This window comes from Salvelinus namaycush, chromosome 13, assembly GCF_016432855.1.
Source record: "Salvelinus namaycush isolate Seneca chromosome 13, SaNama_1.0, whole genome shotgun sequence".
Lineage (NCBI taxonomy): Eukaryota > Metazoa > Chordata > Actinopteri > Salmoniformes > Salmonidae > Salvelinus > Salvelinus namaycush.
This window is the reverse complement of record NC_052319.1, coordinates 13710286-13782374: the sequence shown is the minus strand read 5'-3', so window position 1 is coordinate 13782374 and position 72089 is coordinate 13710286. Positions and strand designations below refer to the sequence as shown.

Below are 72089 nucleotides of genomic sequence, written 5' to 3'. Positions count from 1 at the left end.
TAGTTAGCTAACATTGACTAGACCCCTGAAACTCAACTCTGGACCTCGAAGCCAGTTGCACTACGATTTTTACATTGTTCCCCTCTAATCAGGGACTGATTTAGACCTGGGACACCAGTTGGGTGCAATTAGTTATCAGGTAGAACAGAAAACCAGCAGGCTCTGGACCTCGTAGGGTAAGAGTTGAATACCCCTGGACTAGATCATAAAGCAACACCCACGGACATGCATTGCCAAACAACGCTACTGCCACCTTCTGGTTTGGAGTATTTTAACAAGGCTGAGTGGCTGATGACCTCAAGGTATTTGCTGTGTGAACACAAAAGAGATTGACTGCCGGCACTCTGTTCAGAGGTGCTAAGTACTGTTGGCAGGCAAACACTTGACAATCCTACCGGTGTGTCTGAGCTATAACACACAAGCTTTTTCAGCAGCAGATTATGATCGATAATGTCTAACAAAACACCTCCCACAATCTTCTTCTTATCAATTTCTTTCAGCCAATCATCAGTAAGTATTGCTAGTGCCTTACATGTTGAGTGCCTTTCCCTATAAGCAGGCCAACTCTTGTCTTTGGGGGCCCTACGCGAGATTTGGTTGGGGGGCCTCCCCACCAAGCGGACAATATTTTTTTGTGGACCCCTTCTTGACTTGGAGAGAAAAATGTATGTTTTAAAATAAATAACCTACCATTCTACACATTGCCATGTGGCGTAGTCGAGAAAATGTTGCAGTTTTTAAGAAAGTTTTCTGTAGTTCTACACATTTTGCCATTGAGTGGAGAGAAACAACACACAATTTTATAACAAATGTCATGCGATTTTACAAATTTTACCATGGGGCGGAGAGAAAAATTTGCCATTTTATAAAACTTTTTTTTGCTCATTTTGCCATTGGACAGAGATACATTTTGAGAGCTTTAAAGCTAATTTCCTGCAATTCAACACATTTTGCCATGGGGTGGAGAGAAATGTTTGCCGTTTTAAAGCTAATTTCCTGCAGTTTTACACATTTTGCCATAACTTATGTCATGTTAATTATATCTGAGTGAGAGTGACAAACAAAATCAATGGAGGACCTCTGGAGTTCAGGGCCCATGGGCACCTGTCCTGCGTGCCCAGTCGGTATTCGGACATGATTACTACAAGTTTAGATAACTGGCTAGACTAACTTACCAATCAAATGATTTTTTGCTGACATGGCTAATTGAGTGACTGTCAGTGACTGACAAAACAAGAGAGAAACTGCTGATGCACAACCAAATTTCGAACCCCCCAAAAAATATATACAGTATACTGTATATATTCAGTGAGCATCAAAAGTATTGAGACAGTGACACATGTTTGGATGTTTTGGCTCTGTACTCCAGCACTTTGGATTTTAAATGATACAATGACCATAAAGTTAGACTGTCAGCTTTAATTTGTGCGTATTTTCATCCATATTGGTTGAAACGTTTAGAAATTACAGCACTTTTTGTACATAAGCCCCCCCCCCCATTTTAGGTGACCAAACGTATTTTGACAAATTCACTTATATATGTATTAAAGTGTCTAAAGTTTAGTATTTGGTCCCATATTCTTAGCACACAATGATTACATCAGGCTAGTGATTCTACAAACTTCTTGGATGCATTTACTTTTTTACCATTCACAGAAATGAATGGTAAATAATGTATTGTGTCATTTTGGAGTCACTTTTATTGTAAATAAGAACAGAATAGGTTTCTAAACACTTCTACATTCATGTGGATACTACCATGATTACGGCTAATCCTGAACGAATCGTGAATAATGATGAGTGAGAAAGTTACAGACGCACAAGTATCATACCCCGCAAATAATGCTAACCTCCCCTGGTATTGTAATGGTGAGAGATTAGCATGTCTGAGGGTATGATATTTGTGCATCTGTAACTTTCTTAACCATTATTATTCATAATTCATTCAGGATTATCCGTAATCATGGTAGCATCCACATTAATATAGAAGTGTTTAGAAACATATTCTATTCTTATCTACAATAAAAGTGACTCCAAAATGACTCAATACATTATTTACCACTGCTTATGTCGCTTATGCCTGGAGCCAACCCTGACCGTAAGCATGTTGAAAGTCTGTTGTTAACTTGTTTACTGTGAAATGGCATTGTATCTGGGCGAATACCATTTTTTTCAAAAGTTTAAGGTTAAAACAGTTGAGGGTTATCAGTTAAAGGTTGGTAGCATGCTGATTTGAACCAGCTAAAGGTGCTTTGCTGTTCTTGGGTAGCGGAATGCCATACTCAGTGATTTTCCATCCAAGTTGTTGTCAGTACAGGTGGTTTGTCATTATTGACACAGTATACAGCAATACTTTTTTCACCTCTTCCACGCTCACTTTACAGAATTCCAAATTACATTGCTTGTCTTTCATTATTTGGTCAGTTATGCATGGATATGAAGGTTCAGAGTTTGTTGTTGGCATGTCATGCCTAAACTTGCTAATCTTGCCAATGAAAAAAGCATTAAAGTAGTTGGCAATATCAGTGGGTTTTGTGATGAATGCGCCATCTGATTCAATGAAAGATGGAGCTGAGTTTGCCCTTTTGCTTGGGCCGGGCCAATACCAGTATTGCGATACTCGTTAGTATGTTGGCAAGGAAACAAGACAGAAAGCGGATTTCACTTCTTTAGGAAAACAGCTGTAATGTTGGAAACAAACATCATTATGTTGTCATCCAGAGTCACATGTATTTATTTTCCAAGCTATAGCATACAATATTTTACTTACAGCAGGTTTTTTAAGGACCAAAGAGATTGCATTGTGTTTTTGTTTTTGCCATGGAAAAAAATATTGTGAGACTGGTATTGTCCCGGCCCTACTTTTGACCCAAAATTTTATTTAAGCTACTTTAGTGTACATTTGACCATGTGTTTTAGGTTATTGTCCTGCTGAAAGGTGAATTCATCTCCCAGTGTCTGGTGGAAAGCCGACTGAAACAGATTTTCCTCTAGGATTTTGCCTGTGCTTAGCCTTATTCCGTTTATTTTTATCCTGAAAAACTCCCCATTCCTTAACGATTACAAGCATACCCATAACTTGATGCAGCCACCCCATGCTTGAAAATGTGGAGAGTGGTACTCAGTAATGTGTTGTATTATATTGACCCCAAACATAACACTTTGTATTCAGGACACAGTTAATTGCTTTGCCACATTTTTTGCAGTATTACTTTAGTGTCTTGTTGCAAACAGGAATAATGTTCTGGAATATTTTTACTCTGTACAGGCTTCCTTATTTTCACTCTGTCAATTAGGTTAGTATTGTGGAGTAACTACAATGTTTTTGATCCATCTTCAGTTTTCTCCTATCACAGCCATTAAGCTTTGTAACTGTTTTAAAGTCACCATTGGCCTCAAGGTGAAATCCCTGAGCGGTTTCCTTACTCTCCGGCAACTGAGTTAGGAAGGATGCCTGTATCTTTGTAGTGACTGGATGTATTGCTACACCATCCAAAGTGGTGTAGCAATATATCCAATACATCCAACTACAAATACCTAGGTGTCTGGCTAGACTGTAAACTCTCCTTCAAGACTCATATTAAACATCTCCAATCCAAAATTAAATCTAGAATCAGCTTCCTATTTCGCAACAAAGCCTCCTTCACTCACGTTGCCAAACATACCCTCATAAAACTGACTATCCTACCGATCCTCATCTTCGGCGATGTCATTTACAAAATAGCCTCCAACACTTTACTCAGCAAACTGGATGCAGTCTATCACAGTGCCATCCGTTTTGTCACCAAAGCCCCATATACCACCCACCACTGCGACCTTTATGCTCTCGTCGCCTGGGCCTCGCTACATATTCGTCGCCAGACCCGCTGGCTCCAGGTCATCTATAAGTCTTTGCTAGGTAAAGCTCTGCCTTATCTCAGCTCACTGTTCACCATAACAACACCCACCCGTAGCACGCGCTCCAGCAGGTATATTTCACTGGTCATCCCAAAGCCAACACCTCCTTTGGCCGCCTTTTCTTAACGAATTGCAAAAATCGCTGAAGTTGTAGACTTATATCTCCCTCATTAACTTTAAGCATCAGCTATCTGAGCAGCTTACCTATTTCTGCAGCTGTACACAACCAATCTGTAAATAGCCCATCTAATCTACCTACCTCATCCCCATATTGTTTTTATTAACTTTTTTGCTCTTTTGCACACCAGTATTTCTACTTGCACATCATCATCTGCACATCTATCACTCCGGTGTTCATTTGCTAAATTGTAATTACTTCACTACTATGGCCTATTTATTGCCTTACCTTCTCACGCCATTTGCACACACTGTATATATACTTTTTCAATTGTGTTATTGACTGTACTTTTGTTTATTCCATGTGTAACTCTGTGTTGTTGTTGTGTCGCACTGCTTTGCTTTATCTTGGCCAGGTCGCAGTTGTAAATGAGAACTTGTTCTCAACTGGCCTACCTGGTTAAATAAAGGTGAAATAAAAAAATTAAAAATTAAAAGTGTAATTAATAACTTCTCCATGTTCAAAGGGATATTCAATGTCTGTTTTTTTACCCATCTACCAATAGTTGCCATTCTTTGCGAGGCATTGGAAAATCTCCCAGGTCTTTGTGGTTGAATCTGTGTCCTTACAGATAATTGTATGTGTGGGGTATAAAGATGAGGTAGTCATTAAAAAATCATGTTAAACACCATTATTTTACACAGAGTGAGTCCATGCAACTTATCATGGGATTTGTTAACTAAATCTTTGTTCCTGAACTTATTTATGTTTTTCATAACAAAGGGATTGAATATTTATTGACTCAAGACATTTCATCTTTTAATTTGTAATTAAATTGTAAAAAAAAATGTAAAACATAATTCCACTTTTACATTATGGGGTATAGTGTGTAGGCCAGTGTGAAAAAAAAATATTTAATCAATTTAAAATTCAGGCTGTAACACAACAAAATGTGGAAAAAGTCAAAGGGTGTGAATACTTTCTGAAGGCACTGTATATCAATGCATAGGTAACAACCTAACCATCACAAAACTTCTATTTGATCAAATAAGCCTCACATAGCGAATTAGCAATTACATTTCTTGTTGACCAAATTCTACACTCTCTCATTGACCTACATATAAAGATTCCTCACTTCGTGGGCTTGTTTTCGTGGACATATATTGGGCGGAGTTAAACCTCTCACTTTGCCTCTTCCGTTCTGGTCAAGAGATTTGGGCCAGTAACCGAAAGGTCGCTGGTTCGAATCCCCAATCCGACTAGGTGAAAAATCTGTCATTGTGTCCTTGGGCAAGGCACTTAACCCTAATTGCTCCTGTAAGTCCCTCTGGATGAGAGCGTCTACTCGTTGTCGGTAATCAGGCCTACCACTGTTGTGTCATCAGCAAACTTAATGATGGTGTTGGAGTCATGCTTGGCCACGTAGTCATGGGTGAACAGGGAGTACAGGAGGGGACTAAGCATGCACCCCTGAGGGGCCCCAGTGCTGAGGATCAGCATGGTAGATGTGTTGTTGCCTACCCAGGGCGGACCATCTGGAAGTCAAGGATCCAATTGCAGAGGGAGGTGTTTAGTCCCAGGGTCCTTAGCTTCGGCATGTACTTTGTGGGCAGTATGGTGTTGAACGCTGAGCTGTAGTCAATGAACAGCATTCTCACATAGGTGTTAATTTTGTCCAGGTGGGAAAGGGCAGTGTTGAGTGTGATTGAGATTGCGTAATCTGTGGATCTGTTGGGGGGGTATGCGAATTGGAGTGGGTCTAGGGTTTTCGGGATCATGGTGTCGATGTGAGCCATGACCAGCCTTTCAAAGCACTTCATGGCTACTGGCGTGAGTGCTACGGGGTGGTAGTCATTTAGGCAGGATGCCTTCACTTTCTTGGGCACAAGGGACTATGGTGGTCTGCTTGAAACGTGTAGGTATTATAGACTCGGTCAGGGAGAGGTTTAAAATGTCAGTGAAGACACTTGCCAGTTGGTCAGCGCATGCTCTGAGTACACGTCCTGGTAATCTGTCTGGTTCTACAGCCTTGTGAATGTTGACATGTTTAAAAGTCTTGCTCATATCAGCTAGGGACTGCGTGATCACACAGTCGTCCGGAATAGCTGGTGCTCTCATGCATGTTTCAGTGTTGCTTGCCTCAAAGCGAGCATAAAAGGCATTTAGCTCCTCTGGTATGCTTGTGTCACTGGACAGCTCACAGCTGGGTTTCCCTTTGTACAAGTTATTGGTGGTTGAAAATTCCTTGTGCCAAACAGTAGGCTACCCATCTAATAATGCCTATCAGCCAGCTGGAAAAGAGAAATGGTCAGTTGTTATTAGCTTCTATAGCCACAAAGTCATAAACCCCGCCCATTTCTACAATTTCTGTTCTTAAAATGTGGTTTCAAACCTAACCTTAAACACACTACTAACCTTATGTCTAACACTATGCTAACATAGTGACGGAGGAAGCTTTGAATAGGTCTGTATCCTACAGAGTAATATGAGAAGAATGCGATTGCTGAATTTATGTAGATATTCTAAACTAAGTGTTTTGATAACTTTCTAAATGTAGTGTGAGTGTTGCAACTGAGGGCAGACAATTTTTACACGCTAAGCGCTTCAGCACTCGGCAGTCCTGTTCTGTGTGCTTGTGTGGCCTACCACTTTGCAGCTGAGACATTATTCTTCCTAGACCTTTCCACTTCACAATAACAGCACTTACAGTTGACCGGGGCAGCTCTAGCAGGATAGAAATTTGACTAACTGACTTGTTGGAAAGGTGGCATCCTATGACGGTGCCACGTTGAAAGTCACTGAGCTCTTCAGTATGGGCCCTTCTACTGCCAATGTTTTTCTATGGAAATTTCATAGGTGTGTGCTCGATATTCTACACCTGTCAGCAACAGTGTGGCTGAAATAGCCGAATCCATTCATTTGAAGTATCCACATACTTTTCGATAACTTTCAAAATGTAGTGCCAGGTCCACGTAGAATAAACAACTCTTTACATAATACCATACTGTAGAAGCAGTGTTCTGCTAATATAACAATGTGCATCTTTCATTGTCATTCCCAGCCGATACAGATACTGTGCCTGTCGACATTTTGTCTGGTGGTAATGGGGCTACCTTGTCAAACATGTCAGAGTGGTCATATACCTTCCTGTGTGGTGTCCCATATACAACAGGAGTTCCCTGGTTCTGATGTAGAATACACAGGGTTTCTCCCTCCCCATATTGACAGATACCATTCAATTAAATAATAAAAGACAACACAAGTAAAAGTTGTGTCTAGTAACATTTTAATGCCGAGTGCCAGGTCTCTCTGCATTCAGAGACATCAATATCAAGCCCATATGTTAGTCTGGACTTCATCACATCCTCTTGCAAGTCTCCAAGTGCTGGCTCAATAGATGCATCTGTAAAAACATACGCAGTCACTGTTCTATTACCACTGCCAGTTAGGGATAGGTGATATCTGACACACAAACATACAACACTAGTCAAAAGTTTGGACACACGTACTCATTCAAGGGTTTTTCTTTATTTTTACATTGTAGAATAATAGTGAAGACATCAAAACTATAAAATAACACATATGGAATCATGTAGTAACCAAAAAAGTGTTAAACAAATCAAAATATATTTTAGATTTTCTTAAAGTAGCCACCCTTTGCCTTGATGACAGCTTTGCACACTCTTGGCACTCTCTCAACCAGCCTCATGACCTGGAATGCATTTAAATTAACAGGAGGGCCTTGTTAAAAGTTAATTTGTGGAATTTCTTTCCTTTTTAATGCGTTTGAGCCAATCAGCTGTGTTGTGACAAGGTAGGGGTGGTATACAGAAGAAAGCCCTATTTGGTGAAAGACCAACTCCATATTATGGCAAGAACAGCTCAATAAGCAAAGAGAAATGACAGTCCATCATTACTTTCAGACATGGTCAGTCAATCCGGAAAATGTCAAGAACTTTTAAAGTTTCTTCAAGTGCAGTCGCAAAAACCATCAAGCGCTATGATGAAACTTGCTCTCAAGAGGACCGCCACAGGAAAGGAAGACCCAGAGTTACCTCTGCCGCAGAGGATAAGTTCATTAGTGTTAACTGCACCTCAGATTGCAGCCCAAATAAATGCTTCACAGAGTTCAAGTAACAGACACATCTCAACATTAACTGTTCAGAGGAGACTGCGTCAATCAGGCCTTCATGGTCGAATTTCTGCAAAGAAACCACTACTAAAGGACGCAAATAAGAAGAGACTTGCCTGGGCCAAGAAACACCAGCAATGGACATTAGACCGGTGGAAATCTGTCCTTTGGTCTGGAGTCTGAATTTGAGATTTTTGGTTCCAACCGTCGTGTCTTTGTGAGACGCAGATAAGGTGAATGGATGATCTCCGCATGTGTGGTTCCCACCGTGAAGCATGGAGGAGGAGGTATGATGGTGTGGGGGTGCTTTGCTGGTGACACTGTCTGTGATTTATTTAGAATTCAAGGCACACTTAACCAGCATGGCTACTTCAGCATTCTGCAGCAATACGCCATCCCATCTGGTTTGGGCTTAGTGGGACTATCATTTGTTTTTCAACAGGGAAATGACCCAGCACACCTCCAGACTGTGTAAGGGCTATGTAACCAAGAAGGAGAGTGATGGAGTGCTGCATCAGATGACCTGGCCTCCACAATCACCCGACCTGAACCCAATTGAGATGGTTTGGGATGAGTTGGACCGCAGAGTGAAGGAAAATCAGCCAACAAGTCCTCAGCATATGTAGAAACTCCTTCAAGACTGTTGGGATAGCATTTCAGGTGAAGCTGGTTGAGAGAATGCCAAGAGTGTGTAAAGCTGTCATCAAGGCAAAGAGTGACTAATTTGAAGAATCTAAAATATATTTTGATTTGTTTAACACTTTTCTGGTTACTACATGATTCCATATGTGTTATTTCATAGTTTTGATGTCTTCACTATTATTCTACAATGTAGAAAATAGTAAAAATAAAGAAAAACCCTTGAATGAGTAGGTGTGTCCAAACTTTTGAGTAGTACTGTGTAGAAGTTAGAACAAGTCAGACTAAACCTACCTAATTCTAGTTTCCCCATCGACAACCGTTGGTGAGCAGGCAACAGGTGAGGCTGGAGGTAAGGTCTTTGCCAGCACCCCATTAATGGGCATGGCAGCATAGATCAGCCCCTGGCCCCTCATCAAAGATACTGGTCGTTCAAACACAAACACACACACAGAGCACTGACTACATTATCAATGATGTTTATGATTTGCATGGTGGAACCAACCTGATCACTGCATTCACCTTTCTATTTCACTTCAGATATCATGATATGAAAATAGAATGGTAAACGCAGCGATAAGGCTGGTTCCACCAGGCTAGGTTATGAAGTCATGAAGTTTATGAATTTAGAAAAAACTCAAAACTGTTTTGTCCTTTGACCAGGTCAAATGTCACCATCTTGATTCAGGTGTCCTCCCTAGGAATGCTCACAGCAAGGGTATGTCTGGGTGATGCTGAGGGTGATGCTGAGGGTCACCTTGCTGGTCTTCTCTATGTTGCATGTTCGGCAGCAAACCGGACATCTCTCGAACAACTGCAGCAGGCGTTCCTCATCTAATGAGGTGGTGTTGACTGGGAGGGCCTGTTACAGGGTGATAAAATAGACAGCCAAGTTCCGGCTGGCTTCCGGGTTAAGCGAGCAGTGTGTCAAGAAGCAGTATGGCTTGGCTCTCGACCTTCGCCGAGTCCGATGAGACACGATCATAACTAAAAATTGGATATCACGAAAAAGGGGGTAACGCCATGGGCCAGTAAAGTTTGAATACATTGGCCATGCAGTCAATCCAGCATGTCTTCTGCCGTGTTCAATACAACTGGAAACTTGGAAATTTCAGACAGTGAGTTCAAGAAAACTGGGATAAAACTTGCTTCGACTGGGAAAATAATTTTGAACGGTCATCCAACTCGGAATTCCAAGTCGGAATATCGGGCCTCTTTCTAGAGCCATCAAGAAGGACCGCCGCGCCACCTTCCTGTTCAAGTGAGCACAACCAGGTGAGTCCAAAATGTCTTGTATACTGCTGCATAAATTATAAAATATGCCAGTGGGATATGCATAAGCCAAGAAAGTAATACTAAGTGTACAGTGCATTCGGAAAGTATTCAGACCCCTTGACTTTTATCACATTTTGTTACAGCCTTATTCTAAAATGGATTAAATAGTTTTTTTCCCTTCATCAATCTACTGTACACACGATACCTTACAACGAAAAAGCAAAAACTGGTTTTGAATTTTTTGCAAATTTATTTAAAAATAAAAACAGAAATAGCACATTTACTTAAGTATTCAGACCCTTTACTCAGTACTTTGTTGAAGCACCTTTGGCAGCGATTTCAGCCTCGAGTCTTCTTGGGTATGACGCTACAAGCTTGGCACACCTGTATTTTGGGAGTTTCTCTAATTCTTCTCTGCAGATCCTCTCAAGCTCTGTCAGGTTGGATGGGGAGCTTTGCAGCACAGCTATTTTCAGGGCTCTCCAGAGATGTTTGATCGGGTTCAAGCCGGAGCTCTGGCTGGGCCACTCAAAGACATTCAGACACTTTTCTCGAAGTCACTCCTGCGTTGTTTTGGCTGTGTGCTTAGGGTCGTTGTCCTATTGGAAGGTGAACCTTCAACCCAGTCAGAGGTCCTGAGTGCTCTGGAGCAGATTTTCATCAAGGATCTCTGTACTTTGCTCCGTTCAGCTTTCACTCGATCCTGACTAGTCTCCCAGTCCCTGCCACTGAAAAACATCTCCACAGCATGATGCTGCCACCACCATGCTACACCGAAGGGATGGTGCCAGGTTGTCTCCACACGTGAAGCTTGGCATTCAGGCCAAAGTGTTCAATCTTGGTTTCATCAGACCAGAGAATCTTGTTTCTTATGGTCTGAGAGTCCTTTAGGTGCCGTTTGGAAAAGTCCAAGCTGGCTGCCATGTGTCTTTTACTGAGGAGTGGCTTCTGTCTGGCCACCCTACCATAAAGGCCTGATTGATGGAGTGCTGCAGAGATGTTTGTCCTTCTGGAAGGTTCTCCCACCTCCACAGAGGAACTCTGGATCTCTGTCAGAGTGACCATTGGGTTCTTGGTCACCTCCCTGACCAAGCCCCTTCTCCCCTGATTGGTCAGTTTGGCCGGGCGGACAGCTCTAGGAAGAGCCTTGGTGGTTCGAAACTTCTTCCATTTAAGAATGAAGGAGGCCACTGTGTTCTTGGGGACCTTCAATGCTGCAGAAATGTTTTTGTACTCTTCCTCAGATCTGTGCCTCGACACAATCCTGTATCTGAGCTGTACGGACAATTCCTTTGACCTCATGGCTTGGTTTTTGCTCTGACATGCACTGTCAACTGTGGGACCTTATATAGACAGATGTGTGCCTTTCCAAATCATGTCCAATCAATTGAATTTACCACAGGTGGACTCCAATCAAGTTGTAGAAACATCTCAAGGATGATCAGTGGAAACAGGATGCACCTGAGCTCAATTTCGAGTCTCATAGCAAAGGGTCTGAATATTTTGTAAATAAGGTATTCCTGTTTATTATTTTTAATACATTTGCAAAACATTTAAAAAATTGTTTTTGCTTTGTCATTATGGGGAATTGTGTGTAAATTGATGAGGATTTTTTTTAATTTAATCCATTTTAGAATAAGGCTGTAACGTAACAAAATGTGGAATAAGTCAAGGGGTCTGAATGCTTTCCTTAGGCACTGTATCTCCAGTGCTTGATTTATGGCTTCACATATGACTGCCATACACACCACTCAGTGCTAGAGGCATCACTACAGAAACCCTGATTCAAATCCAGGCTGTATCACAACCAGCCGTGATTTGGGAGTCCCACTGGGCAGTACGCAATTGGTCCAGCGTCTTCCGGGTTTGGCCGGTGTAGGCCATCATTGCAAATAAGAATTTGTTCTTAACTGACTTGCCAAGGTAAATAAAACAAAGAAAATGCACTCTTCTGATTTTCTCTGTCGCCCACATCTTCAATATTTAAATATTTAAATAATAATGTTCCAGTGTCTTAATGATGGAGGATAATTTTATATCCAGTTTTTAAGCAAACGTTTTTTTTAAGTGATTGAAGAGAAAAGTATTAAAAGAGGGGAAGTGAAGTGGGCGGAGTGCTGATTTGCACGTGGAGCTTTGCAAAAGGGGGCATGATTTGTTGACATAATTGTAATCCAAACCCAACCTTCATTTACTGATTGTGATGCAGTTAGGTTCCAAAAACCGTTTTAGAAGACACTGACTGACTTTGTAACCAAAATGATCCTATTTACACGTTGTAGTAAATTTTGACACTACAATAAGTGTGTATGACTCATATCGATGCCACAAAGACCATTTTCAAAGGGGTACCTTGCTTTTTAGGGTCAGTCGCTCTTTAACTATTCAAATGTTTCTTGCATTTTTATGGGCTGATTGTTTAGAAATGGAGGTATGGGGTAGCCAAATTTGCCCACCTCGCGTGAGTAACTTTGTGTCCAATTACTTTGCACTTAGTAAAACAACATGCTCATATGGCAACACGTTACAGTTTGGAGGAGCCATTACGAGTTTGCTAAAAAAAAATCACTGACACTAAGTCCCCTGTCACGTGGTGAAGCCAGCATGGCCAACGTTACAGCGTATGCGGTATTATGTGAACTCACATAAACCGACCCTGGATCTGCGGTTAGGGACACGTTTGCGTGGCTTCTGACGTCAGAAGTGGGTCGCGCATGTTCTTCCGCCCCTAATATATAAGCAACAATATAAAGGTAATTTTGTTTCAGTCACAGATGAACTTCGGACATAAATACTGTCCAGGTAAATTGCTTCAGAATTAGTTGTAAACGCCAGTGCTAGCAGAAAAAAAGTGTGTTCCTTGATATTGAATCGCGTTTTCGATTAAGTGTCTAGCTGAAATAGCGACTGCTAGTTTAAAGTTGCATGAAGCTAAAGTTGCTAGCTAGAACAACGATGGTTAGAACGCTGCAACTTGACACTTTTGAGTTGGTCAATTTAGTAGCTAACTAGCTAGTTTTCCCCTTCTCTGCAAGAAGGTCGAATTGGCTAGCGAGTTATGTCGTTTGATGTTGAACACTTCTGCCCATGAGCCAAGCCCTAGTTAGCTAGCTAAATTAGCTTGTGTATACTAACTAGTACTTAGCTAACTCCAGCGCAGTGTGCCGTCTAGCTATTTCATGCACACATTTGGTTGACTATGTCACAGTGTGCATTTTGTTTTTCTGGGCAATGTGAACGGTACCGTCAACCAATTTTAAGAAATGCATCATAAATTAAACGAGGTAATGTGTTGCTAGCTTCACAGCATCTCGTTGTGGTCGAGCGAAGTTTCCAAATTTAGAGCGGTGCGTCTGCTGTAGTTAAATTATTCGAGGCTTAGCTAGAGTCTATACATTCCAAAATTGTTATATTATTGTGCCTTTGGACACGCATCAAACTGTTGCTTGCTCGCTTCAAAACATACGCTACACTCTTGATGAATCCTGGACAGGTAAACACATGCGTCATGGGACCCACTTTGGGATTAGCTAGTTAATGTATGTAATTTAGCCAATATGTCAATCAAGAATAATGCTTTCAAAAGTTGGTAACGTTATGGATCTTGAGTCCCACACTCAAGTGAATTCAGTGTCAGTAAATTGGACACACATGCATTATCATCAGCTACCTTCCTTGCACAATAATTGGTTGCTTATATTTTGTTTTGATAGGAATGTAGACTGAGATTAGCTAACAGTACATTTTTGTCAGCAGGTGAATTCCACTGGGGGACTTCAAAAATCAGAGGGCTCTAAAAAGACTGACTCCATTTGGTCCTCAACATGGGGGTTGTAATATCCCGGTTTAGGGTATGTATTGCATAACCTGTGTTTTCCTCTCGGTGATATGTATCACAGTAGGTTAGTGGCACCTTAATTGGGGAGGCTGGGCTTGTGGTAATGGCTGGAGTAGGAAAGGTGGAATTGTATCAAATACAACAAGTACATGGCTTCAATGTGTTTGATTCCATTCGCTCTGTTCCAGCCATTATTGTGAGCCGTCCTCCCCTCATCAGCCTCCACTGATGTATAGATTGAATACGCATTAAATTATTACATATTTTTTTAGGAACTCAGTTGGCTCTCAGTTTACTGTTTAGAGTTAGAATAGTAGAATACACAAGGTGCAATTTTGAAATTTGGTTGTGCATCAGCAGTTTGCTGATGTTGGTCACTCAATTACCCATGTCAGCTAAAAAAAATGTAGATTGGGAAGTTAGTCTAGCCAGTTATCTAAACTTGTAGTAATCATGGCCTTATACTGACCGGGCATGTGCCCAGGGGCCCTGACCTCCAGGGTACCCCATTGATTTATTTATTTTTGTCTGTCTCTCTGATAACATATTAAAGGAAAAATTCCTATCATTTACAGTGTTACATACCACTAATATGTGAGGACAATATCTTTTGTAAACGAATGTTTAATTTTGTCGTTATACGGTTGGTAGCAATGTGAAAATTGTTGTGGAAATCTCTTGCAGCTGAAGTTTACGACAAAACCAGCAATGCTCTCTATGGGCTAGCTAGCTAGGTACGCAGCCACACGCAATAATACCAAAGTCAATATCCGCACGTGAAGTAGCTAGTTAGCTGTAAAATCGTCTAAAACTGCACTGTCAATTTAGGAGTCTATATTCTCACCATGTTCAAACTGCATTATGACATGGGCCAGTATTGAAATCTGACATGTATGATAGACGTTTTTGCGATCTTAAAGTCCTACTCCTGTTTACTTCCAGTGTAGTGAGCACAGCCTAATCATAATGCTACGTCATACCGGCCCAACTGCTGCCTGCTTAAACGGCAATAGCTCAGATACACACATGAAATGACCCAGGGAAGCGGTAGTTCATCGCCCAGAGATGCACAGTCTTTACTTTAGCATGGTATAAGTCATGGCAAAATTTGTGGAATTTAAGGAAATTAGATGTAAAACTGTGCTTTATTATACTTTTTTGCTTTAAAACTTTCTCTACGCCCTATGAAAAAATGTGTATAATTGCAGGAAATGTACTTTAAATAAAAAAAAATATCCTGGGGGGAGAGCAACCAAATTTCACTTAGGGGTTGGTCCTAGGTACTAGTATTATGCATTTAGTTAAGAGTGAAGTAGTTTACCTGCACAAATGAGTTAGTTGCACAAATCAGTTGACTGCATGTTTGGGTATGGCTGTGGGGTATGCAGACCCGTCAGCCAAGCAGGCCCTTGTGAGTTCAAAATGTGTGGCCCCCACCCCCATCAAAGTTGCCCATCCCTGCTATAGAATGTATGGCGTAACTTGTTTGACATTTAAATAGTGCGGCGTTAAAGAAGTGCTCTGCAATGCTCACAAACACACTGAAGATCTTTCATTGGATGTTAAGTCGTGAAAGGAATTAGTTGACTCGGTCTGTCTACATTGCTTGGCAGTGTATATGTCTGAAATAACATTGTCATTTTCTTCTAGTATAGAGGAGAATGCGTGGGTGATACTCATTGGCCGATATGTAATTCAAGTCCAGTGATCGTTCACTTGTTGGAGCTCTGTTTAGTGCAATATGTCCATGCATGGGACAGGAAAGATAAAAACCTCTGCTTTCACATGTTATGGCTTTGCTATTTAGCACTTCCTAAAAACAAATGCTGTTTTAAGGGGTAATGGACAATAGCATTGTTATCATATCAAAATGATAATGGTAAATCTAATGATGATACTATAGGCCTATATACGGTTTAGCAGACAATTTTATCCAAAGTGACGTACAGCAGCGAGTGCATTTATTTGTATTAGTGGCCCCAGCTATGTCCTGTAATGAACAGCATATTTTATACCTCAAGTGGAAATGCAAGTGCTTTTGAATGAAAGGTTTGTTCATCACAAGTTATTTAATTTTTTTAATTTTTTATAAATACTACAATGACTCAATACTTCTCTTGCATTTCTCCAAGAGAAGCAACAATCTGCACATATCTAGATGAATGGACAGTACTATTTTTCAGAAGTTGTGTTCTGAATGGGAACATTTGGTGGGAACATGCAGTACTTTGAACTTACGCAAACTGGAAGACAATGTAGGGACCCTCAAAATTCCAGAAAATAAGCCTATGCTTCAATGGTCATAACCTATGGATGGTACCATGCTTTTGTAAAACTGAACTTAACGCAAGTCTTCAATCTCTAATTGTATCTCATTTATTTTTCTTTGAACAGACTAAGCCATCAACTGTAGAGGTTTTGGAAGGAATTGATAAGGTATGTGTTTCTGCTTTTTGAAAAAATATTTTTAGCCTCTACACTCCCTCAAGATGGCGTTGATCAAGAGTATTTTGGGAACTTGCTCTAGACTAGAGATTGACCTTGTTACATTATACAGACCCTGTCTCGCTTGAGGTTTAGACCACTGGAACCAATGTCCAGTAGAGTGACAGACACACATGGTTCCTAGCACCAGCGGAGGATAGGTCGCTACGCTGTCCACCAACTGATATTTTTGGGGGTGAGGTTAATCAACACGAGAACCAAAGGTGTTTCCTTTCCGTCTAAATATAAAGGAAAGATAAGTTGGTAATGCAGTCTGATTTAAGCCTGCGTTGAATACATAGGCTTTTGTCCCGATCACAAGAGGAAGGATGGAAAAGTCATATGTTTCCATATGTTACGCCACAGTCCAGGTTCCAACACTTCTATTGTATTGATGTTTGGCTTTATGCTGGTTGTTTATGTATTCATCATACACACGAGATACAGTATTGACATACTTGTAGCCATAGGGTTATGTTGGATAACTAAAAGTTCTGATATTAGTATTATAATTTGGGAATACTAAACTTCTTTTGTCAGTTTATAGTGAGAGAGAGCTGGGCTATATTCAATGTGTTTTTTTTGAGGAGCATGATCATTGTTTTTTACAGGATATCCAGGCTTGTGAGGAATGTCAAGAACTGTATCAAAAACAGTTGAAGTTATGGGTGTGGAGACTGCTTCAGTACTCATCTCTTCTTTACCTGATGGCTAGCATAATTGTGTATCTTTGGTACCTCCCTGAACAGATGATTGGAAAGGTCATATTGGTCCTTCCTTTTGTAGTATTTCCACTATTGTAAGTATAGCCATTTAAAAACATTTCTAATGAAATGGATTGCTATAACTACTAATAGTTTGTTACTGAACCTGCAATTGAGGTTCTAATTGTTCTTTCAACAGTGTATGGCTCCTTCGAAAGGGGCTGCGCACTCTTTTTAAAAGAAGAACAGAAAAAAACAGTATGTGCTTTGAACTTTATTTACCTCTGCCTCATCATTATGACGCCGCTGCTAATCTCTGTTATCTATACGTAGTCTTTTTTTTTTTTACTGCATTGTTGGTTAGGGGCTCGTAAGTAAGCATTTCACTAAGGTCTGCTACATCTGTATTTGGCGCATGTGACTAATACAATTTTATTTGACATTCTGCTTTTGGTATAATCACTCAAATGTCATTTTTTGTTTCAGATGAAAAATTGGAGGACCTCAAATCACAAAAACGAAAAATGGTAAATTCACTTTTTCTCAGGGTTGCTTTTGATTGGGTGAACATCGTCTAGACTGCAATTCGATTCCACCATAGCGGATCCCTTATCTTTTAAAAGGGTGAAAAACAATGTGGATCCCCTAATCATTTGTGAAGGTGTCATATGAAAGAGCTGAGATGTCTGCACTTCAAAAAATCATTATCCATTTTTACATCCTGTAACTTATTTTATGTGGGCTTAATCTGACATTTTCCTCTATATTGAGATGAACACTTACAGGGTGTCGTACCTAAGTTTTGCTGGAGTCTACATGTGGCGCCTTGCTATTATTGAGCTTTTATAGCACTGCTTAAATAATTGCTACACCTAATAAATAATCTAAAATCAATGCAGGTAGCCATTAATTTGCATAAAGACTTTACTTGGTTAAGCACTCTGCTAAAAGGAAAGTGCTAGAAGGAAATAAATCTGAGAAATTGCTTGTCATCTCATGACTAATAACTTTCAATAATTATGGCTGATGGATTTTCACACTCCATTATTGAAGTAGTGCGTGTAATTCTTATTTTTCGTAAACAATTAGCAATATTTGGTATTTCCTTGACATGAAGTTGCTCAAACACCTGGCTGCTCTATTGGTTGCCGAGCTGAGGAGCGTCGTGCAGCATTGCAAAATGTTTATGCAGTACATAAAACGTTGGTTGTTTGCATTAACTTTGGTGTAATATCGCAAACTGACAGGGCTATTTTACCATTAAAGATTCCAGCTTTAAAGACCCAATGCAGTCAAAATTAATTTCTGTGTTTTAAATCAGATTGTACAGCTGATGAAACTAAGACTGAAAGTGTGAACATTTTTATCAGTTATTTCCTGATAGTTGCTTGTTGAAAATTCAATCTACACAGGACCTTCTAATCAGCAGTTTTTCGTTGGCGGGAGTTTCTGGTTTCCATGGTGACATCACCATGCAGTAAATTGGTTAATAGAACAATTTTTATTTTTTAATTTTTTAAATTTAACTAGGCAAGTCAGAAACAAACAAATAAAAAAATTCTTATTTGCAATGATGGCCTAGGAAGTGGGTTAACTGCGTTGTTCAGGGGCAGAACGACAGATTTTTACCTTGTCAGGCCCCAGAATTTGCTACACTCTTTAATTCCTGGTGTCGCAATCTCGACTGAGCTATATCCTTGGCCCAATGCTCTAACCACTAGGTTACCTGCCGCCCCACTATACCAAGAGTTACAAACCTCTCTGCCTACAGCTAGTTTTTTGTTTTCCCCCTCCCTACTCAAACCAGTCCCAGACAGCCCTAACAAAATTCTTTCTTGAGCAGTAGTTTTGCTAAAAAGCTATTTTTCCCCTTAAAAAAAAGAAGAAATATATCCCAATAAGGTACTAAATTTGTATCCAGAAATTACCTGATATTGATGTAAAAAAAAAAAAAAATGGCTGCATTGGGCCTTTTTTAAAGGATGTAGGCTTACTACTGCCACTTTTATTTTCAAAACCTTCAACATTGCAGTGATAGATTGTTGGTCTGGCTGCCATTTTTGACTTTTGTAGGTAGCTCATTTTGTGGAGTTTCATAAGACTGGAGAAGAAACATCTAGTTGAGAATATCAACATACTTCAAACACCAACGCATCATATTGATATGTTTAACATTTTTCCAGGCATTGTAAAGACTTGGGCCTGTATCCACAAAGCTTCTCAGAGTAGGAGTGCTGATCTAGCATCAGTTTTGTCTTTTAGATCATAATGAATAAGATTTGTATGAACAGATCTTAGATCAGCACGCCTACTCTGAGACGCTTTGTGTTTATGGGCCCTGATCTGTGCAGATGCATGACAGGATAGATGTGGGTCGTAGGACCCACCTGTTTTTAAAACAGTTCATTATTTCAAGAAATCAATTAGTGTGTTCACTTGCTCTTTTTAATTTGATTAATGATGATATGGAAGGTACGACATTAGTCATCATTGATGTCTTCATTACTCATTGGATTTGAACAGAATTAAATGTATGGAATGGTGACGTGTCATAACATCATTAGTCAATTAACAGATCAAACATAAGCATCTTGAATAGAAACCTGCGTAGTCAAAGGGGTTAACTGGAACACCAATCCTTGACTCAATACTCCAATGCTTGCCTGAAGACGAATACTATGATGTTTGACAGGTTATTTATTTTTTTAAATAACCCAAACAGGTGTAACAAATCAATGTGACTTTCAATTTGTGCTGTATTTGCCCTTTTCATTTCTATTTACATTGAAAATATGAACTGTTTCTGTCCAACAGCTTCTAGAGGTGATGGAGACTGAAACATATAAAACCGCAAAAATTATTTTGGAGAGATTTGATCCTGATTCAAAGACAAAGGTGAGTATTCCATCTTCCTCTGAGCCCACTGAGCCCACTAATTCTTTGAACACCCCCCCCCCCAACGCTCTTAACCGCTAGTCTACCGGCCGCTATAATTAACCTTGAAAGTATCCTTCAAATCTTGTTTCCAATTTGAAGGTGCCAGAATCTATTCCAAGTGGAACACCTATGACTCCAAAACCTGGCCAAGGTAATATAGTTGGCTAGATATATTAAGGCCTTTCATGTGCTTGCGTTGCAGACCACTGATAAACATAATCCCTGCATTGTTTCCTCCATTAGAACTCCGTCAGCGGCATGTCACTCCTCGGCCCCCGGTGGCGGTGACTCCTGCTGCAGCACGTCCTCTTCTGGCACCAGGGGCCACCCATGCAGGACCGCCCCTCCACTCAGCTCCTGGAGGACCCCCAGAGAGAATCCTGTCGTCTGAGGCTGCTCAGCAGAGCTTGATGAAGAGGCCCATGACCCCTGGCACACCTGTTCCAGGAGTGGGTGAGTTAGCTGCACACGGGGACCACATCATAATGCGGTCGATTTTAAGGTGATTTACCCATCCCTGTCTCACCAGTCCTTCAGGGATGGGATTTTTTTTTTTTTTTTTTTTTAAACAGTACACGTATGACAGTTTGTTTTACAAATGGTAGTTATGACCAATTAAGTGTAGTATTTGAATCCAATATGGTAGGGTTTGCCGTAAAACAAACCGAAGGTCAAGCTTGCTCCAGAGAAGAGGCGATAATGGTTAACAAAGTCAATAGGTATGAAATTGTACCTAGATTTTAGGGCCATTTTCAGCATCAAATTTGTTCCAATTCAAAACAAATTTAACGTATTTTCATTAAGATTTCTCACAACCAAGGGTGATTCCAAAATAAACCCGACACTAACCAGGTTTCTATCAAACCTTTTTATGCGAGGGAAGTACATGTAGGATTAAAAGAAGTCATGACAGGCCTGAAGGAAACAGCAGACTTGTCGTTAAACTTTCCAAATGTAGACAAAACAAAATACGCTAGACAAGGTGGTGTCTTTTTGTCTGTAAAATTAATTATGTAATAAATGGTGGTGGAAACGCCTTAATGCGCGTATATTGATCTAATATTATATGGAAGTAAACTTGGAGTCACGTGATGATATGTTGTGTGGTAATCACACGACAACTCTGGAAAGCTTTTTCTTTATTAGGCTACGGATGAAATTATACTGAACAAAAATATAAACGCAACAAGTGAAGTGTTGGTTTCATGAGCTGAAATAAATGATCACAGAAATGTTCTATACGCACAAAAAGCTAATTTCTCTCAAATTGGGCACAATTGTTTACATCCCTATTAGTGAGACTTCCCATTGCCAAGATAATCCAACCACCTGACAGGTGTGTCATATCAAGAAGCTGATAAACTGCATGATCATTACACAGGTGCACCTTGTGCTGAGGACAGAAGGCCACTCTAAAATCTGCAGTTTTGTCACACAACACAATGCCACACTTTTGAAGCTGCGTGCAATTGGCATGCTGACTGCAGGAATGTCCGCCAGAGCTCTTGCCAGAGAATTTAATGTTAGTCTTTTTACCATAAGCTGCCTACAATGTCGTTTTAGAGAATTTGGCAGTACGTCCAACCAGCCTCACAACTGCAGACCACGTGTAACCAAGCCAGCCCAGGACATCCACATCCGGCATCTTCACATGCGGGATTGTCTGAGACCAGCCAACCGGACAGCTGATGAAACTGAGGAGTATTTCTGTCTGTAATAAAGCCCTTTTGTGGGGGGGGGGACTAATTCTGTTTGGCTATGCCCTCCCAGGCCCACCCATGGTTGCGCTCCTGCCCAGTCATGTGAAATCCGCTGTTGGCTAGAGCACATGCGTGAAAACCAGCGTGGGCTCATTCGCTTTCCAACACATTTGTTGTGACAACCAGTAGTAGAGTTGAAAATACGATTTGAAACCATTTAACTTGTATTTTTTTTATTAGGTACATAGGAATTTAACCGCAGAAGTAATTTTTATGTGCACTACATCAACACGCACAACCATTTATCCACAACAAGTCAGTTTGATGGGTCATCTCGTGGGAAAACGCCTATGTAGTTTTTATGCAGATTTTACAATCTTTTACAACATTAAAATCTGTCGCCCATTGGATGGAAACCTAGCTACTGTCAGTTTATGTTAAGTGTATATTTACTCTTATGTAAACATGCGGTCTGGCCTTGGACACTTCATAGGAAATGCGAAAGAGGGCAAACCGTTAAAGACTGTTTGCTTTCCCAGAGAAAGCAACATGGTGTAATTGCCATGTGGAATGCCAACTGAGGTGTACAAGAGCCAAGATCACTTTAACTATGATTAATTAGGTAGGCCGGCATTTGTTCTCTGGGCATTGGTACTGAAATCTTACTAAATGCCTTTCTAATGCCAGGTAAAATTGTGTTTGGCATGGGCACACCATGCAAATGTTTCATATGGCTCGAAACTCAGGCACTTTTGTGGAAAATTGAAAGTGAAAAGCAATTTGATAGAAAGAGTCACCACAGAGTTTCCATATGTTGGTAAATGAATAAGCAGCAGGAAGCTGAGACTTTGCCAAGTCTCCCAGAAATGACCAGTCATCTTCCTATGATTGCTCTTGATGTTAGATTATATTAATTACTGCTCAGCAACACAGCAGGGATTCTCGTTCAAGTGCCTTGCAAGTGAGATCCATTTCCAAGTCATTATTAAAACCTGTCCGTATCAACCGTTTATCATGGTCCTCTGCCGCTAACTGTAGATTTGTCTGTTTTCTTCTCCTCTGGCACAGTGTGACGATTTGTGTTTTGAGACCACAGACTTTGTGCAGCTAATGTGCATGTGTGTCTGCCATAACAGGAATGCACCCTCCAGGCCCACCCTTGGCCAGACCTGTTCTCCCCCGGGATAGAGGCACCATGGACAGGGTCATTGAGTACTTTGTTGGCGATGGCCCTCAGAATAGGTAAAATGTAGCTTCCGCTTGAGTGTCACCCAAATATTTGCTTTTGGAAATCAAATATGTATTTGTGCCGATGTAAGCGCTATAGGAATTTACAGTTAAATGTATTTCTAGTGACAATTGCTACATTTTTTAAACCAGCAAAATGATCTTTATTAATTTCATTGCATGTATGCATTCTAACAGATTTTCTCCCTCCAGATATGCCCTCATATGCCAGCAGTGTCTCACCCATAACGGCATGGCATTAAAAGAGGAATTTGAATATGTTGGTAAGATTTAGAGAAACACGACTCTGTCAATCTCCATCAAACACTGCGCCTTCATTTGCCCTCTAGCATTTGGCAGTGCCGTATATCATCAAGCTCTTAAAAGCCTCTGCCACTACCAGCCTCTGTAAGCAAAAAGAGCCCATCTAGATTGACTATGCAAACGAGTGTAACCCATCGATCTGATGAGTTTATGCGTCTTTGACTCAATTCTTCTTGGAATATCATTGGTTTCATTTTCATTATACATGAATCTGTGTCTACTTGGAAATGTATGACTATCATTCAGTTGACAGTGCGCTTTGGGCATGGTGGTTTATGTGTCTCGTTTCAGCCTTCAGATGTGCATATTGTTATGTCCTGAATCCTGCGAGAAAGACCAGACCCCAAGCCCCCCGACTCTCTGAGGTCACTGCTGAGGCAAAGACGCCCTCACACGCACCCATACCAACATCGCCAACACCCGTAGAACCAGCACCCGTAGAACCAGCACCTGCCCCTGAAGCTGATGAGAGCCCCGCTACTGCAGGTATGTCTCTGCGCAACCTCATCATTTTTGTTCCCAAATATAGATGTTCACACGGCTACTTAGCTCAACAAGATACTTCTGCATATATAGTCAATATAGATGTTCACACGGCTACTTAGCTCAACAAGATACACTATATATGCAGAAGTATGTGGACACCACTTCAAATGAGTGAATTTGGCTATTTCAGCCACACGGGTGTTTAAAATCTAGCGCACAGCCATGCAATCGCCGTAGATGAATGTTGACCGTAGAATGGCCTCAATGAAGAGCTCAGTGACTTTCAACGTGGCACCGTCATAGGATACCACCTTACCAACAAGTTAATTTCTGTCCTGCTAGAGCTGTCCCGGTTAACTGGAAGTGCTGTTATTGTGAAGTGGAAACATCCAGGAGCAACAACGGCTCCGCTGCGAAGTGGTTGGCCACACAAGCTCACAGAACGGGACCGGCGAGTGCTGAAGCTCGTAAAAATCGTCTGTCCTCGGTTGCAACACTCAATATCGAGTTTCAAACTGCCTCTTGAAGCAGCGTCAGCTGTTCGTCGGGAGCTTCATGAAATGGCTTTCCATGGGCCGAGCAGCTGCACACAAGTCTAAGATCACCATGCCCAATGCCAAGCATTGGCTGGAGTGGTGTAAAGCTCGCCGCCATTGGACTCTGGAGCAGTGGAAATGCCTTCTCTGGAGTGATTAATCACACATTCCCATCTGGCAGTCAGACAGACATATCTGCGTTTGGCAGATGCCTGTTGAACGTTACCTGCCCCAATGCATAGTGCCAACTAAAGTTTGGTGGTGGACTAATGGTCTTGGATTGTTTTTCATGGTTCGGGTTAGGCCCCTTGGTTCCAGTGACGGGAATCTTAACGCTACAGCATACAATGACATTCTAGGCGATTTTGTGCTTCTAACTTTGTGGCCACAGTTTGGGGTAGGCCCTTTCCTGTTTCAGCATGACAATGCTCCCATGCACAAACAAGGTCCATACATAAATGGTTTGTCGATCGGTGTGGGAGAACTTGACTGGCCGCCAGCCACTGATTTAAAAAAAAAAATAAAAAAAATCTACCACCCACTCAGATTTTTTTAGTAGCCCAAATAAAAAAATATTCACACACATTACACCAACAAAACACAAGCGGATGAGCATGCGTTGCAATGTTTCTCAAACGTATAACTAGGCAGGAGTAATGTGGTATATTGTTTAATTACATTTAACCAAAATATCAGATGAGACAAATGTTCACCTGCCCCTTTAACATCTTCGGTGACCACCCCACCCCCACGGGACGGTTGAACTAATGTGATTAGCATGAGGTTGTAAGTAACAAGAACATTTCCCAGGACACAGACATATCTGATATGGGCAGAGAGCTTTAACAAGAATTTATCTAACTGCTCTGTTCATTTTACAGTAGCTATTACAATGAAATAATACCATGCTATTGTTTGAAGAGTGCACGGTTATGTACTTGAAAATGTATCAATAAACCAATTAGGCATATTTTGGGCAGATCCTTAAGAGGGCGAGAGGTTACTGTGGTAACGATACTCGTCATGCTTGTGCCTGTGAGATTGAGTCCAACTAGAAGCCGCTTTGTCTTCTCTTCCCAAACATTTGATACTCAGACATTGAAAAACAACCTAGCTTATAAATAACCAAGAAACAAGACAAATTCTCACTTCAGTAGACTTTTGTTTAAAGTAAATTAGACCAACTTTTACACCTGTGCGCAGCGCTACTAAAAATGTGTTTCGCTCGTCACGTGCGCACAGCCCCCAGCCAGTTAGTGTTGTAGTGGGATAGGCAATAGTAGGATTTGTAGTAGTTTGACTTTGTGGTTTAATATACCGGCTATGAAACAAAATGGCAGAAATACTTAAACCGCTACAGCAGGGGAAAAATGATCATTTTGCTAAAATGTGATCGTACTTGACAATTTTTTTTATTTTTAAATTTCATTCACAAATGCAAGTGAAGTGGTGACACTGGAGCCCTGACCACCCGCCAAATGTGGGTGGACTTTAGCATTGGCGGGTAAGATGTCTAAAGTCCACCCACATTTGGCGGGTGGCCAGTGTTCATTTTAGACCCTGATTGGCAGAATGTCCTAATTTGTCTTCATTGCTTACTTTCTTAAATGCCTGTAAATTGAATTGATCCTCAATTTTAGTTGCTGAGAAGCAGCCTACTCCCCCAGCTGAAGAGGAGATCCAGGAGTTGGTGACTCTGACCACAGATACTGCCCCAGAAACAGAAGTGGCAGGAACTTCACAATCTCTGCAACTCACCGCAGTGAAGTCAGACGGGGAGCTGGATGTATCAGACATGGAGGTTGAATAGAATGTCATTTCAACACATTCATTAATGCTAGAGCTATATTCTTCTTTTTTGGGGGGGGTGTTCTTTCTGTTTTTAAAGTAAACTTAATAATGGTTAGACTAATGCTGTGAGGTAGAATGGCAGAATAACAGGCAAAGGGTTTGGTATTAACTTAAAGGTATTTTCTTGTCAGTTGTCATGATACCAATATGAGTTTAATGATTGGAATAAAAATGAACAGCCAACACTTGAGATTTTACGTCATGTCCACGGTACTTTTATGAACTGTACTTTCACTTCTATACATTAAGCAACAGCACACTTAGTTCAGCTAAGCGTTTAGCGTTGACGCACATATTTAGTGTGTTCTACATAAGCGGATAAGCAATTTCCCACATTACTATTGTATTTGTGACTCGTCTATATCCATCTTGTCTACAGGCATGCAAGATGATGATGATAATAACGAGCCAAAATCTAGCTAAGCAGTTTGAGTTGCTGCACATATGTAGAATGAGGGTTTATTTTTTATTTTAAGTAATTTGCTACATTGTTTTAGTAGTTTGTCTTTTGACTGAATGTCTTACAATGTCTACAGAAGAGCAAAAAATGTCCTGTCTGGTGTGATATGAAATAATTTTAGGAGGCAGATATTTATAGATACTATGGTGTACGTTAGTGCCTTTTTAACAGTATTGACTAGGTTTTGGGTAGTCCTAGTACAATGGGACTAACCACATGTTTACACGGTAATAGTACAGTCATAGTAGTACTTATTTATTGCTTATGAGGAGAAATTAAGATGTATTGCTGTCCTCTGCACCCGAGTGCCTTGATGCGTTTTATGTTTCCACTTTGAAATGAATAAAGACTTGAGTCATTGTCTGCATGCGTTTGAAAATGCCAGTTTCATGTGACCATGCTATTGGAGTTCAAGTTTTAATCTCCATTCTCTCAGGCTCCCAGAGTTCATTTGTTGAGAAGGATGTACTGCTGATTTCTGAAGCACCCATTCCAAAAGGTACACTATATTTACGAAAGTATGTGGACTCCCCTTCAAATTAGTGGATTCGGCTATTTCAGCTGCACCTGTTGGTGACAGGTGTATAAAATCAAGCACATGGCCATGCAATCTCCATAGTCACAACATTGGCGGTAGAATGGCCTTACTGAAGCGCTCAGGGACTTTCAACGTGGCACCGATCCAACAAGTCAGTTAGTCAAATTTCTGGATATCAATCAGAGGTAAGAATATGTTGAAGGCTAGCTGTACTGGGTGCGGATGACTGAACTGCTCACTTTTGTGTGTCTGCAAGTATACAGACGAGGCATACAAAGGTAGTTCAATTGGTATTTTTTTGCAGATCACATTTACCATGCTCCTCCCTTACCTCTTCAATAAATATCCCATAGGCCTCTACATTATGGACAAGGTATGTGTATGAAAACCATTATCAATTCTTTTTTTTAAATTCACATTTACCACAACCAAGGTATGAATTCTGTCGTGTGCATGTTTTGTTATTCATCTGTATAATAATTCCCCCCCCCTATGCCTCTGATAAATATAACAGGTAACCTGTTCGATCACCATGCACTACAAAATCATTCTGGCTATGGATACGGAGAACATCAACACGCCAGAGAAAATACCCATTGGACTTGGGGCTCTGCCGGTAGTTTACCTCATATTTAGATGTTTTAAATTCTGCTTTGCCACTAAAATCACAAGCACTGACAACTAAAGTATTGTGTTATTCATATTAATAATAATAACGGGAGGGGGTTAGTTAAAAAGTGAACCCCAAAAGGTTCTGCAAGGATCTGTTAAAAGGGGTTCTTTGAAGAACCTAAAGGATACTCTAGGATTCGGAAAGTATTCAGACCCCTTCCCTTTTTCCACATTTTGTTAGTGTTTACAGCATTATTCTAAACTGGATGTAATTATTTTTTTCATCAATGTACACACAGTACCCCATAATGACAAAGCAAAAACAGGTTTTTATAAATGTTTGCAAATGTAGTACAAATAAAAACTGAAATACCTTATTTATGTAAGTATTCAGACCCTTTGCTATGAGACTCGAAATTTAGCTCGGGTGCATCCTGTTTCCATTGATCATCCTTTATATGTTTCTACAACAACTTGATTGGAGTCCACCTTTTGGTAAATTCAATTGATTGGACATGATTTGGAAAGGCACACAACTGTCTATAAAAGGTCCCACAGTTGACAGTGCATGTCAGAGCAAAAACCAAGCCTCGAGGTGGAAGGAATTGTCCGTAGAGCTCCGAGACAGGTTTGTTTCGAGGCACAAATCTGGGGAAGGGTACCAAAACATTTCTGCAGCTTTTAAGGTCACCAAGAACACAGTGCCCTCCATCATTCTTAATTGGAAGAAGTTTGGAACCACCAAGATTCTTAGAGCTGTCCGCCCGGCCAAACTGAGCAATCGGGGGAGAAGCGCCTTGATCAGGGAGGTGACCAAGAACCCGATGGTCACTCTGACAGAGCTCCAGAGTTCCTCTGTGGAGATGGGAGAACCTTCCAGAAGGACAACCATCTCTGCAGCACTCCACCAATCAGGCCTTTATGGTAGAGTGGCCAGACAGATGCCACTCCTCGGTAAAAGGCACATGACAGCCTGCTCAGTTTTTTAAAAATCTCAATGTCAATTCAGTTCTGGGTAACAATTAAGTACCTTACTGTGATTGTTTTCAATTAAAAAGGTCAAAAATAAAGAAAAATATCTTAGCGAAGAGCAAATTTCTCAAGCATGAATTTTGCTAGGACTCTGAGTAGTCTGAGTGGGGAGGGGGAAAACTGAAAACTAGCTGTTATTGGCAGAAAGGGTTGGAACTCTTTCTTATTGGTCAATGAACTAATTTATCACCTGATGATTTCACCATGCAAGACAAAACTCCATCCCATCTAAACAGGCTGACATCTTTGGCAGTCTTTTCAAACAGCCCTTACATTAAAAGGGCATCATAATTTTCACAATTTCACAGTATTATTCCAACCTTATAGTGTGGAAATGTATATAAAACACAGAAAAATCATATTTTTGGCTGCACTGGACCTTTAAAGTAAATAACTTTTTTTGTGATGCAGTTCATGAAACAGTAGACCTAAACCTACATAAGGAACAAACAATTGCCAGGACAAAAGGAAATGGTGTGGATACTCAACCCGTAGAAGAAAAATAAATGGTTGAAAAAATGCCGGTTTAACATACACTACCAAAACCAAAAAGTAATCAGATCAGAGGGGTATTTCAGAAAGTGGGGTCAATGAGTTAACTAGATAAGTTTACTGTTAAACGACACTGTAAGCTTATGGGGCATTCACATGCTCGTCGGAAGTGGGAAACTTTCCAGTAAGGGAGTTGTAAGTCCGACATCATTGTGTTCAAGTGCTTTTGAAGTTGGAACAATTCTTAAACAAGATTTTAGCTAGATGAGCTAGCTAACGTTGCTAATTAGCTAACTTGCTTATCATTGACAATATGTTCAAACTAGCTACATTTCCCACATTGATAAGTTTGTAATTATCAAAAATTGATTTGTTTGCCACTTCAAGTGAAACATCCCAGTCTTCGTTACACGTGAACGCCCCATTAGCACAAGAGTTCCGTGTGTTTTGATTTTGGCATACTACACCGGAAGCAGCAAAGCGGGAAGAAATCAAAAGCCACCATAATCAGTTGAGAATGCTTCAGAAGTGCGAGTGAAATACTTGAAATAGACTTGAAAAGTGGAGCGACAGCTCTTGCAGGGACAGACTTTTGGGGGTCCATTTCAAAATGCTATTGAGGGGTCCAGCAAAATTGAAATTTTCCTTCATACATTAGCTGCTATAATTATTATTATCCCACCTAACAAATAACTATTTTGTATAAGTATTTAATGTTAAGCACTTTTGGCAATATAAAGATGTTGAATCATTGGTTAACATACTTAAAAGGTCAGAGAGGCAGCTGGGGCCTGTTTAATTTGAAACCTATGAAACATAGGGGAGGATATCAAGGATCTGGAAAGATTGTATGGAGAAATGATCTAAGATCCCTTAAAATATGTTCTCCAATCTCATAAAACATTTTAGAAAAATGTCTCAGTGCCGTTATGCTTGCAAGGTGGGGTATTGAAAGATATTGCCAGTAATCTTGACAATTGTACTAGTATATTAGTATTAGTATAAAATAATATAATTTCCCATTGCTTTTAGCATACAATATATGTCAGGATTTATATTATTTATTTTATACAGTCATTTTATTAAGGGTCATCTAAAGTCATCTTTATTAAGGGTGTGAATTAGGGGTGTGAATCATTTTGGATCTATCCAGTGCATTCGGAAAGTATTCAGACCCCTTGACTTTTTCCACATTTTCTTAGGTTACAGCCTTATTCTAAAATTGATTAAATATATTTTTTCCCTCATCAATCTACACACAATACCCTATAATGACAAACCAAAAACAGGTTTAAAACATGTTTGCAAATGTATATAAAAATTATGGAAATATCACATTTACATAAGTATTCAGACCCTTTACTCAGAACTTTGTTGAAGGACCTTTTGCAGCAATTAAAGCCTAGAGTCGTCTTGGCTATGACGCTACAAGCTTGGCACACCTGTATTTGGGGATTTCTCCCATTCTTCTCTGCAGATCCTCTCAAGCTCTGTCAGGTTGGATGGGGAGTGTTGCCGCACAGCTATTTTCAGGATTCTTCAGAGATGTTTGATCGGGTTGAAGTCCAGGCTCGGCTGGGCCACTCAAGGACATTCAGAGACTTGTCCCAAAGCCACTCCTGCGTTGTCTCCAGTCTCAACATGAACAGTGAAGAGGCGACTCCAGGATTCTGGCCTTCTAGGCAGAGTTGCAAAGAAAAGCCATATCTCAGACTGGCCAATAAAATGAAAGATTAAGATGGGCAAAGATCACAGACACTGGACAGAGGAACTCTGCCTAGAAGGCCAGCATCCCGGAGTCGCCTCTTCATTGTTGACGTTGAGGCTAGTGTTTTGCGGGTACTATTTAATGAAGCTGCCTGTTGAGGACTTGTGAGGCATCTGTTTCTCAAACGAGACACTCTAATGTACTTGTCCTCTTGCTCAGTTGTGCACCGGGGCCTCCCACTCCTTTTTCTGTTCTGGTTAGAGACAGTTTGCGCTGATCTGTGAAGGGAGTAGTACACAGCGTTGTACGAGATCTTCAGTTTCTTGGCAATTGCTCACATAGAATAGCATTCATTTCTCAGAACAAGAATAGACTGACAAGTTTTAGAAGAAAGTTCTTTGTTTCTGGCCATTTTGAGCCTGTAATCGAACCCACAAATGTTGATGCTCCAGATACTCAACTAGTCTAAGGAAGGCTAGTTTTATTACTTCCTTAATCAGCACAACAGTTTTCAGCTGTGCTAACATAATTGCAAAAGGGTTTTCTAATGAGCAATTAGCCTTTTAAAATGATAAACTTTGATTAGCTAACACAACGTGCCATTGGAACACAGGAGTGATGGTTGCTGATAATGGGCCTCTGTACGCCTATGTAGATATTCCATTAAAAATCAGCCGTTTCCAGCTACAATAGTCATTTACAACATTAACAATGTCTACACTGTATTTCTGATCAATTTGATGTTATTTCAATGGACAAAACATGTGCTTTTCATTAAAAAACAAGGACATTTCTAAGTGACCCCAATTTTTTGAACGGTAGTGCATATTGTATGTATGCTGTATATTTAAAACTTACTTGATATCTTTGAAAAAAGGTTTTCGATCAAGTATTGACTAGAACTTTCCTCTGGATAATGGTGGTCCAAAGAGCAATGGAAGAATCACCTAAATAACCTCATTGCTGAATGCCTGTACTGTAAATATATATATTACCTGCTAATATTGATTTCTGGCCACTAAGAGTGCCCTCGAAAGTGTCACTAAGCCAGGAACCCCAGAATCCAAGGAGCCAGCTGCCCCAGAATCACAGGAAGTCATCCCAGAGAAGTCAGATGTTGAGCAGAATGTGTCAGCATTGGAGGTTGTGTTGGGGGTTGAATATAATGTCATTTTGGCACATTAATTCATACTGGAGCTTTATTCTGTTTCTTTTGAAACATTATTTGGTTTTGTTTATCTTTTCTCATGTAAACATTATACTTGTTAGACAAAAACATCATTGCTGTTGAGGAAGAGTAACAGAATAACAGCCAATGGTCATGTGTACTGTGTCATTTCTTGCCAGTTATAGTTACATCAATTTATTGAGTATTTCAATAGTAATGAACAGCCAAAATAATTGTAAAAAATGTAAATGTCCAGCACATTCATGAACTATAAAGCACTTCTTTATATAACCAGCTATGCAGTTTGAGTTGATGCACATCCATAGAAACCTGTTCTCTTCATTGACTATGTTGTTTTACAGTAAAACCAGATGTTATTTGACACATTTTTGCTGTATTGTTTTTGTCTTTTGACTGAATGTCTAAATCCATGTTCTCTACATAAATGCTAAATATCCTGTCTGGTGTGATATGATATATGTACTGTTTATGTATAGGTAATGATATTTAAAGATACTGCAGTACTGTGATAACAGGGTTTTTATACTAGTATTGAATAGGCTTTGGGCTCCAAGCATAATGTGGATAACCATATGTTTACACTGTCATAGAAGTGCTTACCTATACACTGCGTGTACAAAACATTAGGAACAACTTCCTAATATTGAGTTGCACCCCTCTTTTGCCCTCAGAACAGCCTCAATTTGCCAGGGCATGGACTCTACAAGGTGCTGAAAGCATTCCACATGGAGGCTGGCCCATGTTGACTCCAATGCTTCCAACAGCTGTGTTAAGTTGGCTGGATGTTCTTTGGGTGGTGGAGCATTCTTGATACACACAGGAAACTGTTGAGTGTGAAAAACACAGCAGCGTTGCAGTTCTTGACACTCAAAACAGTGCACCTGGCACCTACTACCATACCCTGTTCAAAGGCACTTAAATCTTTTGTCTTTCCCATTCACCCTCTGAATGCCACCCTCTGAATGTCACCTACACAATCCATGTCTCAATTGTCTCAAGGCTTAAAAATCTCCCCCTTCATCTGATTGAAGTGGATTTAACAGCTGACATCAACAAGGGATCATAGCTTTCACCTGGATTCACCGGGTCAGTCAGTCTATGTCATGGAAAGAGCAGGTGTTCTTAATGTTTTGTACACTCAGTGTATTTGTATTGCTTAAAAGGAGAAAGATGTACTGCTGATGCTGAGGAAAGCTTCACTGCTGCAGGTATGTCTCACCTCAAGATTAAACAATATATCATTTTTGTGATCTATTGTGTTGACCCATTAACCCATAACCCAATTACCCTTTTTGTTTAAATTAGGGCTCTTTTGTCGTACATTTTGATAACCCAGGAGTTTTATCGTGACAACCAAAGAGAGTGCAGCCCCTGGTGGCCAAGAAATAAAAGTCAGAAGCCACCCCAGAGAGGTCAGACAGAGAGCAGGATGTCTCAGCCATGGAGGTCAAATAGAAGGTCATTTCAACACACGCAGAGCTTAGTTCAGCTAGCTAAGCATTTTTACTTGAATAATGATTCGTTTTCAGTATAATTTGTTTGCTCGATCTGAAATGCCAATTCTCCCAGGCCCCCCAACTCCCTGAGTTCAGTCTTGGCCAAGATGTACTGCTGATTTCTGAAGCACCCATTCCAACACCACCTGCCCCTGGTACTGCTGATGCTGTTACAGGTAAGCCTCTACATTTTCCCAAATGTATTTGTTTGTATTTAATCTTTGGGAAAAACTTTTAGAGCAAGTGCTGACTAAAACTTTTATTTGGATAATGGTGAGCCCCCTGAAAAAAATGCAATGGAAGAATCACATCAATGTCCTCGTTGCTTAGTTTTTCTTGAAAGCCTGTTGAGACCAAGCAGCCTGCTCCCCCAGCTAAAGAGGAGTTCCAGGAGCCAGTGATTCTGGCCACAGATAGCATTCCTGAAATAAAAGTGCCAGTAGCCTCAGAAGCGAAAGGAGTCAGAAACACCACAAGCCAAGGAAGTCACCCAGAGAAGTCAAACGGCATGCTGGAAGTTACCCTGGAGAAGACCAATGGCGCGAAGGATGTCCCAGAGAAAACGGAAAGATCTTGTAACATCCTGTAGTGTCTTTAAAGACCTTGCAAGGTTCCTAATAATTTTTTATTTTACTTAACCTTTATTTGACTATTTAATTATGAGCAAGAGCCTAGGCAAGATCCTTGCCACAAATAGTGTCCTCTGTCAGATATCCTATTCATATTCAGGATCCTAATCAAATCTTGCAAAGATACGAGATCTTTAGATTCTACTCGGGAATTAAATCCTGTACAGGATCCTAACTAAGATTCAGTTTGTATCCCGGATATTTACCAGGATTCTACCTATACATCGGATTTTGAAAGGTTGAATAGAATGTTAAACAAATGAATATTTTCTTAGCAGTGTGCTTTTAAACAGATTATTTTATTGTCAGAATAATGGTAGCAATGTGAATGTAATGATGATAGTAAAACAAAAACCTTATACCCAAATAACCCTATTTTCCAAATGTACATGTCCAATACATGTATGTTCTTTGCTAGCAGTTTTATACACAATACATGTGAACAGCTAAGCACTTTCAGTTGATGAACATCCATATAATGTGATTGTTGGTACTCCAAGCATGTTTATATAGCAATGGTACAATCATAGAAGTACTTACTTATACATGTATTGCTTAAAAGGAGAAAACGGATGTACTGCTGTACTCTGCACCCAGGTGCCTTGATGTGCTTTTGAAAATACCAATTTCATAATTTGACCATGTTATTGAATATAGGTTTGGAAAAAAAGGGGAGATTTCCATGAGCCATATTGGTTTATGCTTGTGTTGATAATTTCTTATGATTCATAAAGGTTGAGGGATTGTCCTTACTATCACTCACACATGTAAGATCTTGAAGTGAGGAGATATAAATGCTCATTTTCATTAATGCTCCCATAGTCATCTGGATCATTTATCTCGCATGTCACTCAATCAATCTTACACAAAAATAGGTGAAACCATGGTCCCCACTTTGTTGAAATTAGATATTAAGCGTGTTAGTTTGCTGGTTTATTGTCCACCTTGCCTCTGTTCCACTTCACTTATCACCATGGGACATTTAAAAGAACACGTTAAAACAGTCCGTTTTCATTAGCAAGCCTATTTTAGCTTGTGATCATTTGATTTTAGCTCATTGATCATTTCAGACAGCGTAAGATAATGGTGTTGACACACAACCCCAGCCAATCTTGATTGCTTGACCCTCTTCATTTGCAAGGAGAGAGTCATCGCTGCTACAAAGTTGCCCTCTGCCTTTTCACGACCCTTTCCCCCGAAGATACAGCGTAAACTGTTGGTGGGGTCAACGTCACACGTTTTTCTCTGGGTTTTGATAATGTATGTTTACGGAGACATGACCTTCTGTGTTTAGTAATGCATCAATGTGACATGAACAGTAACACCTGATTCCACTGCATGCTGCTTGAGGTTGACCTCTGACAAGAGCCAAACAGAAAAAAAATAAGACAGTGTTTGAATCTTTTTTTCACCACAGAGATGCTTTTTAAATACTGTATGTGTATTTCCACTAAGGTCCCAGTGAGCATGTTAAATACCACAACGCTAATGTACTGAACATTCATTTTGTTTACAGTTTTTATGAATCTACCTGCTGTATTTCATCATTTTGTCAAATAACATTTATTTTATCTGTCATTTTGACTGCACAGTCACTAAAATGATTGTTTGTGCAGAGCGTTTTGAATTCACATCAATTTAAGAGCATTCAATCTTTCAGTGATAGTTTTTCTTCTCTTTTATGGAAGATTTCACCCAAGGAACAGATGGAGATATTAAAAACACCGTCAAGGTTATACATCTTTCAGAGAACAGATAGAGATTTGAACAAATCCACCCCTGCAACTGTTTCAAAGCACAATCATTTAAAATTAAAAAAAACACAACCTTGCATATGAGAATAATGCAACCTAAAAATAGTGACAAAAGACATATTACTTTCTCTTACCACTAACATTTGAATTGCTGGATGCTCCTGTTGGGCATTCTCTTTGGGTATAATGAATGACTGAGACCACCTTACAAGTCACATGGCCTATCAGCAGGTTGAAAATAACAATTGTCTGCAACTGACCTCAAGGGCAACTTCTTTCACAAGTTATGTAAGCAACTCCAACCAATAGATAGACATGATTTGAAAATGAAGAGATGCAGCTTTGTGTCTCCATTTGTCCACAGTAGGAAGATTGCATCTGCTCTATGTTATCAGTGAGCCACTAATTGATTTTCAAGGATGACAAATGACATACAAGGCCTCAGTGCCAAGGTAATTCTGTGCTGCGAATCAAAATGTACAGCCGGGCTGTCCCAAGGTCCATGGTTCTTTTCATACTCATCTCTCACACGGGCATTCCGGGCCACTTGACTCAAATTTATACTGATCTTTTATTTATACCCCGAAAAAATGGCAGATAAGAAACATAAGTGTTCTTGATATTGTGTTTTGTCATATCTAGCAGCCAAAGATTGAAATCCTGCGAAACAATTTTCTGAAGAAATGAAAGAGCGTGGCCTCCTGAACCCTGGAGGAAAATAACCTCGCTAGTTGAGGCAGAATATGAAACAGAGGCACAGAATAAGTAAAATAGACAAGTGCACCATGGCTTGTCACTTTTCCATTTGCTGCCCCTGAATGTGAGCACTTCAAAATTCTCCTCAGCTCAAAAAAGACCTTTATCATTATCCATCTACCCACTGTACTGAATACAAAAGAAATACCATACCGTTCCACAAAATGATAATACAACATTTACTTTTAAAGATACACTATGTTTATGTCCATAGTAAAGTAGATCATTAAAATATAGAAATATAGCTATGAAGGATTGTTTGGGGTTTCATCCAAGAGTGTGTATGAGACAATGTGAAAATACTTAGGCCTAGAAGACTTGTCACAAAAGCAATTAACATGCCCGGAATATTAGAGATCACCATGGGTTCTTGACAACAGCATCATTACATTGTAATATGAGCAGCAGCTCCTTCAGAGAAGCATTAAAATCAAATTAGACGATTATACAAGAGCTTGCCTTGATGGCTTATAATAGGAGATTGTTTCTGAACAGTTGATTTCTGGCCATTAGTTCTTGGCTACTTGGACTTTAAATGCCACTTGACAAAGTTGAGTGGCATGAATACATTTGACAAAAGGTCATGAGCCTCTAAGAAATTAGTTTTTAAAAATCAAATTATCATTCCAAACCACAAAATACAATTAGGAAGCCACGCTTCAATTTTTTCCCCACATTTCATTTATTCATGAACACATGGCATAGAGTGCATCACGTAAGCAATAAACTACTGCCAAGTCATTTATACAATGACATTCAAGGATCAGGCTTTTTAGAAATGGAGCCTCTCCCTTCTAAATTCTACACCCAACAACTCATATGGAACCTTAAACTCTGCCTATTCAGTACCATTACAAAGGTTAAAAGCCATATTCAGGGGCTTCCGTTGAAATGCATGACAAAGGTTTTCCTAACAGAAGTTTTCCTGCATGTTCAACACACATGGGAGTATGGGGCCAGAAGGATGGTCTTATTAAAGCCTCTATTACTGGTGGAAAGTGTTCAGATATCAAGCATTAGTTGATGGGTGATGATTGTGGTTGGGTGATGCCAAGGAATTTCCCACATTATATGGATATAGAATTACATTCTAGACCCCAGATACATTGATTCAACTTAAAATGACTCTAAAATAACATTGTATTGGAAATCGATGAGAAGCCAAAGTGATTTACCAAATGTTCAAGTGCCTTTATGTGTGCTATAATTGTAATAGTTCTAGCACACGCACAAAATAATGTAAAACAAATTCTAGTTTCCAGACTTTTCTACCCAAGGGACTTTTCTGAGAGGGATACATCTCCTGTTGTGCTCCAGAATCCAACAGCAAAGCTCTCCTGGTTCTGGAAGGGGAAATGGAGAATGGTTGGCCTGGACTCATACACACCCCTGGCACTACCTCATGTGGAAATCATACAAAGCATCCTGCGGGCAGCAGGTTCATTTTATGGCTTCATCTATTACCACACTGTCATTGTTAATTGTCTTCTTTTTACCTCTGCAGGATTCTCCAAATTGGCCCTATCGAATGTGACAGGAGGAAGAGCATTAAGCATCTGACAAGATGATATCTAAGTTCAATTTCCTACTCCACACCTGATTTATACCTGCAGCAGATCATTTTCCTTTCTGTCATAAAGACCTCTATAAATCAGTGGTGCTTATGGAAGCGCTGCAGAACAGGTCCCTGGATTTGTATCCCCTGTGTTGGCTATTAGGAAGCCATTACTGCCACATTTTCCTCCTTCAAACAAAAATGATCAAATCTAATACCAGCAAGATTAGGGAGATTAAGAGAAAAAGTGCTGGCAAAGCCATTCAACACGAGCCCCTATCTAAACAATATACGCTAAACTCAATAAAAACAGGGCTTTTTCCTGTTGACACCATTATCCATCTGTTTGGACAAAATTGCTGTATCATGGTATAAATCTGTGATACAAGTGACATATCCTCTAAAATAAAAGGGAACATTAACTGCTCTATCTTCTAGAGGCCCTGGGACTAGCTGGCTATAAGCTCACTCAAGTGTGATGGCAGTTATACTGTGTTTTACTAGACTGCAGACAATTATCCTTTGCTCCTCTCCCCTTAGAAGACAAACTGCCATGACTTGAGCTGAAATGATTTCAAATAGATTTTCCAAAATGTCTGTCGCTAGATTGCTTCCATACATTATTTCGCTTAAATGGATAGAAAAAAAGAGGGTGTAAATCCACAAATCAATCACAACAGCCGCTTTACCAGATGGAAACAAAAAATAAGCTTTCCTTCAGTGTGTGTGCGTGTGTGTGTGTGTGTTATAGCTTTAAAAACCGTCAGAGACAGTTATGGGGTTTGGAGTGTCCTGTCTATTCTATTCTACACGTCTCACTCACCTTGGGGACACTGTTGTCCTCCGGATGAGCTAGGATAGCTTCTTGCCATGGGTAAGTGCTCCTTTGCAATGCTGTACTTAACAGTGGCATAATGTGCACTGCACTGTACTGCTGTCATTAGATGCCAACAACATGTACAATCCATTAATTAAGGAAAGAAAAATCCAATCGGATGTGCCATTATTTCACATTTAGGATGGAGACAATGAATTCTATTTTTAAAAAATTCACAATTAGATTTTTGGGTCAAAGTGCTATATGCAAATCTCTTGACAATATTTTTTCAGGAACTCCCATTTTGAATCAGGACAGGTGAAACATTTTACATTTCAAGAAACAGCTTTGTGATTTCAGTCATGGGTACGAAGTCTTAATATGGTGTTCTATTAAACAGAGCAGCCATACAGATTAAGACACTATGCTGCAATTCAGCATTATAGTCATCCACATTTATTACATTTAGCTCGGGATGGCTCAAACAGCCATGCATGACTCAATCCATCTCTGTTTGTTGCAGATAGATTTTATGAGATGAAGATATGCAAAAAAAGTGCCTCAAATGTGCAGAAATTGTGCTGAATTGTAACAACGGATAAATTAAAGAGCTGCTTCACTGATTTTCATTTCCTAAATGAAAGAATTACAGCTTTTCATGGTTCTTTATCATAAGTTTGACTCCCTTTTGTCCTCTCCATAATCTTTCTGTTTTGACAATGTGTCTAGATGAAAATCAAACAATAATCTTTATTCATATTCAAACAACCCATGCTGTGACCCAAGGTTGAAATCAACATAATTGAAATCCATCATCAAAATGATCAGTTAAACACTAGCCTGAATAAAATGAGGCATGTGTGGAAGCCAGTGCAAGTATCCCCTCTCAATCAAGCCTCCCATCTAGATTCTGAACATTTAGGCCTATGCAACAACACTAACGTTTAGCTCATCGCTTTACCAGCATGTCTATGTTGTTTTAGGGTTATTTTGCACTGAGAAGCTGGGTATGCATCCCTGACAAGTAATCCGTTTACCTTCATATTATTGGTAAAGCTGCAGATGGTAGAAGCCATTTTAATTGACTACAAAGACAGGACCACACCAGGTTGTCTCTTCATTGGCACCAACCTAAACTCAATTAGCATACAACACTGGTTGGTTACACCTAATGGTGTAATGTCAGTCAAAATAATACATTTTCTATACATTTCCCCCGAAACCAATATCTATACTCAACTGGAGCCACTGTTTCAGAACGGAGCTGGATTGATGGTGTGAAAGCACAGTACAACTGCACATGCTGCAACCATTTCACTCTTTATAATATATGGTCTGTTACCTACAAGGACACATTTCTGGTAATCAGGAACCAGTAAAATGTCTACTGGAGTTTATTGCTTGTGTCCTTGACCTCTGGTCAAACTGCTTCAGGAGCAATGTCCACTGTAAAAATAGCCACAAGCCATTGAAACCACTAACTCCAGGATTCTAAAGCCAATACCTTGTTGAGTATCTTGTGTTCAAGACGACCCATGGCTAATGTCATCTTGACATTTGAAAAGGGGTTGGGAAAATGCATTCATAAGAGGGGAGAGCAGGCACAGTGGAAAAGAGGGTACAGAAAGTTACACTCCAGCACTATGTGTAGCCCGCTGTATCCGCAACAGTATTGATTGAACTTGTTCAACATTTAAACGGTGGTCTCTAATGCGACTTTGCTCCTACCTGCACATACTGTAGAGTACTGCTCTGAACTGTTGCATTTATTGCTATTGTATGATGGACCCAAGACAACATTCATGAATGTAATTATCACATTAAAGCTTCAATGGGAAAACAGTTTAATGCTGTTGTCTTTTTGGACATTAACTCTGCGCTGCCCGTGATACTAATTGCCCTGAATACTTGCCAGGTAGTCCTTTACAGACATACTCTAGTCCCTATTGCCAACCACAATGAATAGCTTTACAGTCTTCGAGGCCATAATGCTCATCAGTTATTAATTAGAAATTACTTTTACTGAATAAATAATGCTGATGATTGATGATGGAACTTGTAATTGGGCTGTGAGAGTAATTCTCTGGGGAGAGCCTTCACTTGAAAGTATATTAAATACTTCACTGAAACAGGAACTATTGGAAGTCTTGTGATAGGCTATTCAGTGACTATCTACTGTGAGGCTTACAGTACAGTATAGCCACAACAATATCCTCTGGACTGATAATTAAATGAATGTAGCCTACCAAATGATGAAAAAAGCGTATGATGGATTGTAGGCCTATGTCACATGATCAGTGCATATAATTGCCAGTCAAATTAAAGAGGGCTTTCGGGTAAATAGAAAATAGCACAAACACTGAACCATGTTGCCCAATGACCATATCCTTCAACCTGACCTGAACATGTAGCATTAAAACAAGTAAGTACATGCCAGGTGACAGGAACACAATTGCATGTGCTAGTTTTGGAATGGTTTGGAATGGTAAATCAGACTTGTTATAGAGTAAAAGATTTGGCGCGCAAGTTGTGTCAAATGTTTATCAGTGTGCGTCTTAACCTACCCGAAAATCACTCGCGTGCTCAAGCTTCCTATTCCATCCATACATGCACGTAAGTAATCTAGGCATAACATGTTTTATTGTCCACTACATTTATTCCACAACAACAGTTCCTGCTCCACCAAATAGGTTACCTATCCCAGAGTGTGTGTTAGTGTAGCCCGCGAATTGATGGGGAAGTTCTGGAACATTGGACATTTCTGGAACACGGCTAACGAGACGGCGCCCGTGTGTTTGCATGAACTTCATCATGTGATATCATGGTATCAATATTTGCAACAAAAGGCAAAACTGCAAACCTTAGCTAATCGGTGGTAACCGCATGGTTGCTAAGTTACACAATTCTCTTGGGGCCTGCTCTGCACGGTGCAGTCTTTTTTAAATGACGGGGGAGAACTGTGAAAACTCTAGCCATCTATGCCTCACTATTGATTTTACAGAACACAGAACATCCAAGCACTGACGATAGTCTTTTTGATATATTTTCCTGCTACAGCAAGACAAGTCCCTTGGAGTCTTGAGAGGAAAAAAACTCTTGTCAATATACACCTATTAGGGTCTCTTGATCTGTGGCCATAAACGTTATTTAGTTTAAACCCTTATTAGAACCGAATGGTGGAGACTTGTTTGTCAAGTGTTGTGATATTTAAAGAACTGGGCTCATCAAATAACGATTGCCTGCTGTACATTTCGTGGCCTAATTAATGATTGACTCACAGAGGTACAGCTGTGACATCATGAGCCTGAGCAATAAAGAACAACTGATGAGGTAACCTCATCAAGCTTAGAAGCCGTCACTGGTCTCTTTCACCTGTCAGTCAGAGAGTGAGCAATAGAACGCCCCCCCCCCCCCCCCCCCCCTCCACAGACTCCCTGCTTAGCAGTTTCTGCCCTATTAGCAATTTACAATGGTGATCAAAAAGTAGTCAGTGGAGAATCAAGACAACTGTCTGCCCACTGCCTATAATTGGCCTTGTGTTCTCTTTCTGATAAATGGCTCGTGACTACTAAGGTCCCTTGGATTTCAGCTCCTTAATAGGCCACAGTAACTAGATTTACCAACAGATACCAGGTCAGAAAAGGAGATGGGGTTGCAAAAATGTTAATTAATATCAATAATGGCCAATTATTAGTTTGACAGAGGGATCCAAGCTAGCTGTGTGCTCTAATGACTCAGAGCTAACTTGAAGGGAAACACTGGCAAATTAGCATAACTGTGTATGCACACTCCATGGAGGTGCCCAGCAAACATCTGTTATGTTAGAAATTCAAATAGAATTCCTATTAGTAACACTGGCTGTGGTTGCATAATCAGCCATTCTTCTCTGGTCATTTTGAAGCCACTAACAATGCCCCAGTGACTGGTGGAACTCCTCCCTCTGGGCTTTCCAATCAGATTTGGGCCCCATGTGGACCTGGTCCTAACAACAGACAAGTTAAAGTGGACTCTTTGAGGGGGGCTTGGCTTTGTGCTGCCCAGGCTCATTCTCCTTAGCCATGGCATTCTGCTTAAGATGGGCAATTTTTTTTTTTTTAAATATACAGTAGGTAAAAGTGAGATGAATTAATTATAAAACACAAGCAAGTGTGTTTTTGACCTGCTGGCAGACAGCCACTTATTCTGCTGCTCACCATGTGTTTTTCTTATTTCCCATGCTAACCAGAGGTTCCTTTCAGGGTGGGTTGGATTTTGTAGGAAGAAGTGATTTATGCCATAAATTCTATGTCAATACTGAATATATGCATGAAATCAGATAGGACAGGGGAGAGGGATTTCCTACTGCTTTGAAAAGTCTCCTGTTTAATAACCATCTCAGCTAACCACAGTGGACCCAATAGCTGCTTTAACATTAAGTACTACCTACTATGCAGATTTTTTTTCTCCCCTCACGGAGCACCAATATCGAGCTTTATAAATTAACTTAGCATTTCTTTTGGAAAAACGTACTTAAAACTTCTTTCTCTGTCATGACCTCCTGATTTAGCATAAAACAAGTACCGTTAACATGTTTTTATAATACCACTGCCCAAAACAACCATACATTACTAACTCCATGTAAAGCCCTGTAGATATTTTCTGTGGTCTTAGAACAGCAAAGATTTTGGAGGTAAAGATCCTATTCTGTCTGGCCTCTGATTTCAAGGGTCATCATGTGCGGAGTACATACTGGTTGGAGGCATGTACACTAGACAGGCCTAGTGTTCTCAAAAAATTCACTGAAGAGGATCTGTTTGGCTATGTCAGGCTGAAGAGGATCTGTTAGGCTATGTCAGGCTGAAGAGGATCTGTTTGGCTATGTCAGGCTGAAGAGGATCTGTTTGGCTATGTCAGGCTGAAGAGGATCTGTTTGGCTATGTCAGGCTGAAGAGGATCTGTTTGGCTATGTCAGGCTGAAGAGAATCTGTTTGGCTATGTCAGGCTGAAGAGAATCTGTTTGGCTATGTCAGGCTGAAGAGAATCTGTTTGGCTATGTCAGGCTGAAGAGGATATATTTGACCCTGTCTGGAGACCTGACATTTTAATGCAAGCTTGCTTATCTGAACATGGAGGTTGCTTTTAAATGGGATGTCTGGACACGCAAAATACACATTTTGTTATTGACATGGTTTGGATCCGGCTGGCCTATCTATTCAGTGTTGCAAATTAACTCTTGATTTGGTTTAGTTACATTTTCTTGTTGGTTTCAATTGTCAAAGGACTCTGTAATAAGTGCAATTTTTGTGTCTCTAACATTTTCCAAATCTATGTTAATGTTCAGTAAGGTTGATATTGAGTGTCCTATTGGATCATCATGGCCATGGAGAAGTCCATATCCTATATGACGGACAATGAGCCAGTGTTTGTTATTGAAATGAAGAACTTCAGGGACCATTTCTAATATAATATTTGTTCTGGTAACCCAAGGAAACCAAAGCAAAAGCATTTGGTCCATCAATAAGAACTACATCAACAGCAAGTGTATACAACAGTTTAGTTTCGAATTTGGCAGGATAATCTCATTTTAAATTGTAATTCACAGCATGTCTGAGGGCAGGTTAAAGAAAGACTATTGTATTCAGTTAGGTGTCAATGGACTAATTCTTTAAGCTATATTACCCTTGCTAACCGCACCATTCTGCGAGACTGCCTTTATGACTTACAACAGCGTTGTGACCTTCTCTATTATAATTTAAGCATGTTATTCCCTCTAGTGGAATGTCATGTTTGATCAGGGCAGGGGAGGTACCTCTGGTTGTAGTGTCCTGATCTCAGCAATGCACAGCAGGAGGCGTGGCGAGTCAAAAGAACAACTACAAGTTCCCCTTGAGGGCAAAATTGACATTGTCTGCATATACTGTACCTGTGCAATGTTTTGACTTGTAGTAGCCTTGGGGGCCTCGTACTGGGATAAGGTGGAGTTGGCTACTATCTGAAAGGGGACGAGCGTGCACCGAGTTATGGATTGCAGCAAATGGATGGGCAATTAATGTAGTGTAATTAATGAGAGAGTTGATGGATAATCCTGCAAAGTGATGAAAGAAGTAGATCCCTTGCTATAACTCATCAACATCTAAATTGGTATTAAGAAGCTGCAAAAATCGATGCTTGTCAGGGGAAAATGTTTGTTTTTTATCCTACTCTAAATGAGGTTAAGTATTTATTTTGGCAAAAGGCAAGCTTTACTCTTAAGATTGAATTTATTCCTGTCTTCTGCACCAATTTCATAGCCATTAAAAAACGACATATGTTTGGTGCACGTTGCTGCATCCAACAGATTTTGGGTGCAGTATACATGAGCGGTGAATCCATGGCTGTATATATGAAATGCCTTGTGCTTTCTGCTCTTCCCCATTCCGGAGGCCTCCGGTGTATAAATTTACTTGATTGTTTTTCGTTTCTCTTTCTTAATTCATTACAGTCGGGTTCCTCTTTGATGCAGTTCTCTTGTCCCCCCCAAACAATTGAAGTGTAGACAATGGAGGCACGATGATAGATCCGTGTACCCACCATCTGTAAGAGCAGCTGCTCCCCTGCATCTGTACAATATGCTGGAGCGGGGAGCCTCAGTAATCTGCATAATAAGGAGAGGGCTTATCTCAGTCTAGTTAATAATCACAAGCAATCGATGCACTTCATTCCCTCACTCTTGCCGGTTAGAAAAAAAACAACGTTTCAGTATGCCTGCCATATCCTCCAGACGTGTGGGGGTCACGGAGTAATGTCGAGCTGTTGATTTAGCCTGGAGCTACAGATTTACACTGCGCTCAATTTCATCTTTTCATGAATACCATAATTAGGACACTCTGGGTTATCACGTCGCTGCCCTCTCCGCTTCTTTCAGGAGGACTTTGCTCATCTGATGTTGGATCCAATATCAGAATGGGACATAGGAGGACCCAACACACTGGGCACCACACTGGTTGAATCAATGGTGTTTCCACGTCATTTCAACTGAGTTACGTTGAGCCAACGTGGAATAGACGTTGAATTGACATCTGTGCCCAGTGGGAAGGCAAAATCAGTGTTACGACCTGACATGTGGTGGACACAGTTTGGCAGGGGTGGTGGTGGAGTTCTCACCTCATAATCAATAGTGTACCATCAGAAAGACTAGAGGATTGGCCTCATAAAATGGCATGACTCAAATGGTAATGTCACTTCCTGTCCAAATCACTCAGGCCCTGGCATCCTAGTCCATGTGGCTATAATAGCCCTATAATGAGTAGACTGTAAGGCAATGAGACATCAGGTACAGTTAGCCAGGGTTTTTTAGTGTACAAACACAGAAATGGATGTGGAAATGTGTTTATTACCACTTTTATGGTTCATCATTTTTGTTGAGATTGCATTCCATTTCAGAAGGCTAGCTTGTATGCCTCATCATTGGAATCATGATTTGTTCCAGTATGAAACACCTGCTTTGGTCCAAAGTCAGTGTTATAGTTGTGTTTGGAGCTTAGTCACACTCGATGAAAGATTTGAATAACTACAGATCACGGAAATGACTTGTGTAGGCCTGTACGATAATCAATGTATTATATTTATTTAGCCATTTTGATAAAGTAACAGTTCATTCTGTTTGTGAATTGTATTTGTAAATTGTTGATTATATCACAGTGTGATATGCATGGAACTACTTTAATGTGTTTGGAATTTGTCTGGCATTGAACACTTTTCTGCTGTTTAATAAATGCCTTTGGGTGTTGGGAATTAGTATATTCCACTTTTCTGATATAACACAATTTATTAAACTAGGTAATGGACCATAAGCAGACACTAAATTGATTGAATAGGAAGTATGCGATAATATTGATCAACAAAGTCTCCCCTTGGTATTCCCTTGTTAAATAGCATATGCTCATTAAATGGAAACTATTTATCGTACTTTGCACTCTGAATATAGTAGCATACGGGGTGACACTAAGATCGAAAGAAATTGCTTTCATTTTTAATGGTATTTCTCACAGGACTAACTCTAATCATTTTCTTGACCATTTCCTTAATTTTGTTGTCTTTTAGAAATGAGGACTGTGGAGCGATGAGGACTGTGGAGCGATGAGGACTGTGGAGCGGTGAGGACTGTGGAGCGGTGAGGACCGTGGAGCGGTGAGGACCGTGGAGCGGTGAGGACCGTGGAGCGATGAGGACTGTGGAAGGAGACAAAGCTTTTGATGACACACAACAGGTAGGCCACATTTCCACTCTGAAAATAACTTAATCAGATGCAACAAAAGTGTATATGTACCGAGGTGCACATAGCCCAGTATTTTGTCACTGTCCTGTATATAATATTAGTAGGTATGTCAGTGTTGAGACCTGAAAGATGTCAGTATGAAAGGTATGGATTAAAAATCGCAACAGCGTTCCCAAGATCCACAATCCTCCTAATTAAACATGCATGATGTTTAGCTTCCAGATGCTGAGATGTTAAAAGGCATGAAGCAGGTGTATTGAGCTCCCAGTGAGGCCAGGCGGGGAATGCTATAGAAGTGCAGGTGTGACATGTTAAGAGCTATCCAGGTGCTTATTGAGTTATCAGAATCAGTCACTGTGAGTTTTGATGCATCGTCTGGGGTTTAGCAGTGTCACTCTGAGCAGTATATCAGACAACTAACTAGACTGTTTGTTTATTGAGCAGGCAGCTTGTCAACTCGCAAAACACAAGCGTAGCCTGGGATGCTAATTTAGCTAGCTCTGCTAGGCTACATTTAAAAGCACATGAATGCGCAAAACATACTCAAACTTTTTCAGTAAGTGCGTTTGTGTTTTGTTATGACAGTGTTATAGCAGGACACCAAATTCTCTCATGCCTCCCTGTCAGTGCCATGCTCTTCTATTCAGAATGCATTAAGACCAATTACACCATGTTTGGATGTCTCCATAAAGCACGTCCATTAAGCTTGCGGAGAGCTCATCATATAACGCCCACTGCTTGACATGAAAGGCCTCCTTTCCTTTTTAATTCTGGAGAGCCCTGCACAACTTTGAATCAGCCAGTGTGTCTCCATGAGCACATAAAAGGTACCCAGATTTACGGGAAGGTTTTCATCCTATACTCTTATCCCAGGCACCATCTGATAAACAAGCAGTCTTTGCTTGTGGCTAAATTATACTCTTTGAGGTACTGATTTACAATGCTGTGAAGGATCCATTTGTGGTTCCAGTTCTGAAGCGCCTTTGTGATTAGTCATCCGTAAGTTCCAAATTTGGCTCAGATCTTCAGCTTAGGAGCTTGAGGATTTCTAAATGAACAAATGCATAAATGATGGTGGCTTTATTCAGAGTTAATAGGTGAGGAGAAATGAACTTTTCACAGATGCGAATGGCTCTTAGATTGAAGTAAATTCCCCAGATTCCTCTTGATTTGAGGGTAAAGCTTAGCCAGCGTGCAGCAGCCAATCTTATTTTCCTGCCTTTTTAAAGGGAACTCATTGGGGCATTGGTCCACTACATGGATTCCTAAGAGATCTGATTAAAGGGAAATCCTTCAATGTTTTACCCTCACTTTTTCAATAATAAATTAGTTGCCCATTGCAAATGACTAAACTCGCCTCACATCCCCATCACTTGTCACAGGAGTTAGAAAGCTGTCTTTGAAGGCAGTGAAAGATGCTCAAAAGACAAACAAATTGTATTTTTTTGTGAATCCCTTTGTGTGATACTCATATTAACAATGTTTTTTAATTCCTTAAGGCACAGCGTTTCTACTTGGACATCCCGACCCAATCAGCTCCTTAAAGTAGATTGTTTTATTTTGATTCAGTCGTAGCCAGACAGACTTCTCTAGAATGGTCTAATTTACCGACCATGTCTTGTAGAAGGGTCTAATGTGTGTCTACTAGCTAACCCAACTGTACTAAAATATCTTGCAATAAAACATTTTTGGGTTAGTACGTTGGTCGGTGCGACTGTCATTTCAGTCAGTCTTCACCAGTGCATTATTTTCCCTGGTTGTTCAAAATGTCATAAAAGTATTTACAAAAAGGTCGAAATGAACTGAAAAGAAATTACGCAAGCATTTTCCTTTTTTATTGCTCAGAATTAGCTATCTTTGTAAATCAGTCCTTGAGTTTTTGCACTAGATATTACTTATGGATTGTGTAAAATCAACAGTCAGTGTTTAATCAATGGTGACCTAGCTCAGTCATAATCAGAGGGGAAACGTATCATAATTTATGCAGATTTTAAGGAATACATTTACTCTCAAGCAGGCCTATTTGATGAAGTAGTTTGGGCCCATGGCAATGCATATGACATGTAAATAGCTTGAGTAATTCTGTTTGCATTCGAATAAACATGGACTCAAGGTCATAACACGAGCTGTAAGCTCTGGTGGTCCAAGCTCATAAATTCGACTTCATTCGGCAGTATTTCTGGAGAAGAGCGAGCTAATTTTCAATTTATGACACGCACAGACTTGTTGTGTGTTTACATGTTCTTGGTGCATGACAGGAACTTCTGCAGCTTGTATATTAACCAGTGAATTAAGCTCTAATGATAGCATTAAGTTCCATTAATGAAAAAAAATCATGGATCATTTGCAGTATCAGGCTTGCTTAAAAAGTACCATTCATTTAATAATTTCCTGAGAGTAGGCGACAATTACATTTCATTTAGAGTTTTGTACGGTTAGTTTTCTTTTAATGGCAATAAACACAGCATCTTCGGAGTTGAGTGCACTACAGTAGCCTATAAGAAAATGACAAAGGTTTGTCTGGATATTAACACCAATTTGTGCTTTCTTGCTGGAACATGACACAGTTTACACAAGCCTGTTGTGGACCGTGAAGGTCTGAGGGTTGCCCCTAAGTTGCCTTGAGGATTTCACTATGGCTTTGCTTAGCATGGCCATAGCTATATTTAACTGTATCCTCTCTTGTTTCAGTATACATTAACCTAGGTCTCTATAGAGAGCGCATACCCTTAGAACGTCAACCCACCATGATATATTTATCCCATATCAAGTGTCAACTTCTTGGATGTGTTTGCTTTAGTCGTAGTTGAGGATCTAGGTCAAAGTTCTGCGCCAACATAATTGGATGACCGATGCTCGAAAGCTTTTGGCAAGCAAATCAAATGCTATATTTCAACTCTAATACACATCATGGTTAGCTTTCATTTCGTTTAGCATGTAGTCGGTGAGGAGGCCTGAGGAGGCCTTGACATTGCCTGTTCAGAATGTTGAGGCATTAATTGTGCTGAGAGCTCTCCATCACAGCTGCTGAGAAATTACTAGGAGATTGAATGCCCCTGATGTCTGGTAATTACTGCTTCAGGTTGTTACATGGTAATTTATGACCCGTAGAGCTCTGCACTAAATGGACAATAAAAAGAATAATGGAGTAGCCAACAGACAAGGAATTAAGTGGGAATTAAATGTCTGTTAGAAGATGTAGGTTAAAGGTTAGAGGGCAGGCTTAGGAACAAGTAAGTCAATTTCCTATCAGACCGTAATTGGAAAAGAAGATGCTCTGAGTTAAAAGGTCATAGTACATTTGGCTCTGATATGTTAAAGGATATCTTCACTTCTTTTTGACATCTCTTTAGACTTGTCACTTACCCTGAAAGTAATTTATGGGGCTTGGAGAGACAGTCGTCCATGCTTTGGATTTATGTTTCAAAAGCCACCGCTCCTTTAAAAGAGAGTATAATTGTAACATAATTGAATGGTAGACTGTGCAGCGGCTCGAAAATGGCATTACAAACACTAAGCACACTATTTTGGTCCATTAGAAACATGCTAAACAAAAGAAAGGTTCTGCTTGTATAGTCAGTCCACATTGTGTTTTGGGCCTTGTTCCAATGAGAGGAGGGGGTTTGCTAAACACACCGCTCTCTGTGATATCAGCTGGTTAATCCTGTTCCTTTAGTGTTTTTATTGGTTCATTCAAGAGGGTCTGTTGACATTCCCCCTGCCCTGTTAAAAGGCGACTGCATCTCAAGTGAAATCTGGAGTGTTCTTTACACAGGCGGGGAGCCCCATGTGGCCGCTGGCTCCCAGAGGGCCTGTGATTTTCCTGCTTTAAGCGTCTACTGTCAACGCTAATTTGTCCCACTCCTCCTCCACCCCCTCCAGAGGGGGACGCTCTCCTAAAGTTTTAATAAAAGATCAGCCATAACTCCCTGTTTGTTTTCTGGGGAGGACACTGAAGTTTTAAAGCCATAAAGGCCATAAGATGCCAGGTAATGATTACAAGAACAGAACAAAAGCACTGCCCAATACCACTTACTGTGTTACACAGCACTGGGACATGTACGGCTCCACTAGCAGCAGACTAAATTATGTAAATGATGTGGTCACACTGGTCAGCTTTCAAACCAGATCTTTAAAAAGGGGTTCCTGTTTGGAAATGAAACATGCCCCTGAAATAGAATAGAACTAGTACTGCATAATGTTTAAATGAATGTGGTCAGCTTTGGCATTTTATTAGTTTAGCAGACACTGTTATCCAGAGCAACTTCCAGTAGTGAGTGGATATACATATTCATACGTTTTTATTGTTGTACTGTTCCCCTTGGGAATCAAACCCACAACCCTGGTGTTTATAAGCGCCATGCTCTCCCAGCTAAGCCACACAGAACCCAAACAGGACCTTTAGAGTGGGGTTACTGCTTGGGATGGAAATATATCCCTGAAATGGAATAGAGGATGTCCTTACTGATGTCATTTGTGTGTATTGTACATTGTGTTAATTTCTATTATATTTTTTACTCCTGTACTGAAGCATGTTGGGTCTTTCTACCCACAAAAAGGTGTGGGCAGCTTAATACAAACTCAAAATGCATTGTTTCTCAGTGAATTCCTTTGTTTGTGAACTCTCATTTATTCATTTTCGCTCTGGATTTATAAGAGGTGCATGATTGCAAATAATAGTTTTTGATATGTTGTTCAGCCTACATGAATGGCTTTACTGGGCCAGCCAAAGCAAATTGCCCTATCTGATTTATCTACCTTTGATTTATAAAGGAAAATCAATGAAAGAAGGTAATTATTTTCTGCCACTCAGCCAAATTCCCATCCACCTCAATGATAAGTCTCCGGGAAAGCGGTCAGTCAGGAGACCTTTCTTTTCAATTATCCCCCCCTTGTTTACATTACATTCTGTAGAAGTGCTGGATGGGAACATACAGACCTTATATGGACTGCTGTGTTCTTATTGAACAAGCGAAATAAAATTTCACATCTGAGGTGGGCAAGAACCATGTAGAAAATTGTTCAATATCTCGGTTGCAGACCAATTTCCACTGCATTGTTTTGTCATACATGGTATTGCAGGGGTATGGTAATATAATATGCATAATTCATACACCTTGGGCCCCTCTTCGTTTGATTCTGCTGTCCTGCCTGTTCATCTGAAGCTGAATTAATGCTACATTGTCCATTAGGCGGCCATAACACAGGGCAATATTGTCACACACTTTATGAGAACTGATATCTCGGGAGGCAAAAAGCTTTTTTTTCCTATTATACTTACGCAAGTATTGGTTTGCAAAACATAAAAAAATTGGTTTTTGATTCTCACTCTGGACCAAGGTCTTATATATATATTTTTTACCCTCTTGGCTGTAGTTCATTTTGTTTCGCTGAATAATTCCACTAAAATGTATAAAAACTTAATAGAATGATATTCAGTTATACAATAAATGTAGAAATTGCGCTGTCTATATTCAAAAACGAAAAATACACTTTTTCATTTGGAGTGCTGAGGTTGGTCAGAGCTGAGGCCACGGTAAGAGCACAGAGACAGTGTTGGACATAGCTTATTATCCTCTCCTGGGTTCACTTAGAGAGCCCCTGGACTACTGTAATGGTGACCTTCATAAGGCCCTGTCTCCCTGCTGGGAACACGCATACCAGACACATCCACTCCACAACCGACACTCATTGGGTCATGATGGGGCTAAGCAGGCCCATTAAGGCATGCTCATCTAGGCTGGGATCACGTGCACAAAAGCATAAGGATGAACCTCAGCCAGGAACATGAAGGCTAGGTCTCCTTAGCCTAGCACCGTGGCTCTTTATAGTCTAGTGCTTATAGATGTAGTGGAAAGCGGTATATACGCACAGTCAATTATTATTACTATTATAAAAGTCCATTATTGAATTTTTGGTGTGCCAGGCTATTGCTTTATTCCTACCCTTAAGATGCTCTTCTCAGGATCTCTGGTGATGCTATCAGTGGATTACGAATCCATTTTTCAGACATGCCGTGGTCAGTTTAATGATCATTATATGGCTCAGATGGAAAAACATGGGAATAAGGTGAATCAATGATTGATTCTGCAACATTGCTTGATTCATGGATGGTCTTTTGATAAATGACCAGCTTATTGAGCCTCAGAACAACCCCTTTGAAATAAAAACTGTTAGTAGTGAGGAGAAACTAGAAATGAGACCATGAAAATATATACGTTTGGGGTTTTCAGTGACTTCACAGCGCCTGAATGAACTTCTATTAGACATGGTAGAGCTGTTAAATTGAATGTGAATCCAGTTTTGATATAACTATGCTTTTATTTGAGTCTATGGATCCCTATGTAGCTTCATACTGCAGGTGGAAGTCTCCCTCACAGATCTAGTTGATGGAATCCCAACAGCGACTCAAGTATTGTAGCATTTTATCATTTAAATCAAACGCTGAGTAATCTTTGCAGATGTAGGCTAGTATGTATGTGTGAAATGGCCGTTTTGTGTCAACTCTCTCCGTTAGAACACAAGCATGTATAATAGCAGGCGGAGGATCTGTCTTTTGATTCTGAGAGACGGGGGGGCAAGCTTCACCTAAGTGTAGTGAAGCAGAGAAATAATGGTATCCTACTCTGCTTGTGCAAAAGCAATAGGAGAACGAATGGGGGGTTTCACATTAAAAGTGCCTCTCTAGGTAGCTGACATGACGCGTCTAGTCAGACGTAAATAATGACAGACGGAAACTATCATGAGGTCTGTGAAGCATCCACACGCTGCCATCATTTTGTGTCTAACCTTGCATTGCCAGCAGCTCACAGCCCTTACCAGCCCTGGAGATCATTTAAAAAGCAGAGACTAATGGCGCTGCCAGGCCTAACACCAGTCTGGTGGATTTGCATGAGTTTAGATCTGTTAAAGAGATCGCTGTCATTGCAGCGTCTTGATGTCTGACTTCTGCATCCATTTCAATACCATCCATTTTTAGCACTTATTATTTACTGTTTGTGCGAAAGGTCGGAGTTCGTGCGCTTCCTTTTGTTGCTTGCTCACCAAGAGTCACTGTTGATGACACTGTTATTGATCTCCTTAATATGAATGGATGACTTTTTGAATGAGGGTGAAATTAAGATACAAGAGGAGTAAAAAGTAAACGTCAATTCACGTAACGATTCGGTGTTTAGATGGGTTGGTTCTTGATCAGCTCCAATTCAAGACGTGGAGGTAACGTTTTAAATCAAACGGCCGTATATTTACGGAGCAGGGCATAATTAAGAAGGATGGCTTTTGTTTTTTGTTAATTCATGTGTTGCAGTATGATCGAAAAGCAAGGTCACGCACTTTGTCAGGGGATCTGATTTAATAACCGTTTCGTAAGACCAAGATGCTCTCTGTTTGAAACAAGCAATAAACCTACTGTGTCAGTGACTTCTCTCATTGTCGCATTTGCATAATGCAACAATGAGTCGCACTCAACCGACGTATTCATCTACATTATAAAATAGCCACGGCAAAGCAACTTGCGTACTGTAATTGGCATCTTGTGGTTTGCTTTCCTGAGGAGAAAGTTAATTTTACATGGTTTTATAATAAATAGCATATTTAAGCAGCCAGGAAATCACTGCAAGACATCCATCCTACAACATTTCATTTATTCTTGTGTGTTTAATTAAAGCCAGGAAACTGTTTGCAATTTGTGTCTGATACATTGTCTAATGCCTGAGACTGGTTATTAGATATTAAATTGATGCATAATTCAGGCAATTAAGAAAGTAATCACACAAAGTAATGTAATGGAAGTTAATTATTACTGCATAAGCAAACAGTTCATCAATGCTAGTTAACGCTGTGACTGCATGCCTAATATGCACACCAAGCAAGCAAATTCCTCTCTCTCTCTCCGAGTGTTTTGATCAGCTGATTAAACATAATACAGGCTGATTAGTGGGGAAGGGAAGCCGGGCCTCCTCACCTCCCCTGTGTCTGAGCGACAGGGTTCACTGTGCTGCTGGAGCAGGAGAGGGTCTGTTCTCTTTTTAAAGCAGCACACATGACGAGGGGAAGGTTGCTCTGCTGCAGCCTTCTCCAGTCAGCACTCATGTCACAGACAGGGTGACTGCCAGTTCCACTCTCCTCTTCCCACTCACTTTCTGGCCCCATCTCTCTCTCTCTCTCTCTCTCTCTCTCTCTCTCTCTCTCTCTCTCTCTCTCTCTCTCTCTCCTCTGTTTCCCTCTAATACTGTGGTAATCTTTCTGTCTTTCTCTTACTATCTCTATATCTATATATATCTATCTCTCTGCGTGTTGTTAAGCAGTGGAGCTTGGCGAGGCTTTGTGTGCTTTGAAACCATGAAATGCTTATCTCAGTACCTTACCCTTTGATGGCGGCGGTGAGGATTTGAGTGCTTCCTTAGCAAAGCACCAGTGACAACGTCGAGCCGCTCTTTATGGGAACAAAGGCCCTAGTCAACATAATCCCAACAATTCGGTGCCCAGACTCTCCCTTTTGAAGCAGCCCTATAAAATGAGACCTTCCAGCCTTTGGTTGTTTTCCTGAGTAAACATGCATGTCACAGTTGACCTTTCCCGGGGTCAGGCCGCTTTTATATTGGCTGACATGTTTCCAACTTAATAGAACCATTTAGCAGGGATCCCCTGGGCTCTTTTATTTATTAAGCTGCAATGAGTTGCATCTGTCTGCTGGAATCGAGGGGACCAATCAGCAGAGGTCACATCCGCACTAACATAGAGATATATAGACATATACTAGACATATATAGACGCATGCAAGTGCACACACACACACACCCACACACACTGCACAGACGCTTGTAACAGCCTCAAATAGTAACCCTTTTCTGTGATTGTCTGTCCTCAAATGATTAGCCCCCTTTTCAATAGCACCCCTTGCTGGGTTAGGGTTGTCAGCGTTCCTGAAGTATTATGCGGTGTGACACCCTTCAGTTGTTTTTCTCAGCTGTTGTCTGAGAGTTGTATTGATCTATCTTTGTTCATCCATTGTACAACACCCCATAATGCTGGTCATTTTCTTAGACTGATTCTAAGCCCCTGTCTGGTAATCAGGGATAATTGTCAATTATCACAAGGAACCATCAGATCAATTACTGCAAAATCAATGCAGCCACTTGACTGGAGTGCTTTGTTTCCCCAGCAAAACTCAGGTCTGGACTGTTCAAGCTGCAGAATATTCAGGAATGCTACAGTACTATATAGTGAACATGTTTACCATGTTGGGGTAATTTCCTATTGAAACTGTTTAAGGACAAAATGATCTCCAGATCGTCTTTTACTGTGATGTTGTTGAAATAGTAAGGCACCAGATGGTGTGTTGTTACTGTTGTTTGTAATGTCTAATGGAGACAAAACTACTGTTATCCTTTCAACTGAAAACAGTGTATTACACCTTTCCCCTTTTATGAGCAGGATAGAAGGAGCCTCTATATTCCTGGTGGTTGAAATGACTTTTGTGATGAAAGTTAATGTGTGGTTGTCCTGATGTCCTTATTTTCTTCATCGGGCCCGGATTTCACTTTCACCTCATGAAGGCGATGCCATCCCCTGAATGGCTTCCAGTGTGTATGGAAACAAATGTCCTGCTGTAATGGCATAGCCCAGCCAGCAGCCTGACATATTATCTCCTCCTCAACGTATTTATTTACAGTGAACTTCTCAGCAAATTGTGTTGTCATCTTAATAGGGGAAGATTAATCTGTTGCCATGTAGGTTTAGGTGAGTGAAAGAGATGGACTTTTTCGGAGCTTTGTTTACACACCAATAAAACAAGTTAACTCTTCAAATCCCGGGCCCTGTGCTTTAGAGTAATGGTTCCTCTGATTATTCATATTTAAACTAACTCAGTTGTAATTACATGTATAAGTAAATGATAATGAAATAATCTTACTCAGTCTGTGTGATTTAAAAAAATAAATAATTCAAATGTAAACTGACCCTCGCCTGTCTTAATCTGAACAGTATTTGCAGAATCACATCTGAAATATTAACATAACCTATCTACTCCATACTGTATTCAATATTACTTCAAATTAGGTTGTATCTGATACTTGCCACATGGATAGTTCTATTCAAGGACACTGTTAACATTTTGTTTACAGAGCAAGGTTGACAATCCTGAATCATGACAAATGACAAGGTTATTGAGCACTAGTATTAAAAAAAAAAAAAGTTAGCATTTTACATTTCAAGTCAATTCCTAAAATAGGGTGCCAAAATCAAGTAGGTCTACTTATAATACCATCACTATACTAAATGTAACTTTAACAGTCATCACCGTCAGTGATTGTAATTGAGATTGTCATTTACCCTGTGTCCAGTCTGCTCATATTTCATCCCTCCCTGAAAGAGCCACACATTGAATATAATCACACACACCTACTGCACCAGACCAAGAGAAAACAGAGTGTGCACTTTGTGCACAGCTATTTATATCAATAAGTCCCGTGCTGAGAGGCACAAAATGAGCGTTTAAGCTGCAGGGCCCAGAGAGCTCAGTAGCAGGTGGGCAGGCTGCCTGTGGGTGCCTGGGTGGAGGGGGTGCCCGCTCTTTTACAGGTGTTGCCCATCTCTCTGGGCCTCCGTGGCTCTGAGAGGGGGAGGTTTTGGGGAGGGCAGGGAGTGGGACAGCTGGAGGCGCAGGCGTTGGAGAGACCGAGAAGGAGCCACTTCTCGCTGTCGAGGCCTCCGCAGGTCAGTGCCTCTCCCCAAAGGGACCGCCGAGCGAAACGCCATCAATTCACAAACAAAGGAGCCACTTCACCCGCCACAAAGGAAACATATGTGATAGAACTGGCTCCCGAGCCGCAGCTCATTTTAACATGTCAGCCTCTCCTAATTAGCTTTGTTAACTCCCTGTGCTGTCTGCCCAACTGAGGCCTGGGGAAGTCAAATGTGGGCTTTGGGTTTACAACAGCAGTTGCTCGGCCTCGGCTATGCCCTTTACAGAGATTTAGCTAAACGTGATACTCTATCCTGTTTGATTATATTAATGTAGAAATGGACCCTACCAAACTCAGTTGCCTTCTTGAAGATTGACATGCTGTAGATATATTGATCATGTAAAGTCCAAATGAGCAAAACCTTGCACTCTCTGTAAGGTTACACAGAGGGGCTTCACTTAGCCTTTTATCCACTGTATGTGTGTGTGTGTGTGTGTGTGTGTGCGCGTGCGCGTGTTGAAATGAAAACACAAAAACAGCTCCCCCTCTATCTTTGTTGGGACGGCTTGGCGGTCATTACTGGCTGGCCTTCAGAACGTGGTCCTCCAAGCGTTACACGCTGCAGTCCACACTGGGCCTCATGTGACCCCTGCTGCTTATCCACTGGCAGTGCAATTTAAGCAGTCTGATGACATGCAGCATGACACCCCTTTGAGAGGAGGCCCTCTCCGGCTCCTCGTTGTGGGTACTGGGTTAGGGGAGGTGTGTGAACTGCAGGGCTCCTACTCACCTCTCCCGAAACGCAGCTCAAATTGGGCAATTTTCATTGTTTGTTTCATCGTTTTTTGGGGGGGGGGGGGGTTTGCATTTTTAGGAGGATTGTTAGGGATGTTGAAGTGTGATGCCTTGATGCTTAATAGCTCTCATCCTGTAATTGCTCTGCAGGTGAAAGTGAAGCACAGGAAGTTCCTTCTTCAACTTTGTGAAATGAATGAGCGAGGGTGTGCATGGATACGGTACATTTGGCGTGGGATGCCCTCGAGCGCAGTGGTGTGAATCTAATTAAAATACAGCGTCCACTGTCTGACTCCGTCTCTAGCTAGACATATCTGGTATAAGCTCTACTAGGTAGATCTGACAATTGACAGGTCTCCAAAAATTCCAGCCTTTTTTATGTTGCTGTTTCTTCCACTTTGTTCAGCTTTAGACAGCAGTATGCTCTTTATTTACCTCGTGAACAATGCCAGGGAGCATTTATAATGTATTCTTCTAGAACAATGTGAATGCTGATATAAGTGGAATCAATTTCAGTGTGTTTAAGTACAAGGCAAACTAAAATGCTCACCTCCCCTCTGGCCCTGTCTGCCAAGCAGTGGAGTCCAGCTGGAGTAGCAGCCAGCTCAGAGCTGTGTGACTGCTGCCGACTAAAGTGTCATGATCCCCGGATCTCTGCTCCCTCTTTGACAGAAGGATTTGAAATTCCTGGGTTAAAAGTTCCCTGAGTTGATATCTCAGAAGGCTTATGTGATGATGGTCTATGACAGGTACTGTTTTCTAGTGGCTAGCAGAATTCTGCTGAATTTCTATCTGTAGACTATACCGTATAGCCAACTTTTTAAAAATCACAACAGTGAGATATCTAGACAAATATTGTGTTGCACGTTTCTTGAAAATTAACCAGTGGGATGGTTTTGTAAAGCAAACCCCTCGACATCAAAATAAAGATCATTTTGGAATGGCAGTATGTTAAAGACAAAATGTTTATTAAATTGTCAACAATTATATTGCTGGAAATAGTTTATAGAGATGGATATACCCTCCTTAGATGTAAGCCAGATAACATTTATTGAGGATTGTATTGGTTTTAACTCTGCTTTGGACAGTATCCTTTTTATTGCCAGTGTTCCAATATTGGAGAAAAGAACAGGTTCATTGCTATATTTACACTAGTAAACAGCTTTGCCTTTGAAGTTGATAAATTACTTGCTCATGAACCTTTCAGCTGTAATATGCCCATACATGTACTTAACCTGCTAGTTCATTTCATGAGAAGCAGGTCTGCCAGCAAGATGCACTTTCTAGATCTAGATTATGATCTCATTAAGATTGACATTGATGACAGCTCGCCCAAAGTTGAAAAGGTCACCGTGTTCATATAGTGTCTTACCAGAGAGTGCTGCTGTAGGATCTGCGGTTTATATAGAATGAATGTGCTTAATGGGCAGGTTAAAGGTTTATTACACCCCTCTTTGATGTCGAGAGTATGATCAGAGGAAATATTGACCCGCTTTTATTGTACGACTCTGTACGAGCTGTTCAAATACATTTCACGTTCATTACCCATTTGTCTTCTTCATTATGTTGTACATGGCTGAACATGTATGTGGTTTTCCTTTCCTTGGGTACCGTGACTGGTTGGTGCAGAAGATGTACGTGTAGGCACAGGTTGACAATCCTTCCACATGATACCATCAACCCACTGCAGTGTTTTCCTGTCAGTGACAACCAATCTGCTTGACGGTGCAGTGCTAGATCACCATCGGTTTCTAGAATGCACATAGCAAGAAGGAAGCCATCTTGTGTAGCTACACATGTTGACGTAAGGACGACATATTCCAGCAAATGCATGCATATAACAGCACTAATAAGTCAGCGAAGGGCTTTAAGGTAATTCAACCCGGCCTGTGCCTTTTAGGGAAAGAGAGCAACGTGTTTACCAAGCAAATGTGTATCAAAATATGGCATTATTCCTCTGATAGGTGAAGCATACTGTACCATGCCTCAGTGACTAAATGTATTTTTTTTACACACTCACTTCCAGGCATGACAGCAGGTTCTTTTTGTTCCCCCCCCCCCCCCCCTCTGTCTCTAACACTTAGAATAAAAATCACACGAACAGTTGTGGAGGAATACCAAGGCAACAGTCTGGAGATGTCTGGCCAAAAGGGATTTGTCCCTCTAGGTACAAGGTAGAGAGCCGTGTGCCCTGATATTTGCATTTCTGAATTGCTTAGCTGCCCAAGCATGCTTTATGTGAGCAGGTTGCGGTGTGTCATAGCATCATATGACCGTTGTACTGGAGGCTCACTGTTGGACTTTACCCAACAAATATGGATTATGTTAAAGCGGGCTGTGGATTGACGAGGATATGCTAATATGTCCCAGATGGGCATCTGAGCGGCTGCCGGCAGGGACATGCAGACAGTATATGGCAGGAGCAGTGTTTGGCAGGTCCATCATTCCGTCATTAAAGGCCACATTATTACTTACAACCGGGCTTGCATGACAATGGCAGGAATGAATGCAGTCCCTTGGAGAGTAACCCGTTGTGTCCTTCACGTTTCTGTGGCTTTTCCCCTTTTTTTTTTTTGTCGGCATCCTTGAAAATACGCTCTCAGTAGCAGGTTCAGTACGGTGGGGAAGCGTCACTATGAATGTGTGTGCATGTGGATATAGGGTTTGTGCTTATAGTCGTATGGTCAAAACATCAGCGAAGAGGCCGTTCAGAGGGATAGGTCGTTCATTCATACTCAGTGACTAATTGATGGATGGTTATATTATCAAAGAAGCCAATATGTTTGTATAGGGTTCTAGATATCATTGATATTACCGTAGCTATCCCTATTTTGCCTTGACAATTTGAGGTATCACAGGTCTGTGTTGTGTTTTAGACAACCTAGAATTGCTCATAGTGGTGGAATAACTCTATTACACCATGGGTAAGCTGTCCCTTTCGTACTATTATTGAACTAAGGTATTAGGTTTTCTGCTGTACAAGCAGAAAAATAATGGTGGCTTATGTGTAAGTGCACATTTGGGAAGGCCTGGTGTCCTTTTGATATAAGAAGCCATATAAATGGCAGGATTAAAGAAAACAACTAAATGATTTTAAGTATTCCTCAGCTCCGCTGAGATTCCCACACTGCGCCTCAATCCGTGTGCTAATGGGCAGTTGCCATGCACACCAAGAGAGAGAATATTTGCTATCTCTCAGATTCGATGTGTGACACCTCCGGAACGTTATTTGAAAACCGTGGACTTTTGTATGTTATGCGTTTTTGGAAGGAGTAGATGTGAGGACCTACAGCAAAGCAACCCTGTGTAGAGACGCACTTTGGTGTGGAGCAAATGGCCACTGACAGCACATCTAAACACATCAAGGATTATCATCACCAGAGTGACAGCATTAAAGATGTCAGGACGGGCTTTGAACGTCTCTCTGGAGGGGATGGAGGGGCTGGAGGGGCTGGGGGGGTTGTATTTTCTGGGGGCATTGTTAGTACACTGCCTCCAGCCCAGGATTTAGGCAGGCCCCCAGCAGATGTGGACTCCTCCGTACACACACACTCACAACCCACCCGAGCATCCCCTACCCACCCCTGGAAAAAGAAGAATAGGTGCCCTAAGGCAGTTTAGCTAGTGTGGATCAGTTCAGATGAGGTACATTAAATGGCTTGTGATAATTTGGCATGACAATTGCAAACACCATCGCTTTTGTCTGTAATTAATTCCAGTGGTGCCCCAGGCCTTCCCTCTGTTGCTACGGGTGTGGGCCAACATTGCTAGCCTAACAAGAGAACATTACAGCCAGGATTACAGCCCAGATAAACCAGCAGAGATGGAGAGAGAGCAGTAGGGTGTGTATGGAAATGGGTTTCAGAAGAATGCGATAGAAGACCACCTAAGATAACTAAATATATTACATTTCAAAAGGCAAAATAAACCCCCTTGAAAGGTGCGTTCTGTGTGATTTAAACTAGGTCTATTCTGAACATTAAATGAATTTCAGGAAGAAATGAAATTTTCAGCAATCATTTTTTTTCACTATCAGTGTAACAATAACAAATATTTCACATCTGTGCAAATAAATTCATGTATTTTTGATGAGGTTTGTAACACGGGACTGTTGCTTTTAGCTAGTCTATTAATTTAGTAGCTTCTTCATATTCTTCCAGAAGTTGATCAGTTAGCACAGAGCAATGAAAAATCTTATAGATTGCACCTATAATCTTTGGTCCAATGGGCCCCACTATCCAGCTCCTCCCATCCACTGGTGATGTCTGTGGAGGCATTAATTAACAGCTTGTACTTCTCAGTAGTTCTATTACTGTTAATGTACCTCATTAAGAGAAATATAGTTACTTGAGAACATAAAAAGAATCCCTCCGCATCCCCATTAATCTTGATTTCACATGTGAGACTACTTGGTGATCTCCTGAAAGATGCTCTACCATGTGGCGGCGCCTCTTTTCTCTCTCTCTCGCTCTCTGTCTATGTCTCTCTATGTCTCTCTCTCTGTCTATGTCTCTCTCTGTCTCTCTCTCTCTGGCTATGTCTCTCTATGTCTCTCTCTCTCTCTCTGTCTCTCTGTCTGTCTCTCTGCCTCTCTCTCTCTGTCTGTCTCTCTCTCTGTCTGTCTCTCTCTCTCTGTCTCTCTCTCTGTGTCTCTCTCTCTCTGTCTCTCTCTCTGTTTGTGTCTCTCTATCTCTCTCTCTGTATCTTTCTGTCTGTCTCTCTCTCGCTCTCTGTGTGTGTCTCTCTCTCTCTCTGTCTGTGTCTCTCTCTCGCTCTATCTCTCTCTCTGTCTGTCTGTCTCTCTTTTTCTGTCTGTCTGTGTCTGTCTGTGTCTGTCTGTCTGTCTGTCTGTCTGTCTGTCTGTCTGTCTGTCTGTCTGTCTGTCTGTCTGTCTGTCTGTCTGTCTGTCTGTCTGTCTGTCTGTCTGTCTGTCTGTCTGAGTGGTGGTGACAAAGTGTATAGTAATGGGCCTCAACATCACGTTCTGACAGGACAACACTACAGTGGGCAGATCTTAGTGAATCAGTTAAAGCTACTAGGGGTGAGGACATATCCAGCCAACCACTCAGACGAGCTCCAGCCAACCACTCAGACGAGCTCCAGCCAACCACTCAGACGAGCTCCAGCCAACCACTCAGACGAGCTCCAGCCAACCACTCAGACGAGCTCCAACTAGCAGATTTTTCAGGGATGAACCAAATGACCAGAGGCACGCAACCTGTGGCTCAAGCATCACGACTGGCACGCGCTCACCTTGAAAGCCAGTTCAACAGTGGGGGTGAGTAGACATGTTGGACGAACCAAACAAAGAAAACAAAGTTAAGTATTTCTAGATCATGATCATCAGGGCCAGCTCTAGCCTTTTGAGGGCCCTAAGCGAGATTTGGTTGGGGGGGCCCCAACAAATGTGGCCCCAGTCTTGACTGCGGAGAGAACATTTTTATTTTTAAAGTGAATTTCCTAAAGCAAGTTTCCTGCAGTTCTACACATGTTGCCATTACTTGTTCTATTACATGTTGCCATCACATGTTGCCATGTTAATGATATTTGAGTGAGAGTTACTAACAAAATCATTGGGGGCCCCCTGGAGGGCCTGGTCCTGTGTGGGTCTGGTGTGTGCAGCACGGTTGGAGTAACTAGTTAAGTAGTTATATGATTATAAAAAAGGTAACACTTTATTTGGATAGTCCATCTGTACATGCTCTACAGCAGCATTTCAACAGCATATCTTTAGCCTTTCAGTAGCATCTCAATATATATCATATATAATTTATCATCATTTGTCCATCTATAGATGCTCAACAAATCTGTAGACTTTCAGCAGCATTTCACGTGTACAGTGGTGTTGCATAGTACTGTATCTCTCTCTTTCTCTTTCTCTCTCTCTCTCGGCTCTCTGCTCTCCTCGCCTCCTCACAGTGGCTCCAGCGCCTCCTCGTGAGCCTCCAGCAGGGGGAAGCTGAACACACCACCAATCTGTGTCATTACTCTGTCATTGCATCAAATCACATGATTAGCTCCATGGGGCAGTGGAGGAGGCCTGCTCGGTGCAGCTCCAAGCCGCAGTCCCCTGGTAATGGTCTGATGGCACTGTGATGGAGAGTTGTGTACTGTCCCTCATGCAGGGCCAAGGATGTGCTATCATTCAGCCAGCCAGTGATGGCCTCAGGGTGAATCCTCTACTTCACATTCACTCCCTTCACTCATGTCAGTGTGCTTTTCCTCCTCGAGAAAACATACTGTAATTTGGTGCTACTGCCATTTTCTTATTTCCTTGAATGTGGAATAATTTGAGAAGGATAGGTAATGATCAGTGTTTGGTTTAGGTTCCCAATTTCTAGGAAAATGTATATAAAGTCAATGGTGTATATGCTTTTGGAAAAAAAGAGTTACAAACATTTATTGGCAATTAAATTGGAGAAGGAGTACTTAGGAGCAACTAACAGGGCTTGGTGCTTGGTGGCAGGCCGACAGTTTGTCGATGCAGCCTTTTATAATGCAAAGGCTTATAATTATCTCACGCTTGCTCATTTCACACTGACATATCGCTTTCCTAAATGTCAGAAGGAGCAGGCAGCCCAGCCCAGTGCGGAGCGGCCCTCTCCTCTCCCCCCAGCCCGGGCGAGCGCTCTCACAGCCCTGCACACAGCCATGATGATGGCAGTGCTTTAGCCCTGAACGTGCAGCCCCCCGCCGGGGAATAGTGGTTCAGGCATCACCGATCGTTGACCTGGCTATTGTTGTTTGTGATACTTACTGGTAAACTTTTGCAATCAATACAACATCAGCCGGCGGAGCCCCTGGGAATGAAAACCTGAAACAGCGCACTTAATCTTGGAGCCGGCCCCTGCTCCCTGCTCTGCCGCTAAACTGGGTAGTTGGCCTACTTGATGCAGCATTATTGCAGCAGAGGTCAGATGTGAGCTGTCTCGCAGAGCGCTTGATGAATGGCTGTTTTTGATAAAGCGCCTCTCCCATCCAACAAGAGACATTTAATAATGATGGACCATAACTGCACACAAAAAAAATCATTGTAGCCTGCTGGAGGAAAGAAATCTCTCCTGCTGCCTCCTCTCCCCATCTCAGAGACCGAGAAGGTAGCCATACTCATTGCCCTTTTGGGCATACACATTATTGTATAACTCTATGCTCTCTGTATTGTATATTGCACCGAATTGTGTCAATACAGTAGATTCTTAACAGGATCATGACTAGAGTACTTAATTTTTTTGTTGCCAATGCTCTACAAGGGGCTGAAATAAAGATAACTTTGTCAATCACTTACAGTGACTTCAGAGAGTATTCGTACCCTTTGACTTTTCCTACATTTTATTGTGTTACAGCCTGAATTTGAAATTGATTAAATTGAGATTTTGTGTCACTGGCCTACACACAATACCCCATAATGTCAGTGTCAAACAGTCACTACAAAAATACAGGGTGTCCTTCCTAACTCGGTTGCCGGAGAGGAAGGAAACCGCTCAGGGATTTCACCATGAGGCCAATTGTGACTTTAAAATAGTTACGGAGTTTCAAAAATGTGGCAAATAAATAAACTTTATCTCCTGAATGCAAAGTGTAATGTTTGGGGAAAATCCAACACAACACATACCTTATAATACCTACACTATATACAGCAGTATGTGGACACCCCTTCAAATGAGTGTATTTTGCTGTTTCAGCCACACCCGTTACTGACAGGTGTATACAATTGAGCACACAGCCATGCAATCTCCATAGACAAACATTGGTAATAGAATGGCCTTACTGAAGAGCTCAGTGACTTTCAACGTGGCACCTTCATGGAATGCCACCTTTCCAACAAGTCAGTTTGTCAAATTTCTGCCCTGCTAGACTGCCCTGGTCAACTGTAAGTGCTGTTATTGTGAAGTGGAAACATTTAGGAGCAACAACGGCTCAGCCGTGAAGTGGTAGGCCACACAAGCTCACAGAATGGGACCTCCAAGTGCTGAAGTGTGTAACGCATAAAAATCGTCTGTCCTCAGTTGCAACACTCACTACCAAGTTCCAAACTGCCTCTGGAAACAACATCGATACAAGAACTGTTCGTCGAGAGCTTCATGAAATGGGTTTCCATGGCCGAGCAGCCGCATACAAGCCTAAGATCACTATGCTCTGGATGGATGAATCTGCGTTTGGCGAATGCCAGGAGAACGCTACCTGCCCCAATGCATAGTGCCAAGTGTAAAGTTGGGTGGAGGAGGATTAATGGTCTGGGTCTGTTTTTCATGGTTCGGGCTAGGCCCATTAGTTCCAGTGAAGGGAAATCTTAATGCTACTGCATACAATGACATTCTAGACGATTCTGAGCTTCCAACTTTATGGCAATAGTTTGGGGAAGGCCCTTTCCTGTTTCTGCATGACAATGCCCCTGTGCACAAAGCGAGGTCCATACAGAAGTGTTTTGTCAAGATCGGTGTTTAAGAACTTGACTGGCCCGCACAGAGCCCTGACCTCAACCCCATCGAACAACTTTGGGATGAATTGGAAAGCCGACTGCGTGCCAGGACCAATCGCCCAACATCAGTGCCCGACCTCACTAATGCTCTTGTGGCTGAATGGAAGCAAGTCCCCGCAGCAATGTTCCAACATCTAGTAGAAAGCCTTCATAAAAGAGTGGAGGCTGTTATAGCAGCAAAGGAGGGACCAACTCCATATTAATGCCCACGATTTTGGAATGAGATGTTTGACGAGTTGTTGTCCACATTCTTTTGGTCAGGTAGTGTATTATATACAGTAATCTTGTTCTTATAATATGCCATATGTTTTTATGGTTCTACTTAAATGTATATTTGCTACAGTTACAGATCTATTTACTTTCTATTCACGTTTCCATTACTTGTTAACATTTCATAGTTTGTGCAACCCTTTTCAAGTAATTCCTGCAAATTGGGATCTACTTGGGACCAAATGGTAGTTAATGCTGTTCTTTTCCCATAAGCATACTGTACTTCAAGTTGATGTCAATGCACTGTTTACGGAGGACATTTGTGCATTGCAGCACACTGGAAATGATTCAGAACGCTTAACTCTTAAGATGATGTCCATAGTAATGAGATTGAAGACATCCACTCAGGTTGCAAAATGTTCCTTTCAATCCCTACCTCGGGAGGCAACCGTACCATAATTGAATGTCTGATAAACCACGTATGATCCTTTAACTAGCCCAGAGGTAAAGAGGTAAAAAGGCAACACCCAGCCATTTTGCAATCTGTCATCCTGATGAGCAATCAAATCAGCATGTAGTTAGTTTAAGTGGCTCTAAATGAAACGCACCCCTTTGAAATGACTGGAGTTAGAAAAGTCTTCGAGGGAAATGAAATGCCATTCTCCGGGAAACTAAGCCCAAAGCGCGGCGACAGTTTTGACGTAGACAATGCCTTTAGTGACAGGAATAACAAATTAATTGGGACCATAACACATTCTCTCTAAAGGTGAAGTAAACACACTTGACTGTATATTTTTCACCATCAGTTAGATCTCAATTGGATCTAAAAATAAACCCAAGACATTGAACCGTTTTAATGGATGTTGACATCTCTGCATTTTGCCGTCACTCCACTATAAATGAGTCATAACTTTGCTCTGCACCAAGGAATTACCATGCATTTTGAGAAAATGTATTGTGCGCCAAGCAATGAATTATGACGCAAGATCAAAATAAATGGGTAATGACTGGAGATGCCCAGAATAATTTATTGGTTGGAGATTGTTCCATATTGGAAAAGAAGAGAAAAAAAAGACCAAAATAAGGAAAGTGTTTCTCAGTGCACTGACAGACCACAATGTGTTTGGATTTCGAAATGTCAGCTTTAGAGAGGCAGACAGATAGTTAACCTGTTTACTGAAGCTTGGTAAATGAGGGCTTCATTGGGAATGCAACAGTATTCAATTATATGTTTATTTATTGATCACAGACAATATGTGTCAGTCTATGTAAAGAATTCAGATGAATTCGGCGGATAAAAAGAAGAGTGTCGGGGAAATGGGTCGATGAAGGATTGCATTTCAAGTTTTCTCCAGAGAAGCAACACCCGCAGTTTCTGCAGCAAAAATAACATGGAGGACAAAGAGATAGTCAAATAATGACAGTAAACACCATATCACCAGTGAAGTATTCGGAAAGTAGTACTGGAATATGTTTTCGCTACAACAGTACACAGTCATAGTCATTTTAGTGGCAGTAGAATTGGTACTAGAACTTAGTATTATTTGTCATAGAGGGAGTAGTCCAATATTATTTACATGAACATAAAGTAGTCTATAGTCAATAGTGTTCTAACAGTCCCACATCAGCCAACCTTTGACCCATGATGCCACACTTCAGGAACCCAACATCAACCCTCACCATAGATGCACACCACCGGAGTCTCCAGATCATGTGATCACCTCCTTGGACAGAGTCGATGGCGACTGTAGCCCTCAGGCGATCTCCTTTGTGTACTTTGAAGAGTGAAAACTTTACATCTTTTGTTAAAGCGTCAGCTCATTTAAAGGGCTCAGCTGAAGTGTGCTGGGTTGTGTGATGCACCAGCGCACCCACTTTACATCCCCACTGTAAACACTGTCTATTATATTCTTCACACCCCGGGCCTGTCCTCCAGAGAGATGGAGCTCCCGGCTTGGTGAGGCCCTATTGAATATGTAACGCTAGTAGTGTTGTACTTACCTGCTGCCCATATCAGTGTGGCCCACGCTGGCCCTCGCATAGTTCTCACTTAGCTGGGCTGGAGAATAATCCCTGGGCAGACTGGAGCTTCTTCTGTTGTCTCCTGGTTGTTTTCTGTGTAGTTCATAAATTATAGATGGGCCATGTCGAGGGCCATCACGCAGCCTGATCCCTGTCTGTGCTGACAGCTGTATGATGCGCACTGAGTGCAGCAGATTGGGAGCTCAGAGTTTCATCAATAAATATCACTCTGACCCTCACACTTGGCCTCGTGTCAGCGGTCAAGGTAATGGCTTTTTATTATTGTGAAGGGCAGCCCAGCGTGGGGTAGTCTTAAGGTTGCTCGTCCATCTCAGGTCCGGAGACGCTAAAAAGGGAGAGAGAGGAGAAGAGGAGTAGCCGGCCCAACGTTTAAATGGAGCGAGCTCCTATTATGCCTGGGACTTGTGTGGATGGGTTGTGTTTGACAGTGCGCAGCAGGGTGCTTTTGTGTGATATACAGAGCAGGAGTGGTCCCTGAAGAGGTAGTGATTTTCATGGATACATTATTGGATTAAATTAACGTTATTACCCAGCTGTGATGAATTCAATGGAGTCTACGGCTTTCCAAAGATCTCAAGGAAAAGTGTGTGTGTGTGTGTTGTCTGTTAGCCCTAATATGATCCTGCTCGCTCCAGAGATGACAGGGCTTGAAATGCCATGATTGTGTACTGAGAGATCAGGCTGCTACAGTACACCCAGCATAATGTCTTCAGAATGCAGCTTTTTACACCAAACGATATAGAACAGAACAACATTTTGTCTAAAGTTCATTCATCAAAGAAGCTGCATATTTTGAAAAGGGTAAAAGCACCACACAGCCCTGTCAGAGAAGCGCAAAGGCTAGATACTATAGATTACTTTAATCCCCCTGACAGATATAAAAAGGATAATTACATATTTGTGGTGGAGGCAGTGTGGTGAAAAAAATCAATACGGCCTTTTTTTTGTATGACACTTCATTAGGGTGAAAAAATCTTGGAGCTGAGAAGAACTGCACTGCAATTAAATGGTTCTGCTACCTTAGACTTTGTAATGCCTCTGTATTATTATCCAGTTTATTTGAAATAGTGGTTGCACTTGAGGAGTAATTGGAAAGCATTGATTATGCACTTTTATGTCTACACTCTTGCAAATCATTATGGAGAGAAGCAATAGTTAGTTAGCCTCTCTAATGAAGCACTAATTACACTAAGTAGGTTAAGATGTTTGTCAAACTGCACTCAGCTGAAATCACAGCACAAAGACTTACAAGGAATCTGCATACGAAGACTTGAAACATCACTGTGGATCGCACACCCTGCAGTTTTGTATTTATTTTGTGTCACAACTGCATAAATAAAAAAAATGTATTTGGTATCAGACCATCGGCAGTAGATGGAATTGAGTGGGAAGAGGGGGGGGAAACGAAAAAGGAGGCTGGAGAAAGGAAAAATAGAAAGTGATGGAATATTAAGTGCACCTAGTCTGGCGCTCTGTATTCCAGGGAAGCCGTTTTAGATTGGTTCCTTAACAGCGTTTGTGGAGCAGCCATGGCAGACACATTTACAGGCATGCTATTTGTTTAAGGTGGTTATAACATTTATTAAGAGTGGAAGGACCTTGAACTTTTCATCATTTGTTTAGCCCGGGGCTGTGCATAGGTCCGGCTTCCTGTGGTGTCTCGACGTTATAGCTAAATGGAGATTGCTATATATTGACTCATTGATATCAATGAAGGTAATCTGCAGGGACTGTACACTGTGCTCTCAATATTTGGATTTGTGTGTTTAAGAACGCATGCACACACGCACACACATACACGCACACGCACACACACACCATATAATATCTTATTGTCATTATGGTTGTTACGCTACATTGATTGCTGGAAAATAATAACCACATCAATCTAAAGTAACTATTTATGCTTAATTGGAAATACACATTTATATTATTGTAAGACAACATGTAAGCTCCTTTCACATGTGTCTGGTTTCCAGTTTGGATGGTGATGGTACAATCCTGTTTTGTCCACTAGAAAATGACCCGCTGTGGTCATTATGAGAGTGTTGTGCTGCCATTGGCTCCCTATGGGCCTGATGGGATTGTAACAGGGCCAGCAAGAGGGTCAGCGTGCACACTGTCTCTCATCATGCTCCTCTATAGAGAGACTGCTGCTGGCACTATACTCTGTCCTGGCAATCAGTCAGCTCGCCACCCACCACTATGCGCTACCCGAGATGTGGAGAGGAGGGTCTGCACTGGTTACAGCTTAAACCCAGCAGCAGCCATCAGACTAGGAGCCTTTGATCTTTTCCTTTCACAGGGCTCAAATGCTCACACCATTGTACGCTTGAGAGCCGCACCACTCCAACCGGCACCGGCCAGCGAAAAAAATGGATTCGCTAGTCGTTACAGCCACGGAATCAGACAAATAGAAGAATACAAGTCTTGATGGATTAAAATCCATGATCAT

General features: G+C 41.0%; 1 protein-coding gene across 4 annotated transcripts; it reads left to right on the top strand.

Moving 5' to 3' along the window:
* The first annotated feature begins 12745 nt into the window (after positions 1–12745).
* LOC120058260 (endoplasmic reticulum junction formation protein lunapark-A-like) lies at positions 12746–26975 on the top strand. 4 transcript variants are annotated; one of them, XM_039006795.1, is made up of 13 exons: positions 12746–12814; positions 13818–13912; positions 16294–16335; positions 16995–17182; positions 17287–17345; positions 17574–17614; positions 19902–19982; positions 20124–20175; positions 20268–20477; positions 22861–22966; positions 23165–23235; positions 23567–23761; positions 25938–26975. In XM_039006795.1, exons 2-13 carry the CDS (start codon positions 13886–13888, stop codon positions 26105–26107), a joined length of 1242 nt encoding a protein of 413 aa, XP_038862723.1. In that variant the 5' UTR covers positions 12746–12814; positions 13818–13885; the 3' UTR covers positions 26108–26975. The 4 variants fall into 4 exon arrangements, with proteins under 4 accessions (XP_038862723.1, XP_038862724.1, XP_038862721.1 ...); XM_039006796.1 differs by having other exon boundaries at positions 12747–12814; positions 13815–13912; XM_039006793.1 differs by having other exon boundaries at positions 12752–12863; positions 13815–13912.
* The last annotated feature ends 45114 nt before the right edge of the window (positions 26976–72089 follow it).

What these genes read in the sequence shown, in the direction of transcription:
- LOC120058260 (XM_039006795.1), top strand. Translation starts at nt 13,886, where the DNA reads ATGGGGGTTGTAATATCCCGGTTTAGG. An exon ending in TTTTGGAAGGAATTGATAAG is followed by an intron (nt 16,336 to 16,994) that starts GTATGTGTTTCT and finishes TGTTTTTTACAG; the next exon opens with GATATCCAGGCTTGTGAGGA. An exon ending in CACACCTGTTCCAGGAGTGG is followed by an intron (nt 20,478 to 22,860) that starts GTGAGTTAGCTG and finishes CTGCCATAACAG; the next exon opens with GAATGCACCCTCCAGGCCCA.